At 51.6% G+C, this 70,402-nt stretch overlaps 2 protein-coding genes across 3 annotated transcripts in view; one reads left to right on the top strand and one right to left on the bottom strand.

Annotated features, from left to right (window-relative positions):
- LOC118232588 (reelin domain-containing protein 1-like) overlaps positions 1–6,420 on the bottom strand; it is a 7,854-nt gene extending 1,434 nt beyond the window's left edge. Inside the window, exons 1-6 of the mRNA XM_035427649.1 lie at positions 6,236–6,420; positions 5,021–5,234; positions 4,202–4,424; positions 2,734–2,885; positions 701–860; positions 337–445 (exon numbers count right to left, since the gene is read on the bottom strand). Of these exons, the coding sequence (XP_035283540.1) occupies positions 337–445; positions 701–860; positions 2,734–2,885; positions 4,202–4,424; positions 5,021–5,234; positions 6,236–6,298 (921 nt within the window). The 5' untranslated portion in view covers positions 6,299–6,420. The remainder of the gene's footprint in view (positions 1–336; positions 446–700; positions 861–2,733; positions 2,886–4,201; positions 4,425–5,020; positions 5,235–6,235) is intronic.
- Positions 6,421–23,927: 17,507 nt separating this feature from the next.
- On the top strand, positions 23,928–66,599 carry znf827 (zinc finger protein 827). 2 transcript variants are annotated; one of them, XM_035427659.1, is made up of 15 exons: positions 23,930–24,371; positions 41,131–42,276; positions 43,822–43,994; positions 44,422–44,839; positions 52,052–52,297; positions 56,441–56,680; positions 57,093–57,147; positions 57,535–57,641; positions 58,358–58,480; positions 59,817–59,988; positions 60,113–60,279; positions 60,732–60,923; positions 61,442–61,619; positions 65,034–65,084; positions 65,379–65,520. In XM_035427659.1, the coding sequence occupies exons 1-14, from the start codon at positions 24,329–24,331 to the stop codon at positions 65,080–65,082; spliced, it is 3,309 nt and encodes a 1,102-aa protein (XP_035283550.1). In that variant the 5' UTR covers positions 23,930–24,328; the 3' UTR covers positions 65,083–65,084; positions 65,379–65,520. The 2 variants fall into 2 exon arrangements, with proteins under 2 accessions (XP_035283549.1, XP_035283550.1); XM_035427658.1 differs by lacking the exon at positions 65,034–65,084 and having other exon boundaries at positions 23,928–24,371; positions 65,379–66,599.
- The last annotated feature ends 3,803 nt before the right edge of the window (positions 66,600–70,402 follow it).

Here is a 70,402-nt window from a genome sequence, read left to right as displayed (position 1 = left end):
CACAGCTGCTCTGGCATTCTCCCCACCACACACACACACACACACACACACTCTTTATTGCGCTGCATGAAAAAATGACATTCTGTGCATACACTTTCAATGAAAAAGATCATGTATAGTTATGCATTTAAAAAGATAAAAACTATGTGATGTTTATCGTTCCATCATTATTTCCCATTTCTCTAATTTGGCATGTGTGTGCTTCTACACAGCCCTGCTGATCAGTGATAATAAAACAACTTTCAAAGGCGTAAAAATGAATTTTACACAGCAGGGTGTCAGTGGGCACTCATAGCACAGGCTTACTGAAGCGCGTTAGGGGAAGCACTGTCTTACCTGTGCTGCCTGTGCTCCCTGTGCTCCCTGTGCTCCCTGTGCTGCCTGTGCTCCCTGTGCACAGTGCAGACATGGCTGAGCTGCAACACTGGGCCTCGGGCTCTTAGCTCTGGAACACACCGGAAAGCAGCTGAAGCACCAGCAGGTAGGGAGTCCTCGTGTCAGAGCTGTTAGAAAAAGCCTTTCAACATCAGCAGCGGCTGATTGGTCACCACCTAAGTCAGCAGCTGCTGATTGGTCAGCTCCCAGTATATCCAAACTTTCCCAGAGTTAGATTAATAGAGAGAGCCATAACCCCTGATACCCCGTCCTCCGCAGTGCAGACACGGCTGAGCTTCACTGCAGAAGCTGATGAAGGGCTTACCTGGTTCGGGCGTGGTCCAGGTGCAGAGTAAAGTTCCCCGGGCCTGTGGGCGGGGCTGGGGTCGCGGGACCCCCCCTGGAGACCGTGGGGAGGGTGGGACTGAGGCTGGGGTTCCCCTCTCCCTGCTGGCCTGCGCTGTTGAGGCTCTCTCTGGTCTCCGCTGTGGAGAATGAGAGCCCGTGAGATTACAGCTGATTCACCGTGAGGACCAGGGTCTTACAGCCCTGGACCCTGAAAATGAGGCTTTGCTCATCTCAATGTGATAGAAATCTTCCTCTTTGGTCTTATGTGACTGCATTATGGTGATACGATTCATATTTGATCATCCTGACCCTTTAAAAGTTACTGAAGACTTGAAGCACTGTTCTGTGAGGACTCAGCTGTTGGTTGTGAATAGCTGTCAGTCCAGTCTGATATCCAGTCTCCAGATCTTTAATGTTTTCCATCGCATCAGGAAACCAAATGTAGCTCAGCCACCTCAGATAAAAAGATCTGGATTAGGCTGAATTAGATTTTACCGCTCTTATTACAATGCCCAGAATTCACACTAGAGGGTGCACAGCATAGCTTTCTTAACTGATTTTAGGCTGGATCAGGGAAATGGCTTCACACCAGTGCAGGCTGCAGTTTCCTTACTGAATCCTGCTGTGAGTATTACCTCCACACGACGAGGCTGCCATCTTAGTCATGCTGAACAGGGCCTTTTCAGTTCTGGCACTGAAACACTTCAAAAACACTCCTATATCCAAATCAGTTGTATCCAACTGGCACTTTGTTTAATTACTGTACCATAGAATACCCCGTGTTTGCATGACACTTCCTTTCATTACTTTACCATAGAATATGCCATGTTTGCGTGACACTTCCTTTCATTACTTTACCATAGAGTACGCCATGTTTGTGCGACACTTCCTTTCATTACTTTACCATAGAATATGCCATGTTTGCGTGACACTTCCTTTCATTACTTTACCATAGAATATGCCATGTTTGCGTGACACTTCCTTTCATTACTTTACCATAGAATACCCCGTGTTTGCGTGGTGCATTTTGGCTGTGGAACAAAGTCAGAGAAGCCGCAGATATAAAAGATAGTCACTTTTTATCCAGAGTCAGCATTTTCACACAGGATCTTTATAATATTGCTCCTTAGCAATGAGAACATCTGGCAGAGAGAGAAGGCCATCACTCATCAAACAAACTCTAATGGGTCAGCGCAGTCAGTGTGTGATGTAATGGCGTGTGATTTATCATAATGGCATCATCCTTGTGTGTGGAATAATGAAATATAAACATGTTGGGCCGACTGAAGGACAGCCTGTCTGCGGTGTGAGTGACAGGTGGCGTAAGGGGCGGGTCGCAGCTGTCTCCTTTAATTGAGTGGGCGCTTTTTTCCTTTTTATTGGAATCTTGTCTTCATCTGAAAGGCAGTCCCGTCCTCACGTCCCCTCGGCTCACCCCGCCGTGCGGCTTAAATCCGTCAGAGAGCGGGAGCGCCCAGCTCTCCTAATGAGCTGCCCTGCAGCTGCCCTATCAGCGCATGCTTACTGCCCCCCGGTCCAGCTGCCCTATCTGCGCATGCTTACTGCCCCCCGGTCCAGCTGCCCTATCAGCGCATGCTTACTGCCCCCCGGTCCAGCTGCCCTATCAGAGCATGCTTACTGCCCCCCCCCCCAGTCCAGCTGCCCTATCAGCGCATGCTTACTGCCCCCCAGTCCAGCTGCCCTATCTGCGCATGCTTACTGCCCCCCGGTCCAGCTGCCCTATCAGCGCATGCTTACTGCCCCCCGGTCCAGCTGCCCTATCAGAGCATGCTTACTGCCCCCCCCCCAGTCCAGCTGCCCTATCAGAGCATGCTTACTGCTCCCCCCCCCCCGGTCCAGCTGCCCTATCAGAGCATGCTTATTGCCCCCCCCCCTCCCCACACCAGTCCAGTGCAGGGGGCTGGGTCTGCAGCTGCCCTGTCTGTGTTACCCTGGTGTCCCGGGACCCCGGTTTGGAGAGGGATCCCCATTCCCCCATCTCCCCCGTACCTGCGCCTGTCTGGTTCGCCTGCTCCGCCCACAGTCCAGGCAGGGCTCTGACTCCTCCCACCTCATCTCCGATCGAGTTCTCTGTCCCATCATGCACCACATCGGACTCAATCCGCGCCCAGTACACAAAGTATGACTGCACCACCGTAATGCTGGAGGGGAGAGGGGGCAAAGACCGGGGTGGTAATGGTTAGGGTTAGGGTTAGGTGTTTAGATTGCCACGCCCCCCACCACAGCCACATCTCTGGACAAAAGTAGCACTGATGCCCATGCCTGCATCAAAAGCCCCCAGTCACCCCCAGTCCCCCAGTCACCCTTACACTGAGTAAACCTGTGAGTGATCTTTGAGTTCTCTCATAAATAACACCCCACCTGCTGTCTGCAGGGAAACTCTGAGTCTGACTGTTTACACATCCCAGACTTGCTTAGCCCGTCGTGTTATTATACTGCTGGTCATACGTCTGACACTTTTGAGCTTTTATGTCACAGCCAAGGCTCTGCATGTGCTGCAAGGACATTTCTAAAGGTCTCACAAGATGGCTGTGGTTTTGTAAGTATAAATATAAAACTCCACTCAGTCTAAAATGTGTCATTGCAGAGAGTCGTTGGGTCACAATGCTTTTCCTCCTGTGAGTTTCTGCCCTGGCCAATCACAGCGCAGCACCCAGACTGCATCAATCACTTTAGCACAAAACGCATGTCCGATACCTGCATCTTTAATAACATATTCATCCCGCTCCTCTGCATCCCATAAAGATTACTATCCCTTTGATTTACAGACACATTTGGGAAATAGGAAAAGGGGAATGGCCATGCTAGCAGTAAATTTACAAGCTCAACCTCTTTACTGATCCTCCAGTTAAAATGCACAGAGGTTGAGGTGAAGGTAGTGATAAGCTAAACACTGAGACACAGGCCTGTGCTATCAGAACAGAGCGTGCTCAGTGCAGCACCAGCACATCTGTGCTATCAGAACAGAGCGTGCTCAGTGCAGCACATCTGTGCTATCAGAACAGAGCGTGCTCAGTGCAGCACATCTGTGCTAACAGAACAGCGCCGCTGAGCGTAGCGTGTAGTGTGTGTGTCTCAGCGCTGTGCGTAGCGTGTAGTGTGTGTGTCTCAGCGCTGTGCGTAGCGTGTAGTGTGTGTGTCTCAGCGCTGTGCGTAGCGTGTAGTGTGTGTGTCTCAGCGCTGTGCGTAGCATGTAGTGTGTGTGTCTCAGCGCTGTGCGTAGCGTGTAGTGTGTGTGTCTCAGCGCTGTGCGTAGCGTGTAGTGTGTGTGTCTCAGCGTTGTGCGTAGCGTGTAGTGTGTGTGTCTCAGCGCTGTGCGTAGCGTGTAGTGTGTGTGTCTCAACGCTGTGCGTAGCGTGTAGTGTGTGTGTCTCAGCGCTGTGCGTAGCGTGTAGTGTGTGTGTCTCAGCGCTGTGCGTAGCGTGTAGTGTGTGTGTCTCAGCGCTGGGGCTCTTACAGGAAGCGCACATCTCCCAGGGGCGTATCCGGGGCCCTCCAGACGAAGGACAGGTTCCTCTTGAGCAGTTTGTCGGAGTGCGTGACGGTGTCCCCGGCGTCCACGCAGCCGAGCGTGCGAGAGCCGGGCGGGACCAGGACGAAGGAGCCGACCACGCGGTCATCGCGCACAGACCGCGCCTGCAGCAGGAAGCCCATGAAGTCTCTGCTGCTCCTCACCGCCACTGCGGAGACAGGAAGCCAGAGCGTTACCGCGACAACCACCACTGCGGAGACAGGAAGTCAGACTGTTACCGCCATTACCTGGTCCTGTTGTGGTCTCTTTGTGGTTGTGCTGAGGGCATAATTTTGGACCGCACTTCTCCTCTGCATATGCTGTGACCAGCAGCCGTACAGAGGTTAGGCTCAGATATGAGTTTCTCTGTGGTGGACTACGATTCCCAGCAGCAGTGCAGGGGTTAGGGTTAGGGTTAGATTTGAGTTTCTCTGTGGTGGACTGCATTTCCCAGCAGCTGTGCAGGGGTCAGGGTCAGATCTGAGTTTCTCTGTGGTGGACTGCGTTTCCCAGCAGCAGTGCAGGGGTCAGGGTCAGATCTGAGTTTCTCTGTGGTGGACTACGATTCCCAGCAGCAGTGCAGGGGTCAGGGTTAGGGTTAGGGTTAGATTTGAGTTTCTCTGTGGTGGACTGTGTTTCCCAGCAGCAGTGCAGGGGTCAGGGTTAGGGTTAGGGTTAGATTTGAGTTTCTCTGTGGTGGACTGCGTTTCCCAGCAGCAGTGCAGGGGTCAGGGTCAGGGTTAGGGTCAGATCTGCGATGCGCACCTGGCAGCGTGTCCCCGGGGCGGTAGGCGTGCGCGGGGGTGTGCAGGGCGACGTGGCTGTGCCGGGGGTCCTGGGGGTGGGCCCGGATGTGACCCGGCTCCATGGAGACGCAGGAGGAGGGCTTAGCTCCCTGGGAGAAGGCCCACGCAGGGAGCAGCGGGCTGAGGGAGGTCAGCACGCACAGGAGGAGCAGCTCAGAGGAGCTCTTCATCACCTGCAAGCCCACGGACATTCACACACACACACACACACACACACACACATATGGTCACACACACACACACACACACACACACACACAGACATTTACACACAAACACACACACACAGACATTCACACATACACACACACACACATGGTCATACACACACACACACACACACACGTGCACAGTCATACACACGCAGACATGCATGTCCATGTGCACAGGCAAACAAATAATAATTAGTGTGTGCATAAGCATGTATATAAACAGATATACACATAAATGCACATTCATATGTGCTCACATGCAAAGCGAGGTCACAGTTCTCCAGTGAGTCACATGTTTATTTCGGGAGGGTTCCCGTGGAAACCTGCCTTGTGCTCCTGGGGGGCTGAAGGTGTTCATACTGAACAGCAGCCAGAGAAATTAAACCTGCGGATCTTAAAACCATTTTCCGACGCAGCCTGCTGGGGTTGGGATGTAATTGAAATCTCGGTAAATTATTTCTAGTGGTAGTTCTGGCGCTCGCAGCGCAGGTGCGGAGGTCAGATGTGTTCAGCGAGCTCTGAAGGCTGACCCTGCCCTGCGTAATGGCTGCTCCTGTAGAGCTGCACACACAAAGGCTGCGGATACTGACTCCAATCTCATCAGCGTATGATCTGCTTCCTTTCATTTTTTATCTTTCTGATGCATTCAGAGGAGAGAATTAGCACCAGTAGGCCCTGGTATTCACCGTAGGCCATGAAAAGAAATCCTTCAGAGTTAACAAATCTAATTTTAAAACACCACGGGTAATTCAGAAACACAGTACTACAGCCATTTCACATTTTAATTAAAAAATACCACACTTTATCAAATCTATGAACTGATGATTTAATAACACTATTATTTTAGCTTCCATTGACAATTAATTAAGATTTAAACAAATATTTGACACAAGCACCTATAAAATAAAGCAGCGAACTTGTCATTTTCCGGCAGTGTCTGGAATAACAGTGGAAGCGCTTACCTTCAGGGGCATTCTACGCTGGTCTGGTGTGTGATGGGCTTCTGCAGAGAGCCCCCGCATCATGGTGTGGGGGGGGCCGCCTAGCCCCCCCTCTCCACCAGGAAGTGCAACAGCTGGTGCAGGACACCTCCAGGAACTTTCTGACACCTTATCCTCCTCTTAATCCCTCTGCAGTCCTGTTTGCCATCTCTCTGCTACACACACACGCACGCACACACACACACACAGCCCCCCCCCCCCCCCACCCCCCCCACCCCCCCCCCCCCCCCGGCCTACGCAAGCTCTCCGCTCTGCTCAGTGTACGAGTCCACCCTGCATCTCTCCACACTGGCCTGTTCCAGAACATTCCCACCATCTTTCAGTTCTGTGAGGTTGTTATGTTGCAGCTTAAGGCTACTTTCCAGCCATAACCTTATGCAACTGCCCACGGTTAAAATCAGACCAAAGAGTGCAGGTTTGGTGGTGCGCATGGGAATGCACTACAGCGTGAGCCTGGTGTCTCTGCGGTGTCTCTGAGGGTCATGTGCTCACAGAATAACAGGGTGAGCAGCAGAAGTACAGGAGCTGCAGCGGCTGGTCTGAATCTTTTTCAGGTCTCGTTAACGACATCACACGCATTTTCCACTGAGGTAATTATGAAGAATGTCGTCTGTGTACCCAAACTTCATGAAACAACGTGAATAATATTCTATACATTTCATGTATGCTTCTAGTAAATTCAGAGAAAACAACATTAATTGTACATGCAGGAGGATATTGCTCAGTGGTCCCTAACCACCTTGATCTTGTGGAGAGTTACCAACAGCACCTTAAAATCTCTAAAGCACTGTTATGCTACCTGAAAACCAAAGTCTATTAAGCCACAAGCCAATAATGTCTAATCCGATGTTTGAGAGGGCTCATATAGAACTGATATGTGTAATATAATTAACAACCAATCAATCAGTATTAATCTTTTCTTTTTTTTTTGCAATGGCTTGAGAGTCACAAGCGTTTGAGGCATTACTTGGAAATGAAAGAACATCAGCTGGTATCTGTACAGAAATGGCAATGTGTTTCCCTGAGCTATGAATTAAATAATGTATTGATCAAAGAAAAGGTTAGAGACTCTCCCCGTCCTCATCAGCTATCTGTGCCCTGGAGTATGTTAAGGACTGATGTAAATGTGCCTTAAAATGGCTCCCTAAAAACTCAGACCAAAAGCCTGAGATCTCCAGACAGCAAGCTGTATCCCTGGCTCTCATACGAAAGCCTCTAAAATGGCTGCCCAATTCTAAAAGTGAGCCGTTCAGCTTTAAGCTGCAACGATAAACTGTTAAAAAAAAAAGAAACAAAGGCAGAACATGTTTTTGTCACCCTTCTGATTCACAGGTTTTCTGTGGCCCAGAAAACTTGGCGTTCCACTGTGATGCCTGTTATCGGCTCTCTATTTTAATGCCTGGCACAGCTTAATCAGGCTCCAGGATGAGGGATTAAATGACCTGAAATTGACCTCGGAAAACAGCTTTTTATTCTTCACATACATGCGGTTCCACATTATATCAATCAGCCCTGATGCGTGTGGCAAACAATGGCGAAAAACAAGGTCCACGATGGTCACATGGCCACATGATCTATGAAGTAGCGCTCGGCCACAAACCCCTTGCAGGCTCCAGAACTCAGAGCCAAGCTACTCTGTGTTCCGGTCCGTGCACAGTGCCTTCTCTGCTTGCCTTACAAACGCAGCGTAAAAGCCCTCTTTAAGGGAAATCCACGGGAGATGACCTCAGAGCAGACGCAGTTACATCAACTGCCAGCAGGTGGTGCTATAACACCTCTGAGGAGGTCTTTCTGAGCCATGCCACTTCCCCTTATACACAATTCTGGGAATAATGTACGTAATGATATGCGCAGTATAGAGGAGGCTGAGCTCCCATTTCAAATTTCCTGAAGGCAAGAAAACTTACATAAAAACATAAAAACAAGACAAACGAGGTTGGGCTTGGGGTCATTTCACACATGCTTCCTCCAGTGAGTGGATTAACTGACTGTTGTGTGCAAAAGCAGACATATATTAGGACTGAAGGTGAGGATGATGAGTTGAGAGAGGCAGTTCTCATAGAGAACATTATGCAAAATAATTGTTAATCGGACAGAAAGGCAATACCCAGCACTTGGCAAGAAGTAATTAATGGTAATTACATCTATCTTAGTCTGTTGTTCAAAAATGGAAGGATAAGCTTGAATTAATTATCAAAATCAATCTTACTGTTCCAGAGAATTAATTTAGTTCCTGTGCTGGGACCTGCTGGGATGTGTGGGCAGACCTGATGCGTTTGTCCTGAGAGACGCCGCAGTGATGCTGCAGTCCAACGCACGGGCAGTTCGTCTCGCCGCGAGTCGCGCTGGTGTCCTCCTGGCCCCAGACTCTCCTAGACGATTCCGCAGCCATGATTCACAGCGTTGAGTCACGGCAACAGTCTGCCACGCGAAAAATTAAATTGGTCCATCTTCGCAGCTCTCAGTTGGAATGTGCTTAGGTGTGAATTGGCCAGAAGAAGTTACAAAGGAATTAGGACAAGCCGCTTTAGAAGCACTTCTGAAATGTTCATCAGATTGATTTATTCCTTTTTTTAAAAATCACCTGTATTCTGAAGCTAATGGCCTCTTCATGTTGGTACCTTTACTCCCTTTCAGGTTGGCAAATGGGAGGAGAGAATGTAAAATGTAAACAATAGCAAATTTGGTCGGCCATTTTGCTGCAGACAGGTATAGCATGAATGTGTGCACAGGCCATTACAGTGAACAGTATTAATTGGACGGCCGCACAAACATACTGACACACAAACTGACAGCAGGGCTGCTCACTGCTTTGATTAAACTGAGTAAATATTTGCTTCTGCTAGCCTTGCCATACCAGCCGTCCTGATGATTCACTGTTTGATGGGGTGAACACAGAAACCCTTATTAAAGCCGAGCTGCTCTGGAGGGTGATCAATAACTCGTCCTTCATCCTCGACTCCGCGCTGACCTTGGATCCTTTGTCTCCATCGAGCCTCTGTGGGCACGAGTGGGGATCTGCTAATCCATCACTCCGATAGACACAGCGCTCTTTAACAATATCACACGTTCTGCCTTCAGCACCGCTCATTAGGGGATTAACGAGTCCTGCGTTTATTGTGTTGGTGTTGCAGGCTGTGTGGCGCTCTCATGCTGCCCTGTATTCTGAAACCTTTCTCACGTTTAGCATCCCAAAGCCCTGTATAGCGCCCGTGCCATCAGGGAGACGCTGCAGAGAAGCTGCATCCGTGCTGGGCGCTCACAGCTAAACTGTCGTCTCATAGGAGGTCTGTCTCACACCATCGCACTCTGTCGCATGCCAGCAATAACAACAATGATACTCATCTTACAGAAACGCTTTAAGAAATGCTCCAAGCATTTCGACAACAAATAATCTTGAAACTTTCTTTTAGCTGTCCCCCGTCCCACGCTTATTTTACTTTCTAAATGCACCCATTGATATGCCCCTTAGTTTATGAAGGAGATGTCAGCACTTGGTATGATTTTTAAAGTCAGTAACAGGTTGGCTCGTGATTGTGCTTAGCTTGTAATGATTGTGCAGTGTATGCCAAACCATACAGGGAAAAAAGAACAAATAGTCACCAATGATACAGAAACAAGTAAAGGAAACAAAACCTTGATCCAGTTCTCATTCTGTTGAATGAAAGGTCCCTGTAATGAAAAAGGAATTATTCCAAGATCAAAAGCATGTCAGTGTTGAATACACTCATAGAGACTTATGAGGAGATAAAGCTGAGAGATGACAGGGCTTAGAGAAAGAATGCCTCATGCTCTTTCACAGACTGAGTAAATTACGGGTGATTGAAGAAGCATTTAATCTGGCGGGATTTGACAGGTAGCTTTAATTGCTATCAAGCTTTTCATAACATTCAGCCTTGGTCTCGCAAACAGTTTCTACATTTGCAGTAGTCAACACTGATTTCAGAGCAGTGGTCTGTACGTCACACAAAGGATTTCCTGCCAATCACAGATACCGGATCATTAGGGGGTGGGGTTTGGGCGAAACACTTGGGACACACCCACTTCTGTCAAAAATATAATAAACTGTCATAACAAATACATTTTAAAATTAATAATTCATTTACATTCCTCAGTCACTGGGTAGCAAAGTAAAATTAATTTGGCATGCTGAGAGAACACCGGCAAACACACAATATCACACTCCTATACACACACACACACACACACACACACACACACACACATACACATGCTCATACACATACACACACACACACACACACACACACACTTACACACACACACATGCACATACACACCTACACACACACACACACATACACACATGCATGCTCATACACATACATACACACACACACACACACACACAGAGACACACATGCACATACACACACAAGGTTAAATGAGTGTGGTTGTAAAGAACATCTTGCCTAGCCGACAGTTAGTGCTTGTTAGGGATGCTCCAGGACACCCATGCGGGGGAGAGGTTAATTTCTTATCTGCAGAACTGTTAAGCTGAGGTCAATGTTACAAGCCTTAAAGGCGCATGAGGAGCAGGAACACCTAGCAGAGCCTGATAAATATTCAACGAGCCATTTATGCTCACCAGTCATATTCTCTTTCTGAGATGGAGATTGTGGAAAGAACACGCTGGTTTTCAGAACTCCCATATTTAAATCTCAGACGGCAGCACATTTCAGTCAGGGAGAGACCACGGCTGACCTTGAGAGGGCAGTGTCATTTCTGACGCCGTTCTCGTTTGAATAAACGCAAGCCTGTTGTTTGCTGAAGCATTGAGTCAACTATATCTCGGAAAATATTTTTTGTTCGCTGATAACAAAAGGTTTCTCCTGGAAAATATTTATGGACTTGCTTTTAACCTGAGCAGGGATTAAGTCCCATAAACTGAACTTTAATTTTGACATGCATGCTACCTGCCGCCCTGCCGCCCTGCCGCCCTGCCACCCTGCCGCCCTGCCGTTTGACATGCATGTTACCTGCCGCCCTGCCGTTTGTTCTGGGTAAACTAAATCAGTGATAGATCCTTCGCCCACATATGTGTGCTAACAGGTTCAAATGAAATAAATGTCCCTCAAAAGTCAAACGCATAAATGCTTTCATTGTTTTATCTAGCTAAAAATACTGTCATTTCAGCATGGGAGCACATAACCTTGTGTGTGTTTGTTAGGGTTTGTTTGTTTTGACAAGTTAAATTAATCAGGCGAGGACATTAACCGGATTCATCGCTGTTAGGACTGCAATGGTGTACAGTCAGAGATCAGAGTGGAGGAAGACCCCCCCACACCCCCCCCACACCCCCCCGCACCCCCCCACACCCCCCTGCAGCCTGTTTTTCATTTTCCCCTCCCTGAAGATTCCCATTATCCGTTTCCATATGGAGTGACCGGGAGAAAGCGCTGGGCTTCTGAAGGTCATCCCTGTCTGGACTCCGGCTTCCACTTCCTGCTGCCTGGCCCTTGCGCTGAGAAGGGCGGCCGCCTCATTGGCTGCCGATCTGCCCGCGGGGTCAGAGGTGAGAGGTGAGGGGTCGCTGTGGTCTCGGAGGATAAACGCGCGGCGCAGTCCACCGCTGGGGTCCATTGTTGGCAGGTTTGGCGGTAAACACGCCTTTCATCAGGAAGCCGAGTCATAGAGAGCAGTTTACTGTTTACCATCTCCTCACACAGCCAGAGAGCCGTTTACTGTTCACCATCTCCTCACACAGCCCGAGAGCCGTTTACTGTTCACCATCTCCTCACACAGCCAGAGAGCCGTTTACTGTTCACCATCTCCTCACACAGCCCGAGAGCAGTTTACTGTTTACCATCTCCTCACACAGCCAGAGAGCCGTTTACTGTTCACCATCTCCTCACACAGCCAGAGAGCCGTTTACTGTTCACCATCTCCTCACACAGCCCGAGCACAGTTTACTGTTTACCATCTCCTCACACAGCCCGAGCGCAGTTTACTGTTCACCATCTCCTCACACAGCCCGAGCGCAGTTTACTGTTCACCATCTCCTCACACAGCCCGAGCACAGTTTACTGTTCACCATCTCCTCACACAGCCCGAGCACAGTTTACTGTTTACCATCTCCTCACACAGCCAGAGAGCCGTTTACTGTTCACCATCTCCTCACACAGCCAGAGAGCCGTTTACTGTTCACCATCTCCTCACACAGCCCGAGCACAGTTTACTGTTCACCATCTCCTCACACAGCCCGAGCGCAGTTTACTGTTCACCATCTCCTCACACAGCCCGAGCACAGTTTACTGTTCACCATCTCCTCACACAGCCCGAGCACAGTTTACTGTTTACCATCTCCTCACACAGCCCGAGCGCAGTTTACTGATTACCATCTCCTCACACAGCCCGAGCGCAGTTTACTGTTCACCATCTCCTCACACAGCCTGAGAGCCGTTTGCTGTTGTGTTAGTGAGCCACACCTGAACGCAGGTAAACCACAGGGAGCTGTCTTTCAGCAGGACAAAGTGAATGAGGGACGGGGGGTCAACACAGGTACGATGAGCCTAACTCTGTTCATGCCTTTCACAGGGCAGTGAAAACTGTGCGAAGCCCAAGCTGAGCTGCAGCACAGCAACATGGTGCTTCACCCTAACCCTAACTGCACAATCACAACCTGAAATATGTTAAATCTAAAGAAATCTAGCCATTTATCTGCTGCCAATGTGCCAAGCAACTGCATGTATTTCACTTTATTAATAAGCCTTTTTATATTAAAAGGTCTTCGTAATGGACAATCTTACTACATTATCAATAGCAAAACTATAATTTAGTAACACCTAAATATTATTGTTTTTAAAATTGAATTGTTTAGGACAGTGGGTTTATTTATTTGTGCATTATTAAATATTCTTTTTTGAATTTAAGTCAGTTGATTTGTTGGCTGACCTTTATGAAACATGTACTTAATGAATAATCAGGAGAACCAAGTAAATTATTAACCTATGATGTTGATGTTCCAGCGTAGATGGGTATTTACAGTACTATTTATAACCAAGCTCCCGATCATGAATTATGTACAGCGCGTTTATTATGTGAATGTTTGTGTATGGTTTTGTCATTTCTCATCATCTGGCTTTCATTTAAAAATAATCTTCATCTGGCCTGCATAGCAGCAGTAATATGATACTGGATCAATTCAGTCCCATATGAAAAAAAATTATATGACGCGTAAGTCGAAACTTTTGTTTTCCATTATTAAATTACGTATGAACAGCATTGCACCGTATGCACTGTTATTGGATTGGATGACATGATTACATTTTTTTGGACTTTTCAGGTCCTCCTAAACCACCACTGCCTGTGGGACAGGTCCTCCTAAACCACCACTGCCTGTGGGACAGGTCCTCCTAAACCACCACTGCCTGTGGGACAGGTCCTCCTAAACCACCACTGCCTGTGGGACAGGTCCTCCTAAACCACCACTGCCTGTGGGACAGGTCCTCCTAAACCACCACTGCCTGTGGGACAGGTCCTCCTAAACCACCACTGCCTGTGGGACAGGTCCTCCTAAACCACCACTGCCTGTGGGACGGGTCCTCCTAAACCACCACTGCCTGTGGGACAGGTCCTCCTAAACCACCACTGCCTGTGGGACAGGTCCTCCTAAACCACCACTGCCTGTGGGACAGGCCCTCCTAAACCACCACTGCCTGTGGGACAGGTCCTCCTAAACCACCACTGCCTGTGGGACAGGTCCTCCTAAACCACCACTGCCTGTGGGACAGGTCCTCCTAAACCACCACTGCCTGTGGGACAGGTCCTCCTAAACCCCACTGCCTGTGGGACAGGTCCTCCTAAACCACCACTGCCTGTGGGACAGGTCCTCCCCAGCAGGAGACAGCCGACCGCATGTGATGTAGCATCAGCCCAAGGAGCGAGGCCAGGACCGCCCCCCCCCCCCCCTTAACGGGAACCCTCTCCAGCATGTTCCTTTTGAATTTGAACTCTCAATTTATTTCCGACTTAATTCTTCCGCTTTCATTTTCCAGTTTGGCCTCAGAATATTGCGAGATAAGAGCGCGCGGCGTTTTATTAGAATATGCGTCCTCGGTTCCCGCGTTTTAAAGATGGCTTTATCGGAAAGGACCGACCCGGCAATCTGAAACGGCCAGTCTTCAAGTAAAAGGTTGGTGTGGCATTATCGCGCTTCCCATTGGAAATACACACCCTGAAGAGGGAGAAGTGCTCAGATAGTGGACTTGTGCTTTGTCAGATGAATGGTGCTTATACCAGAAGCACTTGGGCAGACCCATAAATATGCATTGTGACATTCTGAACAAAGCCTCGCATCTCCAGCTCATAATGAGTTCTGCCAGCAGCCCATAACATACTGCAGCGCTGTCATACCTTGTGTTTCATAGACAATAATGTTGTGAATCAACTTTGCAGATTGCCTGACAATGTCGAAAGCAAGATGTGTCTTGATTTAGTAATCTGTAAGGTACAAAGAGACATCTACTTCAGAACAGGGTCATGTTGACACATTACCATTCACATAGCCCTTCTAAACATGCTGGTTGTTTTTTAATGTATTTGGGGAGGGTCTTGAAGAGGACTGGCCTTTCTTTCAATATTTAATATATTCATCGAGAAGCACAAACCATTTTTTTTTATTATTTCAACCTGTAAAAAAGGAGGAAAGACTTTTGAAATATACACAGTCCTGAAATGTGTTTTTAAAATAGCCACCAAATCATTTGCACTTTGATTGAAACCCCGAGATCCTGCATGCGTAAGCCCGTGGATGGCAGACAGCAGCGTAAGACCGTGGATGGCAGACAGCAGCATACAGTGATGTGCCGCTCGGCCAAACAGGGAGAGATTGATGGCGGGTCTGACGGTGGACACAGTCATTGTCATTCTGTGTTGGTCAACAGCACCAGTGGGACGCAGTAATAGCATGAAGGCCTCAAGGTGGAAAGAGGACAAACAATCATTTTTTTTGTCCAAGAACCACATTAAAATCTACCCACCATATGCCACTAGTGCCATAAGATGACACTATAATTAAATTACAGATTTAATTTTCTCCAGTTTGGATATTTTTTTAAATAATAGTGGACCGATGGATTTTGTAATATTTCTGTTTCAGAAAATATTGGCAACTTAAATCTCACCTTGGGTACAAATCTCCAGAAATTATCCTCAAATGCAATGAAATGCATTACATCAGTTCTGCTATCCCTCCAAAGGAGTGCGATAAGACGGGCCAATGGCACAATAAATCTGCCTGTCCTCTATTTCCATTTGACCTGTCTGTCAGGTGGTAGCCTCACAGGACACCTCCTTGTGCTCAGAATGGCCCCGCCGCTACCAGCCATTTTAACTCCATTTACAAAGATTCAAAGATTCAAAGATTCAAACTCGGGCCAGAAAAGACTGATGGCTCTTGATCTCATTGTGTCTCCCCACATCAGTGGCGTCGGCTATTTGTGCTCACGGTTTTTGAAACCTGCAGCTACCCAAATGCGTCATTCTGACAGAGGAATCGTAGGACTACCTTTGCTGTGCAAAATGCTACATGTGTTTTTAAGATGGTAAGAGAGGGCATTGCATGGCATGAGACAGGAATGGATTCTGCTCGTTTCCTGTGTATGTTCTGAAAGGCCGTACTAACTGCATCTTTTCTAATATCTTTAGAGAGGCTTATCCTCCAGCTCTTTCTGTCTCTAGAATGAGCATCAGCAGAGGCGTGCTAATCTGTCTGTGGTGTTTGTGAGAGATCCTACTGCAGTGACACTGAGCAGGATTTGAACTGTCAGGCTAACGCTTTGGATCAGCGCTGGGCGCTTCACTGTGCTGGAGGGCGATAGCGCAGGGCACTTCACTGTGCTGGAGGGCGATAGCGCTGGGCACTTCACTGTGCTGGAGGGCGATAGCGCTGGGCACTTCACTGTGCTGGAGGGCGATAGCGCTGGGCACTTCACTGTGCTGGAGGGCGATAGCGCTGGGCACTTCACTGTGCTGGAGGGCGATAGCACAGACGTTTTCAACCTCTTTTACATAGCAACCGATTTACACCTGGAACACCAGGTGAGGTGACTTCCTGTCTAAACAAAGACTTCAATAAAACACCTGAGAGACGAGGAATAGCAAAGCCCTGCAGACACTGTCCCTGTGGGACTGGCACTGACCAGCTTTCCAGCAAGCCCACATTCATAAATACTCCATTCATCAGTTTAAAGCATCTTGCACATGTTCATTTGTAAATGTAACATAAAATGAAAGGTTTTTTAACCAATTTAAATGTTATATCATGGGGACAGTTCATTTCTTTCAATACCTTTTTATTTTCTGGTTTTAAATGAGACACAGACAGGTTATGCAAACTAACTCTGAACAGTGTTTATTGATAAGGCGGATGCTCGATAAAAGATCTGGATTATGATCCTTACAGGTGTAACAGTGCTGTTTCAGCCTTGAGAAAGACACTCACCAGCTGCTATTGCTGTAATAGCCTAGCCACAGAGTATACTGTTCATAAAGTAACTCAAAAGCAGAAAAATGAGCATTTCACTAAGTCTGAGTGCCTGTACGGAAAATAAACAGGTCATGGAGAGTGAGAGAGGATCAGTTATTGAGAGTCAGAGAGAGGACCAGTTATTGAAAGTTTTTTCAAGAACGCAGACAAAGCTCTGCTCCTGACACATTGCAGAGGTCCACAGTGCAGCACGTTGGTTTCACCCAAACGCGGGTCCCCTTCAGCCACCGTGTTACCCCAATACTCCCAACACACCCCTCACCCACAGGCTGCTCCCAACACACCCCTCACCCACAGGCTGCTCCCAACACACCCCTCACCCACAGGCTGCTCCCAACACACCCCTCACCCACAGGCTGCTCCCAACACACCCCTCACCCACAGGCTGCTCCCAACACACCCCTCACCCACAGGCTGCTCCCAACACACCCCTCACCCACAGGCTGCTCCCAACACACCCCTCACCCACAGGCTGCTCCCAACACTCCCCTCACCCACAGGCTGCTCCTAACACACCCCTCACCCACAGGCTGCTCCTAACACACCCCTCACCCACAGGCTGCTCCCAACACACCCCTCACCCACAGGCTACTCCCAACACACCCTTCACCCACAGGCTGCTCCCAACACACCCCTCACCCACAGGCTGCTCCCAACACACCCCTCACCCACAGGCTGCTCCCAACACACCCCTCACCCACAGGCTGCTCCCAACACACCCCTCACCCACAGGCTGCTCCAAGTTCCTCACCAGTGAGCACTACAGGTGCTAGTGCTCCTGTAGTACTGTGTTGCTTGCAATAGTCACAGCCCCACAGGCCAGTGGATTAGCTTCAGCTGCTGGGCTCCTAGCATGGGAGTCAGTGGAACAGCCACAGGGCAAGACTTGCTGTATGATCACCAGCACCAAAAAATGTGAGTAAAAATTCAGTTCACGGAAAAACACAGTGTTTGCAGGCCCTTGAGTACCATGACATTGTAAATACTGTAAATACTTAAGAAGATAGTGGTGTGGTTTGTTTGTGGGAAATCACATTTTTTTTAAAGCGGCAGCTACGTTACAGCAAACCTTTTTGTTAGGGCAGGAGTTCAAATGTCACAGCCTCTGAATGGCTTTTACTGTGTGTGTGTGTGTGGGGGGGGTCAGGATGACAAAGTGCATTGACATACACTCACACGTGAAACACACACTCGAACACACGCAAAACACACACTCCCACACACGTGAAACACACACATGAAACACACACACACACACACACACATGAAACACACACTCCCACACATGCAAAACACACACTCACACACACTCCCACACATGTACATCTGCTCACACAGTCTGAGTGATGACCTTTAGGTGCAATCCTGTGAGGTCACGCTCTGGTTGCCATGACCACTATCAGTTAATTGTTCTGTTGACAACATTACCTCAGCTGCCTGGTATCCACGGGGTCACGGGACAGACAGAGGCCCTCCCTTGGAGGCTGAATCTCTGAAACATAACATGAGGCTCATATATCCCTGTCACACTCCTTCTGTACCCAGGAGAAGTGGCTGGGGCAGCATCTGCCAGCAAAAACCAGGCCGTTTGTGCTCCATGCCAACAGCTGTGCAGTAAGATGCACTCGCACAGTGAACTCACAGTACCTTTCAGGTCATCGCAGGGACACTATTCAAATAATTTTTTAAGTGCTACAGGAAATAGAAATAATAGCTGGTTGTTCAAACTAAGAGTACAAATTTAACTGCTAAGGAATGCCATAAGCCTGGCTCTCTCTCTCTCTCTCTGTTTCTGACACTCAGAGTGTGAAGAGAGCAGAACTGCTAAAGCTGCCAATTTAGAAGTGCTAACAGGGATTTGCAGAGGCGTTTGCTTAAAGACAATTTGTGTGTAATTAATTTTGACATATTCGTTCATTCGATCTAATTTCAGTACTTTTTAACTCAACCTTTGACAAAGCATAAACACAAAAAGTAGGCACAAGGAGCAGTTTAAAAATACCTCCATCTCTGGTCAGTTTCTAAAACTACTGTCTTCTCTGTGAAGTTATTTAAAACGGAAATGGATTGTGCCTTTACATCAGCCACTGGGTTAAAAATAGGTGAACAGATCTAAGAATTTGAGTAACTTCATTCAGAAAAGATCCACACTCAATGTTCTTAGCCAAGCAGAGACTTCACACACACACACACACACTTCAGACATACCACACACACTTCATACTTCATTTTTAACCTAAAGAGCCAAAATAAATGTGTGATCTATTTCCATTTAAAACGTACATTACTTTTTGGATTTGCTACAAGCTCCTGTTAATGGCCTACCTAAGACTGGCAGTTGAGAGTTCCTCTCTGGTAGTTCCTCTGTATCTGTCTGTCTGTCTGTCTGCCAGCCTGCCTGCCAGCCTGTCTGTCTGTCTGTTTGCCTGCCTGTTTGTCTGTCTGTCTGCCTGTCTGTCTGTCTGTTTGGCTGCCTGCCTGCCTGTCTGTCTGTTTGTCTTGTACTCTTGTGCAGGCACTATAGAGCTAGGTTTATATAAGCAGGGACTGCACAGCCCAGCTTCCAGACTGCTGAGAGTCATTTGAGAAAAGCAAAGTGAAAGGGATTGGTTGGCCATACCAATCATTTATTAATTAGAAGAAATAGTTAAATAATGTTTGCTGTGTAAAAATGACTGTATTACTGCAAGCGGCTTTGTGAAGCAATGCTTTGACATCATAATCCGGACATGACAGTTCACACACAGAGATGGTGTGCTTTCTGATGGGTAAGAAACTGACTGATATGAAATGAATGGGCTTAAAGTAGCTCTGATCGTGACACGTTTAAAAACACTTTACAGAACTGTCAGTTATGTGAGTGCAATTTGGCACCAAACCAACACTTTTTATATTCATCATTAATTATGGTGACCACCCCCCTCCCCCCCAAACAAATAAATAGATCAATAAATAAACATTAGTTATATAAACAGTCAGTCTCACAATATAACCATCACAGTAAAATGCCCAGTGTTAATGAAACTCTAACAGTGTTTATATGAGTCATAGTGGACTCAAATGAACTCTGTGAGAGTTTATTTAACACTGAACATTTTACTGTGATTATATCTTGGCATAAATGTAATTGAATTGCTTATTTTCTCAGTAAATGGATTTGTCAAGTCAGTCTCAAGATGTTTGACATATGTCAGGAGAATGTAAAATTACTCTTAATCTCACATTAGATAATAATAATGATTATTATTATTATGTTATATTGAAGTCAAGAATGTTTTTCAGTGAGCAATGCTTGGTGCTACTTGTACTTCAGCTACAGATGCCTGATAAGAATTCTGCAAGTTACAGGACTGTTACTGTGCATGGGGGAATCCCCATCAGTACACAAAGAGCATGCACACACACACGCACACACGCACACACACGCACACACACACACACACGCACGCAGAGTGGCTCAGAAGCAGATGGAGGCTCTGGCTGCAGGTGGAGTTTGATGTGCAGGTGTGGTGACACGTGTCATACCTGAGTTGTGTTCACCTGGCAGAGCCCGTGGAAGCATTTCGCTGGTTAGAGCCAGAGCTGCCAGAGAACATTTTAGAGCAGTCTCAGGTTTTCATCAGAACCTTTAAAACGTTTTAGTTCTTTTTTCTCGCATGCAGGAAACCCCCCCCCCCCCAGCTCTCCTGTGCCTGTGGCTGTGAGAGAGAGGCAGTTACTGGTGAAAATGGCTTCCGGGCGAAATTAAACAGCTCACATTGTACACCTCCATTGTCCATTTAAACAGCAGGACTTCCATTTTACATCACTGTGCTTCGCTCAAGGGCACCACAGCAGTTAATCTAAAGTGGCGGCATCATAATGTTATTTTCCTGAAATTGACTGTAATGACACAGTTAGCAATAACAATATGCAGTTAATAATAAAGTAATTATCCTTAATTTATATAATGCTAGATCTCACTACCGTGCCTTTTGCAGACCCTGGAACTAGTATATATATCCTTTCTCACACATGTACACATGCACACACACACACACACTACCCACCATTAGTGTGTGTGAGATCCCGCTGGACCTACTGAACTCCGTGGGGATTCTAATCATGTTGTGCTGTATTCTAATTAAGAAAAGGCAAAGCGTACGTAAGTAACCTGCGGTCAGCTGAGAGGAATAATTAGAACACTGGCTAATTGCTATCATAAGGAACTGCTTCTGACTCACCACAGACTAGTGTGAACGAAGAGGAGCAGTCACGACTGTGGAGAGAAACACTTCATACTGCACACACACTCCATACTGCACACACACTTCATACCGCACACACACATTATACTGCACACACACTTCATACCGCACACACACATCATACTGCACACACACTCCATACTGCACACACACTTCATACGGCACACAGACTCCATACCGCACACACGCTCCATACCGCACACACACTTCATACCGCACACACACATCATACCGCACACACACTTCATACCGCCAATGCTGTAAACATAAACAGATTTTATTTTTCAACTGATCACAATTAATTGTCCCAGTCACAGGCAAAGATTAAGTGCCAAATTATTTTTACACAGGAAAATGTTCAGTATTAAATGAACTCTTACAGAGTACATGTGGTCCCTGTTGGACTCAAACACACCCAGTTAGAGCTGAATTAACACTGGACATTGTGCTGAGTATTAACTGGGGCATATGCATAGCTTAGAGCATATATTTGCTTTCCTTGCATGAAAGGCATGGCAATTTTAACAATGTGCATATATTATGCATGTCAGTCTACATCAAACTGCATTATCTCAACAAAATATGTTAAGGGGGCTACTGAGTGTGACATCCAATTAGCACACTTTGAGCAGGGATGCTGCATATAATCTCCTGTGTGGGCCACCGTCAGGAGGATGCAGATAAATGCACAATTTGCCAGAGTTACTCAGGGAGTGATGGCTGCTATCAGCAGACTGAAAATACGTAAATAAATCTGCAAAGTTACGCTACTCCCAAACACAAAGCATATAATAAAAGCAAACACTCAACACATCTGTACAGGCATATTTGCTAAACCAGGCCTGACAAACACTGCACCAAAATGACAATAAACAATTTGAGCTGTGTGGCTTACTCAATCTAAACAAGAAATATTCCAAAGCAGTGCCATCTCATCTTTCCTCCATTAATTTGCATTATTGGGCCTAGAGCTCTTATTAATTTATTTTTTAGCCATCTTAGAAGAATATTCTCTTTCAAATGGTATGTACCGGATCAGCCTAAAATACTGGCAATGGTCAGTGGAGCTGTTGGTGATCATTTCTAAAAAATGTTTTGTTATTCTCCGTTTCTTAGATTTTGTAACATGGCTGTGGGGATTCACTTCCATTCAGCCACAAGAGCATTAGTGAGGTTGGGCACTGATGTTGGGCATAAGGCCTGGCTCACCTTTGGCATTCCAATTCATCCCAAAGGTGTTTGATGGGGTTGAGGTCAGGGCTATGTGCAGGCCAGTCAAGTTCTTCCCCAACAGGCTCAGCAAACCATTTCTTTATGGGCCTTGCTTTGTGCATGGGGGCATTGTCATGCTGAAACAGGAAAGGGCTTTCCTCAAACTGTTGTCACAAAGTTGGAAGCACACAATTCTCCAGAATGTCATTGTATGCTGTAGCATTAAGATTTCCCATCACTGGAACTAAGGGGCCTAGCCCAAACCAAAAAAAACCAGCCCCAGACTATTATTCCTCCTCCACCAAACTTTACAGTTGGCACCATTCAGGCCAGTACATTTGGCACTATGCATTCTGCCAAACCCAGATTCCTCTGTCAGACTGCCAGATAGTGAAGTGTGATTCATCACTCCAGAGAACATGTTTCCACTGCTCCAGAGTCCAATGGCGGTGTACTTTACACCACTCCAGCCGATGCTTGGCATTGCGCATGGTGATCTTAGGCTTGAATATGGCTGCTCAGCCATAGAAACTCATTTCATGAAGCTCCCGACAAGACAGTTCTTGTGCTGACGTTGTTTCCAGTGGTAGTTTGGAACTCTGTAGTGAGTGTTGCAACCAAGGAGAGACTATTTAAATGTGCTACACAATTCAGCGGTCTCGTTCTGTGAGCTTGTGTGGCCTACTGCTTCGCGGCTGAGCTGTTGTTGCTTTCATACGTTTCCACTTCACAACTAACAGCACATACAGTTGACTGCGGCAGCTCTAGCAGGGCAGAAATTTGACAAACTGGAAAGATGGTATCCTATGATAGTACCATGTTGAAAGTCACTGAGTTCTTCATTACGACCCATTCTACTGCCAATGTTTGTCAATGGAGATTGCATGGCTGTATGCTTGATTTTATGCACCTGTTAGCAATGGGTGTGGCTGAAATAGTCAAAACCACTAATAAGAAGAGGTGTCCACATACTTTTGGAAATGTAGTGTATATTAAGTGTGCATTTATATGTCCTGGTATTGCTGTAATATTGCCCTAAGCAACTGTTAATTCATTTTATTTATTGTTTTAAAGACTTGTAAGGTTGTTTGAAGAGACAAGTAACATTTAATATTATGTATCACATTATTTGAACTAGCCTACTTTGCACAGAATACTTAGAGAAAAATAGTAAAAAATCAAGTCTTTGTGACAGTTGTTTTTAACAAAACCCTGCAAAATGAATTAATGAATGAATAAATAAATAAACGTGTGCAAAAAGTCTTAAAACCACACAGACAAAAAACAAAGCAGCGGTCAAAATCGATATCTGGAAAAGTAATTTTAAATGTATATGTACACTTACCTAGGCTACAGAGATATCTAAACTGATGGCAAACATTGCGCCTACCACTCCCCAACACCAAAAAAAGAAGAAAAAAAATACTAATCATTATTTTCGTATTAGTTCGCTAATTAATACTTTCCAGAACAATTAAGCATTATACATTTGTAGTATTCACAACAGTATTCACAATATGCAGAGAGAAAAGGAGCCGACGAGTATTATTATCTCATTTTTTAATTAAACCGTGTATAATTATGTTACTGCGCGTTTAATAAATAAATATTGATCCTACTTCTGCGTATATGCTTCTAACGTTATATTGGTATATTCGTGCAAGCGGTCGTTATTACGGCAGTATACACCCAGAAAGCTCGGGGGCACCTTGTCCGTCCGCCTTGTGCCGCGAGCTCCGCCGGGCGCTGGCGCTCTCGGAGCCGAGATCCTGTGTGTGTGTGCGCGAGAGAGTGTGCGCGTGTGTCTGCTCCGCTGCCGCTGCCCTTTGATCCCTGCATTAGTGTTAGTTAGGGGCTCGGAGACACACATACACAGAGAGCAGCCATAGTCAAGACACGGCAACAACACCACCACTACCTCGTCCTCCTGTGTTCATACCCCCAACAACACACTCTTAAAACCGGGGACAGCCAGGTGCTCGACAAGTCCCTGCCGCCAGACACTCGCATACAATTTCAATGGGAAAAATCCTTTTTTCTTCTTATCCCTAAACAAGGAGGAGAATGTGAGAAAAAGGGGAGAAAATGCCCCGGAGGAAGCAGGACCAACCCAAACGCCTGCCTGCACGTAAGTCGATTTGTGAGATTTTTAATGGCTCTCCGTATGTTTTGCGCAGTAGTTTAGGGTTAAAGAGGTGAAACGGACAAAGACACGGCGTAGGTTATTTCTCCTTTTTTAGGTCTGTGTTAGGCAGCCATGTTGGCGATGAGTTGCTAGCGAGTGTATAATAACCACTGTCTTTAGTGCTAAATGATCGATAAAGGTCCTGTTCTCAAGGTTGCGGTCAGTAAGCGTGTGTGTTGTCTGTATATGGCATTTATGGCGGAGCGTTTTTGTGAATCTGACCATTGAAGTATGTGTCTCTCTCTTGGAAGCGAAAAGGGGAGGATCTGCGAATCTGGCCGCAATAAAATGAAGGGTCAGCCGGATCAGACAAGCCAGGCTAGACTCAGGCTTCCATGCCCCTGCGTTAGGGCGATATCCAACACCGCTCGGTAACTTATTTCCTGTTTTCATGCAAAACGTCTAGCTAGCTAGCTAACTTTCTTATGATCAAACGAACGATGTGGTTTAGCTAGCGAGATACTTGCGATCGAATTATTTCGAGAGGTTTTGGGAGTCGGTCGCAAGAGATTTTTTAAGATGATGTCTTTTCTTCCACCCCTCCCAGTTCAGGAGAGTTCATGTCTGCAAGCCGCCGAGTCAAAGCCATGGTCGGTCACCTGAAGTTCAGGCTTTTCTGCCTTCGCTTTGCAGCCGTTCATTTCAGACATACCGCGATCAATAACAACGCTCGCGTGAAGCAGTAATATGCCCTTTTTCTTGATTGCCTGGTCGTCGTGCGACGCAGCCTCGGATATTTAGCACCGTGTTAGTTTCTAATATGAAAGGAATCGCAATCGGTATTTTTTGTTCATTTGACCCAACGTAGGATGTTCAGTTTAGCTTTAGGTTGTGCTTTTATCAGTCATATAATAAAGAGATGTGTTATTACGCTCTCTGTCCGCCAGAGGAACCCGAAGGTAGAACGTAACATTTATCAAAAGACTATTTACTGACAATGTACTGTGCAAATAAGAAACAGGAAAAACGGCAAAGTGAATATCAACATTAGGTTGCCACTGAATCGGTGCATTGGCTTAAGAAATTTACAAAGAAAGGGATTACTGTGTAGTTTTTGTTACATTGCAGAAATGATGCATTGATGCTAGCTATTTAATGTTTTTATTTGTTTTTTATCTGAAATTACCAACAGCTAGTTACTCAAGGGAATACTGAATGATTGGAAATAAAATGCATAACTATTCTCAGTATTGTATGCAATCAAATTGCAAACTTTATAATTCCATTATTTAGCTAATTCCATTATTTATATACATAGTAAACATGCTTATTTCAGTAGTGTACTTGAGTGTAGTGTGTGAGGCTGGGTCAGGGATGTGTTGATGTCAGGCTGGGTCAGGGATGTGCTGGGTCAGGCTGGGTCGGGGATGTGCTGGTGTGAGGCTGGGTCAGGGATGTGCTGGTGTCAGGCTGGGTCAGGGATGTGCTGGGTCGGGGATGTGCTGGGTCAGGCTGGGTCAGGGATGTGCTGGGTCAGGGATGTGTTGATGTCAGGCTGGGTCAGGGATGTGCTGGTGTCAGCTTGGGTCAGGCTGGCTCAGGGATGTTTGGAAGGGAGTCCTGTACTGGTGTTCTGATGACAGAGAGAGAGAGCTGCTCTTTTCTGCACAGTACGACTGCCCACACGACTGCCCACGCAGGCATGGACGAGCCACACAAAGTCATCCAATCATCCGTCCAAAAATCATCATCAAAATCCCAAGTCAGTGTTCTAGAACTCCACTGTTTCTAGTCACCAGCAGTGATTGTAACATCAGCATTAGAATGTTCAGTTAAGAACGTTCTAATCCCGTGTTTGTGATCTTCAACCTTAAAGGGTTAAAAACTGTGCTGCTTTGATTTGGAGGCCAAAAGGTAGCAGGTTGGACTCTGTGACATTTGAAGAGGCAATTTAACAGGCGTTACATTGTGAGTTGCCCTGGATAAAGACGTGTGCTGAACAAACAGGTCGGCATTGTGTAATGTAAATTGAGAATGCTTTCCTTGTCTTCAGACTACAGCCTGTATGGCATACACTTATCAGATGGCAAAATCAGGCCACAATGATAAACAAAATCACAGGAATATCGGCTTTCATGATTATGTATTCACTTTTAAATTGGACATGTGTAATTCACGTTCAGGGAGAGACGGGTTTGCATTTATTTTGAACTTGTCACAAGTCAATGCTGTGGTGTCTGCACTCTCTGAAGTAGGCTAACATTTTCAGAAAGATATTCTGTGTTCACATTAAAGCAATGTAACGTTCCGGGGGAAAACAATGTTGATACAAACTTTTCCTGAGAAGCAGACGGTTCTCATTTGTATCCAGACAAAGTGCTTTGAAGTACAGAGCACAGGCGAATAAGCTAACTGTGCACCGGTGTGAGCTGCAGTATGTCATGCTTTAACCTAACTGTGCACCGGTGTGATCTGCAGTAGGCCTATGTCATGCTTTAACCTAACTGTGCACCGGTGTGATCTGCACTGTCATGCTTTAACCTAACTGTGCACCGGTGTGAGCTGCAGTATGTCATGCTTTAACCTAACTGTGCACCGGTGTGATCTGCAGTATGTCATGCTTTAACCTAACTGTGCACCGGTGTGATCTGCACTATGTCATGCTTTAACCTAATTGTGCACCAGTGTGATCTGCACTATGTCATGCACCAGTGTGATCTGCACTATGTCATGCTTTAACCTAACTGTGCACCAGTGTGATCTGCACTATGTCATGCTTTAACCTAACTGTGCACCAGTGTGATCTGCACTATGTCATGCTTTAACCTAACTGTGCACTGGTGTGATCTGCACTATGTCATGCTTTAACCTAACTGTGCACTGGTGTGATCTGCACTGTCATGCTTTAACCTAACTGTGCACTGGTGTGATCTGCACTATGTCATGCACCAGTGTGATCTGCACTATGTCATGCTTTAACCTAACTGTGCACTGGTGTGATCTGCACTATGTCATGCACCAGTGTGATCTGCACTATGTCATGCTTTAACCTAACTGTGCACCAGTGTGATCTGCACTATGTCATGCACCAGTGTGATCTGCACTATGTCATGCTTTAAGAGCTTTATGTGAATGTTTTTTGCATTGAGATGACAAAGCTGCTGTAAGCAGCCTGTAGCCAAACGCTACTCTGTGGGCAGTGACCTCACTGGAGCACTGTAATACCCACAACTTCCTGTCACAGCTTCCTGTCTCCGATTCTCTTTCTTGTTTGGGGTAGGAGGGGCAGTACAGATAGATTTGCCCCTCATCATCGGCTGTGGATCCGTTTCAGTTTCTGGGACAGAGTGGTCTGGGTTTGTACAGCGTTGTGTTAGCTGATCCTTAATCAGCCATGGAGAGCTCTACAGTAGAACTACAGAACGAGGTGTGGAAAGGCACAGCCTGCACATAGTAAGTAAGCACTGGCCATCCTGGGGCATTCTGGGATATGTGGTCCCTCCCCTGCCCTGTTTCTGATTAATGCACCTGTGTGTAAAATGTTGGTGGATGGTGGAGCTCTTTTTTCCCTGCGAGCTTTAGGTTTTCATTTCAAACGGAGTCCTCAATAGATGTATTTTTCTTCTCAAATAGTAGGATGAATGGTTTTTTTCTTCATTAAAATCAATATTAATCATTAGCCAAAGTTCCAAGGCTCCAGTTACTCCAGTTATACAGATTGTAACATATTAAGATGATGCTTGTTTGTGAGGATGGATGTTTTTGTGCCGTTCACATCAAAGTGCAGCAAAACACCCCCTGTTCAATAAGTGACCCGTTAGTGATGTTTGTTCTATTATGAATTCAGATGTGGTATTCTGTATTCTGCCTCTCCACAGCCTGTGTTCTCTTACTAGCTGATTTTTCTATAGGCAGGAATTGTATTCACAATAAAAATGGCTAGCATTGAGGGTTGCAACTACTGTACTACTATTCATGAATAATTTTGTGGTGTTTGTTGTTTGGCCTTGCGGTGGAAAGTGAAGGTGTTGTTAGTTCTGGGGAGCTGTTTGCTCACTCTGTGAGTGAACGAGGGGCATCCCTAATTTCAGGACCGTTTAATGACAGCCAGTTGTGTTGTCTGCACAACAGAGTCGCGTAATTGGCCACGTTGTCAGCATTGTTCAAGAAGTGAATCGCTATTAACCAATTTGTGTAAAATTCTCTAAAACTTGGCAAGAAAAAATAACCTGAAATTAGGGCATCTGCATGAAACTTTCTGTTTCATGTGTTGAATGATCAAGTCACTTAAGCTGCATTTCCAACCTGGAGACAATTTCCGATCCCTGACAGGTTCTGGCAATATGTTGAACATATGAGAGAATACTGTTGGCCTTGAATTAAATAAAACAAAGTAAATCACAATTGTCTGTTAACAGCATTTATTAGATGAAGCTGGAGGCAGTGTATGTGCTTATTGGCTAGATGGATTTTTGCTGGACATTAATATTTCCTGCTTGTGTTAGCAGTAGCTCCTTTTAAACAGGAGCTGCCCCATTTTCATTCTGTGCTCAACCCTCCAGATCCAGCAGGCCCGGGCTCCAATTACACAGTTTTGTGGCTAGTCAAAACTTTCAAGTTATTTTTCTCTCTAATGTAGAGATAAAGATTCAAATTGTACACTCTGTGTGTGTGTGTGTGTGTGTGTGTGTGTGTGTCTATCTGTCAGTCTGTCTGTCAGGGTGGGGGGATTAAATTCATACTATAGTATGTCAAAATCAATTGTAATTATGCTGACCTTGGGGTAAACTCTACCTTTGTCATATTTTATTATCCTGTCTTCACCGCAGTGTTATGATCTTCCCTTGCTGTGTGTGATTATTGTTTTCCCCTGCGCCTAATATTTTGTCCCTTGTTAAGTCCCTAATTAATTTTAAGAGACGGGGACGTGAAAGAGCTGTATCTCTTTACCAGACTTCTCTTCAGGGCAAGGCACTGGCTGCACCTCCTCCTGGCTCTTACAATGCCCTCAGCTGCCCTAGGGCCTAAAAGCCCCATTACAATGCCCTCAGCTGCCCTACAGCCTAAAAGCCCCATTACAATGCCCTCAGCTGCCCTAGGGCCTAAAAGCCCCATTACAATGCCCTCAGCTGCCCTAGGGCCTAAAAGCCCCATTACAATGCCCTCAGCTGCCCTAGGGCCTAAAAGCCCCATTACAATGCCCTCAGCTGCCCTAGGGCCTAAAAGCCCCATTACAATGCCCTCAGCTGCCCTACAGCCTAAAAGCCCCATTACAATGCCCTCAGCTGCCCTAGGGCCTAAAAGCCCCATTACAATGCCATCAGCTGCCCTAGGGCCTAAAAGCCCCATTACAATGCCCTCAGCTGCCCTAGGGCCTAAAAGCCCCATTACAATGCCCTCAGCTGCCCTACAGCCTAAAAGCCCCATTACAATGCCCTCAGCTGCCCTACAGCCTAAAAGCCCCATTACAATGCCCTCAGCTGCCCTACAGCCTAAAAGCCCCATTACAATGCCCTCAGCTGCCCTAGGGCCTAAAAGCCCCATTACAATGCCATCAGCTGCCCTAGGGCCTAAAAGCCCCATTACAATGCCCTCAGCTGCCCTACAGCCTAAAAGCCGTTGGATTAAAAGGAAAAGTGTGAGGGGGGTTTTCCATCCGGCACTTGGCATTCGATCTGTGTGGAATTTCTGCCAAAAACCAACTTAAACTCCGGCTCTGGCAAAGTGTGTGCTGAACTGAGCTCAAGTGGCTAATAATGCGCAGGCTTTTAACTTAAAAACGAATTAAAGGGCAGCCGGACGGGGGAGGCAGAGCACGTTAGCATGCCGAGCACGTTAGCATGCCGCGCACGCCTGCAGGTGCCCAGAAACCCAACGCCTCTGGCTGCCATTGCTGGCTGCGACGTGGCACTCTGCCCCCCCCCCCCCGGACCAAACCGCGGTTAATCAAACGGGGGGTGTCCTGGAAGAACCCCGACAACCTGTACAAAGCAGAATTCCCTTTGAAAGAGTGTTTAAATCCCAAGAAGACTGTGACTGTAATAAAGCTTTGTGTAAAGTTTCAGGGTGTGTCCAATGGGATGCAAATTAAATGTGGATTTTCAAATTTCCTGAATTCAGTGTAACATTTCAACCCGAAGCTGCTAATGAAGTTTGTGTAGCACTGGCCCTGTAGGTGAAGAGCACTTCTGATCAATCCTTCCTCGATTCATATGCATCATTTAATAACCATTAATAAGCATTTCAACACTCCGGGCATTTCTTTTGAGACAAAGGTGGGATTTCCACAAAATGTTTTTTTTCTCCTCCCCCACCAGCTGTAGAATAGGGGGGGGGGGGGGTGGTCATGTGACAGAGCATAGTCCTCAACCCCCCCCCCCCTTCCTCACTCCCCACACCCCTGTTGTCACCAATAGTTTTCTAAGTTCTTAAGGTTTTGGAGTCAGTAAAAAAAAACAGAAATTGCACTTCCTCATTCCCTCTGACCTAAATAAGGATAAGTTCTCTGTTACCAGGAGATAGTGTTTCATATAAAACACCGAAACAAACCCTCTGCCAGTCAGGTGTGCTTCTCCTGGCTGAGGCTTTTCAGACGCTTGCCGAGCAGCGACGTCGCGACCCGCTGTGCTGGGAGCAGCGTGGGAGCAGCGGTTTGGCCGCCGTTGTCCTGGCGATGAGCGCGGAGGGTCTGGCGGGTGCAGCACAGTCTGCTGGCGACTGATTCTACAGTCAGCGCTCACGCTGTCATCAGAGAGGCAGAGAGGCTGCGACGAGCTCGGGGCATCCCCCCCTCTCTGTGCTGTATGTGCTCGTGCCCTGCGGGGGGGGGGGCTGCAGGAGGGGTGGAGCACTGAGACCTGGGGGCCCGGGTTCGAGTGGCCGCCAAACAGCAGTGCCAGAGAGCTGCACTAAACAGGCCTGAGTTATCGATCTGGGTGTTCGTTACCGTGCGGGGGGGGGAGGGGGAGGTGGGGTGGGGTGGGGGCGGGGGCGGGGAACGATACGATTGCTTAGAAGTGAAGCTCACCGCAAAGACCTCGGAACGGCAGTAGACAGCGCAGCGCAGCGGAGAAACAGGAAACGCATCACTCAGCCCCTCCGCTCCAACTGCATCAGCACAGACTGCACTAAACACAGCTCTGCTTTGGAAAGGCTGCACTGATTCACTTTTGGTTCGGAAATAAAAAGCTTCACATGTAACTTGGTGGAGGTGGAGCGATTTTTGTAATTGGGTGCGGAGAGACCGACGCAGTATGACCTCACTTCCTGCGCAGTTACAGGGGTTTGGGCTGCCTGGTGCAGAGCGTGACCTCCCTCCCGCCCCTCGGCCCAGGACAGGCTCCGCAGTGCACCCAGCGACGAGCGGGCGAGTGTGGGAGTGAGAGGACGGGGGAGGGGGGGAGCGAGGGGGGGGGTGATGATCCGTTTAACAGCAGCTCTGCCGTTCCGCTTCAGGGCCTGGTCTCAGCCTAATGGAGAGGCCGGGGACGGGACGGGGGTGAGGGACGGGGGAGAGGGACGGGGGAGCGGGACGGGGGAGAGGGACGGGGGAGCGGGACGGGGGAGCGGGACGGGGGAGAGGGACGGGGGAGAGGGACGGGGGAGAGGGACGGGGGAGAGGGACGAGGGAGCGGGACGGGGGAGAGGGACGAGGGAGAGGGACTGGGGAGAGGGACGGGGGAGAGGGACTGGGGAGCGGGACGGGGGAGAGGGACGGGGGAGCGGGACGGGGGAGAGGGACGGGGGGGCGGGACGGGGGAGAGGGACTGGGGAGAGGGACGGGGGAGAGGGACTGGGGAGCGGGACGGGGGAGAGGGACGGGGGAGCGGGACGGGGGAGAGGGACGGGGGGGCAGGACGGGGGAGAGGGACTGGGGAGCGGGACTGGGGAGCGGGACTGGGGAGCGGGACGGGGGAGAGGGACGGGGGAGCGGGACTGGGGAGAGGGACGGGGGAGAGGGACGGGGGAGAGGGACGAGGGAGAGGGACGGGGGAGAGGGACGGGGGAGAGGGACGGACACGTTGTATATCCTGCCATATTGGCAGCTGGGAGGGGAAACAGTATCTCATCTGAGTGGGGAGAGCATTGGCTACAGCACAAAACCATCAAGTCCAATTCGTCTCTTTAAAAAGGCACAGGGTCATTCTCTGGAAAGCTATCAATACTATGCCCTTCTGTAATAAATTAACATGTCTGACTTATGCTTGACCTTCATTTTAAGCTCTCTAAGACTGTTGAAAATGAAAGGATGTGTGTCTGGGAAAAGCCTATCTGTCCTTAAAGCATTCTTGATAAACACTTCATATTTCCAATGTCCAGCTGACCAACACAGAACTGTTCCAGTTACCCTTTAAATGATCACTGTGGTGGAAGCCTAAATAAAGCACGATCGGTGGATTGACAGGCTCTGATTAGCCTGTTGGGGCTAGGTGGACTTGATGTGCTTCTCTGTGGTAATACGAGTCCCTCCCTTTAATTAAAAAAACAAAAATCTTATACTTGTTTAGTAAGATATTTGGAAATGGGAGCCTCGCTCACCGGCCGCTCTGCTCACCGGCCGCTCAGAGCCCCGCTCCTCCGCCCCGCGAGCGACCGGCCCGCTCCCGCTCCTGCTCCCGCCCCCGCTCAGACTGACAGGCGGGGATGGCGGTGGGCCAGCGTGCCAAACGGCTGTCAGCTCTGTGCCGCGGCAGAAGGAGAAAGAGACATCCTTTCTGTCGGGTGATTGGCTATCCGCGTCCCCGCCGGCCCGGTGTGTTTACGCTGCGCTGTCTCTCACCCGTGACCTTCGACCCCTGCTTCTCTCACCTCATGTTCACTCAGAGCGGTTCTGTACGAGGCTGTCTGAACCACCGCGTACGCCATGTCGGGCTGGCCAGGCCGCGGATCTGATTGGGCCTCATACACACCCACAGAGGCCCACGGCTTAGCCCTAAATCACATTTGGACAATATGAATAATTAATAATTCATAACATTTCCAGAACTTTGTGGTTCACCTATAAAGACTATAACTGCTGAAATATATCAGTGGGGCTACCAGGTACACTCGTACCCTCTGTTCACACCACGAGAACATGAAAAAATGTCATTTTAACCCATAAAAATGATGAATTCCCTGTATTTCACAAAATAATGTATTCAGCACAGTGACCAGACCTATGTGACTGTTCCAGTACAAAAAGGACGGCCTTCTCTTTGCACTTGGTGAGCATAAGTGAGCTGTTTTGCATGGTGACAGCTGGTTGGATGGATAGTCATTGGGGGGAAAGTGATGTTGCATGGTGACAGCTGGTTGGATGGATAGTCATTGGGGGGAAAGTGATGTAGGAGGTGACAGCTGGTTGGATGGATAGTCATTGGGGGAAAGTGATGTAGGAGTGGATGGATAGTCATTGGGGGAAAGTGATGTAGGAGGTGACAGCTGGTTGGATGGATAGTCATTGGGGGAAAAGTGATGTAGGAGTTCACAGTGATGGTTCCATCCACGGCTTTGATGTGTCAGAGACAAACAGCTTTAATTATATCAGCTTCATTATGTCCCTGACAGCCAGCGTTCTCACTCCAACTCTCGCTGTGGCTAAATAGAATTTACCCTAAAAAGTCCTAGGACAGGGGTGGATAAGTCACAGCTCTGTGGGGTCTTCACTGCTCTGTAGTCCAGCCCAATTTTGGGTGCAGTAGCTGCCGTTTCCTTAAAATGTGCAGCAGCTTTCTGAGCTGTTCATCATCACAGTTTCTGTTTCAGCAGCCGATTGTTATTCCTGGTGTAGTTTAGCCTGGAGGACTAGCCTAGTGGGGAATTATTTTGAGTTCTTTTTTAATGTTGACTTATCAATATCTGTAGGGTGAACGGCAAACAGCAGTTGGTTCTCCCTGGCTTAAAGTTTTATCCTGTTTCACAGGAAAGCACAATACGCTACTCTGTGATTTGCATGCTATAAAATGCCTTAAAAAGGGAACACATTTCAATTATTTCAGCCAATCAGAAGGTGGATGGGTTGTGTATGTTGACTGAATTTAGCTACACCACATTGGAAATGTAGGCTAAATGAACCAGCTAAGTTCGCTCTTTGTGGTTTGTGCATAAGCTTCTCAGAGCTGATACAATTTATTATGTTGTTTCCCAAATTGCACTTAACTTTTACTTGTGATGATGGTTGTTTGCTTGTGCACAATGAGCAGAAGTGTCTGTAATCAGTATGGATGTTAGCTAACCTCGCAAACACGAGCAGAACGGCGGCCCTGGGGAGGGTGGTAATTAATCCATTAGCTACTCCTTAATTATCATTAAGCCTGTTTGTTTAATTTTGCATTTATTAATGACAGTGTGTCATCATGCAAGTTTAGAACATTTCTGTGCTAATTACATTTTAATGTTTGAGGATGTTGGGGGTGGATAAATTATTTTTAAAATGAGTAACTTATTCTCACCAACATGTAATTTTAACTCCTTCTCATGTCACCCTTACTCCAATTGAAGGAGTGTATCAGTGGAAGCGCTTACCTATGAGCACTGAAGGCCACACTGTACTACAGATGAGCTAGCCCCTCTTGTAGAGCTGTAGGTTGTCGGCCCTGCTGCATTGTGGGATGGAGCTCATCTAAACTCGTCTAGACTGTGTCCGTGGCGGTATAACGGCGCTCGTGTCACATGACTGCATTCTTCCCGACTCCCCGGGTAGGCTCTGAATTTGTGGGGTCCCACGTGCCCCCCCCACCTACACTCATCTTTAACGGTTGCTTCACTCGCGAGCCCCTACCTTTATAACTCTGTTTATTGCACAGTTGCACCTTACACTCTTCGCTGATTCTTTGCTTTGATGGCACATTCGACAGAGCGCCGCTGTTTACTGGTTTCGATGAGGCGATGGCAGAGTTTGGGCTCACCTACTGGCCTGTTGGGCTTCCCTCTTCGCTGTTCAGTGTTACTGAAGAGCAGGAGGCTCCCCCCCCCCTCCCCTCCCCCCCCAGGATGGCTGCTCCCCCGCCCATTGGCCAGTGTACAGGGAGCCCCATCATGCTCTGGAACAACCCGGAACTGAGCCAGGCACTGCAGTGGACAGTTCCGGGGCATCTGTGCGCTTGTAAAATGCATCATAATAGATCCATTTTCAACTGGCCAGCCCTTTGAAAACATGTCTTTTTTTTTTTTTTAAAGCCACTTACCAGATTGTCCTGTTGGAGTACTGAGACGGGCCAAATTTATGGCGGCGGGTTCAGACAGCTGGATATATTTAGAGAGAGTGAGATCTACAGGGCGTCCCAATTAATGGAATTACCCCCCGCCCCCCTCTCAGTTGCAGGAGAGACGTTGCATGTTGGGCAGGGAGCCCCACCCAAGTCATGTGTTGACTGACCTGTGCGACCTCCCAAAACCCGCCGCCCCACACTAGGGTTGAGGGCATCGTGCCGGAGGGGTCTGCTGAAGTCTGTTTAGCTGCACCGTCCGGCTCTGAAACAAAGACGGCCGTCATCATGACCTAATCCTTACCTTTTCACCGAGCCAGGCTGGAAATGCACCTGAGCAGGAAGTGGAGCGTTAGGCCATCACCTCCCTGTGCGGAGGACACGGGGTGGAAGTGGCAATATGGCCGCTCGCGTCCGAGCATGATGTTCACAGTCGCCCTCAGACTGGGCTGCTGACCTGGCAATAAGCTGAGGCCAGAGGACGCTGTTTTATCTGCTTCTGTAACTGGGATCACTCTCAAGTGCTTGCTTCTTTTTTTGAGCCGGTCCATGATTTCAAAGATCGTGCCCATGGCATGGAGGTCCTTTTTAAAGTGTTTAATCTCTCATTAAATCATTGATGTTGATTTATTGATGTTCCTGTGCGATTATGGTCTCAACAGAATGGTTTACCCACAGCTTCCCCAGCCTCTGTGATTTGAGTTAACTTACATTCCCAGAAAAGGACCTGATGTCTGTCATGTGACACACGAGGGCTGTGTGTTCTGCTGCAGATCCACACAGTCAGGCTCTAACTTGTCTCCTCTTTCCATGTGCAAAACGACCCTGACAGGACGCCTGAAAGGAGAAGCAGGTGTTTGTGTTTACAGAACCCTTTGTTTAATTATGCATTCATTTTCCTCCAAAGGTTAATTACCTCGCCGTGCCACGGACAGAGGAAATATTTCCCATAATTCTCAGTCATCTTTATTCTCTCTCCGTCCCGTTGTGTGAAAAGCATAACGGCGATTCGCTTCCTGTTTTGGACGTGGGTCGAGACGCTGGCCAGTGTCACTGCGCTCAAACGAGCGGCTCACTTCCCTCTCAAACGAGCGGCTCACTTCCCTCTCAAACGAGCGGCTCACTTCCCGCTCAAACGAGCGGCTCACTTCCCTCTCAAACGAGCGGCTCACTTCTCTCTCAAACGAGCGGCTCACTTCCCGCTCAAACGAGCGGCTCACTTCCCGCTCAAACGAGCGGCTCACTTCCCGCTCAAACGAGCGGCTCACTTCCCTCTCAAACGAGCGGCTCACTTCCCTCTCAAACGAGCGGCTCACTTCCCTCTCAAACGAGCGGCTCACTTCCCTCTCAAACGAGCGGCTCACTTCCCGCTCAAACGAGCGGCTCACTTCCCTCTCAACGAGCGGCTCACTTCCCTTTCAAACGAGCGGCTCACTTCCCTCTCAAACGAGCGGCTCACTTCCCTCTCAAACGAGCGGCTCACTTCCCTCTCAAACGAGCGGCTCACTTCCCTCTCAAACGAGCGGCTCACTTCCCTCTCAAACGAGCGGCTCACTTCCCTCTCAAACGAGCGGCTCACTTCCCTCTCAAACGAGCGGCTCACTTCCCCTCAAACGAGCGGCTCACTTCCCTCTCAAACGAGCGGCTCACTTCCCGCTCAAACGAGCGGCTCACTTCCCTCTCAAACGAGCGGCTCACCTCCCTCTCAAACGAGCGGCTCACGTCCCTCTCAAACGAGCGGCTCACCTCCCTCTCAAACGAGCGGCTCACTTCCCTCTCAAACGAGCGGCTCACCTCCCTCTCAAACGAGCGGCTCACTTCCCTCTCAAACGAGCGGCTCACCTCCCTCTCAAACGAGCGGCTCACTTCCCGCTGAAACGAGCGGCTCACTTCCCGCTCAAACGAGCGGCTCACTTCCCTCTCAAACGAGCGGCTCACCTCCCTCTCAAACGAGCGGCTCACCTCCCTCTCAAACGAGCGGCTCACTTCCCTCTCAAACGAGCGGCTCACTTCCCGCTCAAACGAGCGGCTCACTTCCCTCTCAAACGAGCGGCTCACTTCCCTCTCAAACGAGCGGCTCACTTCCCTCTCAAACGAGCGGCTCACTTCCCTCTCAAACGAGCGTCTCACTTCCCTCTCAAACGAGCGGCTCACTTCCCTCTCAAACGAGCGGCTCACTTCCCTCTCAAACGAGCGGCTCACCTCCCTCTCAAACGAGCGGCTCACTTCCCGCTGAAACGAGCGGCTCACTTCCCGCTGAAACGAGCGGCTCACTTCCCTCTCAAACGAGCGGCTCACCTCCCTCTCAAACGAGCGGCTCACTTCCCTCTCAAACGAGCGGCTCACCTCCCTCTCAAACGAGCGGCTCACTTCCCTCTCAAACGAGTGGCTCACTTCCCGCTCAAACGAGCGGCTCACTTCCCTCTCAAACGAGCGGCTCACTTCCCTCTCAAACGAGCGGCTCACTTCCCTCTCAAACGAGCGGCTCACTTCCCTCTCAAACGAGCGTCTCACTTCCCTCTCAAACGAGCGGCTCACTTCCCTCTCAAACGAGCGGCTCACTTCCCTCTCAAACGAGCGGCTCACTTCCCGCTGAAACGGGGGGGTTAATTTTCGCCCGTACCCTGACCCCGTCATTCATAACGGCGGCGGGTTTCAGCTAGCGCCTCGCGCCTCGCGCCTGAAAGCCGATCCTTTGTAAACATCGGTCACATGACCCGGCGTTTCGGTGCTGGGGGGGCTGTGGAGAGGGAGTTCAAACAGAGGCTACCGCTGTGACCTCGGGTCACCAATCTGCCCATTTCCTTTACCGTGTTACCGCCATTATGGCTGCTCTCATGTCATGGGAAGCTGGCCTCACGGTGCACTCACACCCTGGCACTCAAACTCAGGTGACAGCATTTAGCGGGTGGGGGGGGGGTACTCTGAACAAAATAAAAGCAGGATGGTCCTCAGAAATAGTCCATCGCTGCTGCTGCATCTGGGAATGTGTGAAATCCCTTCAGATGAGTGGCAGCTGAGGGACAGGTGGGGGCTGAGGGAGCTCTGATGGCAGAATCAGGCTCATCTGACTGCAGCCAGTGCTGCCTCATATACACACTGGGATCAGAGGGGGATATGTGTGACATCCATGACACAGGGGTGTGTGTGTGTGCGTGTGCGTGTGCGCGTGAGTGTGTGTGTGTGTGTGTGTGTGTGTGTGAGTGTGTGTGTGCATGTGTGTGCGTGTGTGTAAGTGTGCGTGTGTGTGTGTGTCCATGGTAACCCCTCTCTGGGCTGAACTGAACCCTGCTGGCCAGATGTGCTCCCTGCAGGTCAGCCAGGTTCAGTTGCCAGGCAACGGGTTCTCTCTGTGTTCCAGGACCTGTCTCTGGGCGGGTCGGCCGAGGTGAAGGCGGGCTGGTCCGAGTGAGCGGGAGGGAGATGGAATGATATGTTCAAATTCAATTTCTCAGATCATGCTTGAGTGTCAAAGAAACAGCAAGCCCTCTTTGTTACTTTTACCAATTTTATTTTTATTTTTTTCCCCACAGATTTGTGGATTTATTTCGCACAGGTGTGGGTGGGAGGGGGGGGAGACTGGGGTTGCGGCCAAACTGCTATATTTCTTTTGCCGTATTTTTTATTTTTATAGCTTATCGGCGATGTTCTTTTCTGCGTTTGCCCTTGTCTGGCAAGCAGTCGTGTTTTGCTTATGAATATTGATACATGAAGTGTATATTAATGACCCATCGTGACCTTAACCCTATCCTCCTTCCCTCCCCGGTGGTGTCTGCAGTCTCATGAATATTAATTCAGCTCTGTAACCTCCATTACCCTAATCTTTGCTGTCTAGCCTCCCAGAAGGGCTGGTCACCATGGTAACCCTTTTACTAAACTCCTTTAAACCCTGGGAAAGGCCTGAAAGGCCTGAGCATGGAGCTGTACTGTAGCCGCGGTGTGCGACTGAAAGGGCCTGAGCATGGAGCTGTACTGTAGCCGTGGTGTGCGACTGAAAGGGCCTGAGAATGGAGCTGTACTGTAGCCGCGGTGTGCGACTGAAAGGGCCTGAGCATGGAGCTGTACTGTAGCCGCGGTGTGTGACTGAAAGGCCTGAGCATGGAGCTGTACTGTAGCCGCGGTGTGTGACTGAAAGGCCTGAGCATGGAGCTGTACTGTAGCCATGGTGTGCGACTGAAAGGCCTGAGCATGGAGCTATACTGTAGCCGCGGTGTACGACTGAAAGGCCTGAGCATGGAGCTATACTGTAGCCGCTGTGCGCGACTGAAAGGGCCTGAGAATGGAGCTTTACTGTAGCCGCTGTGCGCGACTGAAAGGGCCTGAGCATGGAGCTGTACTGTAGCCGCGGTGTACGACTGAAAGGGCCTGAGCATGGAGCTGTACTGTAGCCATGGTGTGCGACTGAAAGGCCTGAGCATGGAGCTGTACTGTAGCCGCGGTACGCGACTGAAAGGCCTGAGCGTGGAGCTGTACTGTAGCCATGGTGTGCGACTGAAAGGCCTGAGCATGGAGCTGTACTGTAGCCGCGGTACGCGACTGAAAGGGCCTGAGCATGGAGCTGTACTGTAGCCGCGGTGTACGACTGAAAGGCCTGAGCATGGAGCTGTACTGTAGCCGCGGTGTACGACTGAAAGGGCCTGAGCATGGAGCTGTACTGTAGCCATGGTGTGCGACTGAAAGGCCTGAGCATGGAGCTGTACTGTAGCCGCGGTGTGCGACTGAAAGGCCTGAGCATGGAGCTGTACTGTAGCCATGGTGTGCGACTGAAAGGCCTGAGCGTGGAGCTGTACTGTAGCCGCGGTGTGCGACTGAAAGGCCTGAGCATGGAGCTGTACTGTAGCCGCGGTACGCGACTGAAAGGCCTGGACTTCCCCCCGAGCCTTTTGAGCAGTCTGAGAACACCTTCTGCTCAGGGCTGTTAACCGTGTCGTTTTAGCTGACCGTGTTTTAAAAGCCGACTGCATTTTCTGTTGAGGATGAAGACCTCCCACCTGAAGGGGGCGTTGTTTGAAGCATTAAAATAGGCCTGTGTGGTGATCCTGCGTTAGGCCAGTGTGGTGATCCAGTGTTGTGTTTTATGTTTTATGTTTTAATTGTGAGATCACAATGGGATCTTACAGGCTTTTGTTTGGGAGAGGGGAAAATGCTTGTGTGTGACTGGCTGCTCTGCTTATTGATGTATGTACAGTGTGTGTGTTTGTTACGGTGAACACTGTTAGCGTGTGTGTGTGTGTGTGTTTGTGTGTGTTACGGTGAACATCGTTAGCGTGCGTGTGTGTGTGTGTGTTTGTTACGGTTTGTTAGCGTGTGTGTGTGTGTTTGTTACGGTTTGTTAGCGTGTGTGTGTGTGTTTGTTACGGTTTGTTAGCGTGTGTGTGTGTGTTTGTTACGGTTTGTTAGCGTGTGTGTGTGTGTTTGTTACGGTTTGTTAGCGTGTGTGTGTGTGTTACGGTGTGTTAGCGTGTGTGTGTGTGTGTTACGGTGTGTTAGCGTGTGTGTGTGTGTGTGTTACGGTTTGTTAGCGTGTGCTCGCTAGCGGCTGTGGTGCTGACCGGTGTCTCTCTCTCCTGCAGATCTGGGCCGAGTGGAGGAGGCGGCGGGCGGGGAGCTCGCGGAGGACGACGGCTGGTTCGGGAACGCCTCGGACACGCCCTCGGAGGCGTCCTACGCGGACGTGCAGGATGAGGACCCCCGGCCGGACCGGGCCAGCTCGGCCGAGAGCTCGCTGGGCTGCCCCACGCCCGTCCCGCGCGGCTCGCTGGAGCTGCTGGGCCTGGACAGCGAGGCCTTCGCCGCAGCCGGCTTCTCCGCGCAGGACACCCTGTCCTCCGTGGTGTCCTCGCTGTACGGCGACGCCCCCCACGCGCTCGCCAAGCCGCTCAGCAGCAACCTGCGGCGCCTCCTAGAGGCCGGCGGCCGCAGGCTGGAGGGGGCGGAGCTAGCGGAGCGGGGGCGGGACTCGCCGTCCGTCAGTCTGGGCTCCAGCGTCTCCCCGTCCTCCCATCATGCTCAGCAGCTGAGCGCTCTGGCCCGTAAGCTGGCCAAAAACTCCTCCTCCTCCGCCTCTGCCTCGCCCGCCTCCATGGCGACTGCCAATGCCGTGAAGCAGGAGTCGTGCGACCCCTTCCCCAGCAACGGCGCCGGCTTCCTGTGGGTGGGCGGGGCCGACGGGTGGCCGCCCGCCTCTTGCTCCGCCCCCAGCAGCGGGAGCAGCCTATCCCCGGACTCCGCAATCCAGAAGCTGAAGGCCGCGGCCAATGCCGTGCTGCAGGACAAGAGCGCGGTGGCGTCCTCGGCCTCCTCCTCTTCCTCCTCCTCCTCCTCTTCCTCCTCCTCCTGCTCCTCCTCCTCGGTGGTGGCGGTGGGGGTGCGGGCGGAGGAGGCGGTGCGGTTCGACGCCTTCGCCTCCCCCTTCAGCCCGCAGTCGGCCAGCTCCACGCTGGCGGCGCTCTCTAAGAAGGTGAGCGAGCGGGGCCTGGGGGGGGGCCAGGCCGACCCCCCCTCCCCCGCCGGCTCCTTCCTCTCGCTTGTCTCCATGACGTCCTCCGCCGCGCTGCTCAAGGAGGTGGCGGCCCGCGCCGCGGGGAACCTGCTGGCCGAAAAGGAGACCGCCCTGCCGGCGGGACCCCCGGAGGACGCCAAGGCCCCAACGCCCAACCCGCCGCTGGACCTCCTGCTGCCCCCCACCCCGAAAGGAAAGGTCAAGCCCAGCAGTCAAGGTGCTAGTGTGCTTCTGATAGGCTGCTGGGCGCGGCTCTGCGCCGCTGAGCACTGTCCACTCAACACTGTCCACTCAACACTGTCCGCTCAACACTGTCCACTCAACACTGTCCGCTCAACACTGTCCACTCAACACTGTCCACTCAACACTGTCCGCTCAACACAGTCCACTCAACACTGTCCGCTCAACACTGTCCAGGTGGCGGTTCTGTTGTGTAGGTTTGCTGCTGGAGATGAATGGTGTTCGTGAGAAGCGGGGGGGGGGGGGATGCACTACATGCAGCTTCAGAGCAGCTTGTAGAGCGGCATTATGGGTCCAGGGCCTGTACATGAGCATAATGCCTGATTGATCCTGTGACCCGGGCCCAGGGAGATCCTGCATCAGCACCCCTACATACCCCCTACATATACCCCCTGTGGAAATGCACGGCTGCTGTACAAGCTGCTTTGGGGTTAGGGTTTGGGTTTAGACACAGACCCCTGAATGCCCTATACATGCCAGTGTAAAGCCAGCAGGTCATGTGAACTCTCTGAAAGTATTTCAAACATCCTGCATGTTTGTACACAAAAACTGTCTGCAGCAGCAATCCAATACATACAGTAAAATGGAACCTATATTAAAAATTCCAGACAGTGAACTATCCTTTAGTGAACAGTCTTACACCTGAGTTTATTTTTGCTGCTTTAGTCGTAAGGGTGCGCACCATAGATTAAGGGACTAATCGTGCGCTGTGGTTTCAGCCTGTCTGTTAGAGACTGCCACAGGGGCATGCTCTTACTTTACTGTGAATCATCATTTTGTGTTGGACTTCCTAAATGGAAATAAGATGTCACTTGCTGAATCCAGCATAAAATTGGAATCTTCTCAACAGTGTCTGAGTCACCAACCCCCTCCCCCCCCCCACATCCCCCCCTCCAGCCCCCCTGACGTTAAGGCCGTTGTGAATCAGAGGTTAAAGCCAGACCCTGTGCATGTATTATTCCAATAATGCCAGCAGCAGGCCCAGCCTGAGCAGCCATACGGCACACTGTGCATCAGCACTGCTGGAGTTTGCCTCCTCGGTGTTTGCTGCAGCTCTAAAAGCGGCTCGCTTCACCAGGTCTGAGGGGCTTTCCAAGGTCAGGGTGGTCGGGACCACGAGGAAAATAACTCAGGACAGCTGGGCTTTTGAGAATCGTGGTGTCTTCCCAGAAAAGCTCATTTAATTTTTCCTGGAAGAGCCTTCTGCCGAATCAGGGTCCCTGTCTGTGCAGGGAGGGGGCGGAGCCTCACGTCTCTGCTGTGTGTGTGCAGGGAGGGGGCGGAGCCTCACGTCTCTCTGCTGTGTGTGTGCAGGGAGGGGGCGGAGCCTCACGTCTCTCTGCTGTGTGTGTGCAGGGAGGGGGCGGAGCCTCACGTCTCTGCTGTGTGTGTGCAGGGAGGGGGCGGAGCCTCACGTCTCTCTGCTGTGTGTGTGCAGGGAGGGGGCGGAGCCTCACGTCTCTCTGCTGTGTGTGTGCAGGGAGGGGGCGGAGCCTCACGTCTCTCTGCTGTGTGTGTGCAGGGTCTCCAGAGGAAGGTGGGAAGCCGTTCCAGTGCCCCGTGTGCGGCCTGGTCATTAAGCGCAAGAGCTACTGGAAGAGGCACATGGTGATCCACACCGGCCTGAAGAGCCACCAGTGCCCCATGTGCCCCTTCCGCTGCGCCCGCAAGGACAATCTCAAATCCCACATGAAGGTGAGCGCCCCCGCTGGGTCGCGCTGGGTCACACTCACTGAGGCTTATTGGGCCACGCTGGGTCACACTCACTGAGGCTTATTGGGCCACGCTGGGTCACACTCACTGAGGCTTATTGGGCCACGCTGGGTCACGCTGTGACTGAGGCTTATTTTTCGGAAAAATCACTCCCAACAAGCAAACGATGATCCCTAAATTTCACTCAGTGTTTCTAAAATAATACTGTGTTGAGCATTTTTGTTTTTAATATTAGTGCAGTATATCGAAACACCAAAGCATAAATTTTAGCCAAACCACCAATTAAAATCTGAATACCTGCTCAGTAAAGTCTGTGAAGCATGTTTGTCTGTACGTGTTCATCTATGAATCAGTCCACCTGTGTGTCGTCATGGAGACGTGTTGACTGTCGTTTGGCCTCCCTTGGCAGGTGCACCAGCACCAGGACCGCGGCGAGACCTTCCAGTGTGACCTTTGCCCTTTCACCTCGTCCCGCCACTTCAGCCTGAAGCTGCACATGCGCTGCCACCAGCACTTCCCCCGCAGCGAGCTCCGCGTGAAGGAGGAGGTCAGCAGCGAGGGCGAGGGGGCGGGGCCAGGAGCCGGCTCGCCCCTCCCCCCCGACGCCCTGCTCCAGGCCTCGCCTGCCGGGACCCCCGACCACGTCCAGGTCAAGGAGGAGCCGCAGGAGCGGGACGTTTCGGGCATGTCCCCCTTCGCCCTCTGCGCCTCCAGCCCCCTGGAGCCCCCAGGGCCCAAGTCCAGCCCCCCCACCCCCATCCCCGCCTCACTCTTCAGCCCAGACATCTCCACCAAGACCGCCTCCGACCTCCTCATCAAGCTCTCGGGTACGCAGCCGCATCCGACCCCCGACCCCCCCCCCCCCCCGCGGGCGCAGTGCCCAACGATCCTGTGGAGCTCAGCTTGTGGTGTTGAGTGTGAGGTGTTGAGCGTGATGTAGATTCCTGTGGGGTGGTGTTGAGCGTGTGGTGTTGAGTGTGATGTAGATTCCTGTGGGGTGGTGTTGAGTGTGTGGCGTTGAGCGTGATGTAGATTCCTGTGGGGTGGCGTTGAGCTTGTGGTGTTGAGTGTGTGGCGTTGAGCGTGATGTAGATTCCTGTGGGGTGGTGTTGAGCGTGATGTAGATTCCTGTGGGGTGGCGTTGAGCGTGTAGCGTTGAGCGTGTGGTATTGAGTGTGGCATTGAGTGTGTGGCGTTGAGTGTGGCATTGAGTGTGTGGCGTTGAGCGTGTGGTGTTGAGCGTGTGGCGTTGAGCGTGTGGCGTTGAGTGTGTGGTGTTGAGCGTGTAGTGTTAAGCGTGTGGCGTTGAGCGTATGGCGTTGAGCGTGTGGTGTTGAGCGTGTAGTGTTAAGCGTGTGGTGTTGAGCGTGTGGTGTTAAGCGTGTGGTGTTGAGTGTGTGGCTTTGAGTGTGTGGTGTTGAGCGTGTGGTGTTGAGTGTGTGGCGTTGAGCGTGTGGTGTTGAGCGCATGGCGTTGAGCGTGTAGTGTTGAGTGTGTGGCTTTGAGTGTGTGGCTTTGAGTGTGTGGCTTTGAGTGTGTGGCGTTGAGCGTGTGGCGTTGAGCGTGTGGCGTTGAGTGTGTAGTGTTGAGTGTGTAGTGTTGAGCGTGTGGTGTTGAGCGTGTGGTGTTGAGTGTGTGGTGTTGAGTGTGTGGTGTTGAGCGTGTGGCGTTGAGCGTGATGTAAATAACGATGCGTTCACTATAGAGGTCAGCGGCAAGGCTGCCGCTCCGCTGTGTAATGCTGTCTAATTAGATTGAGATCTTTGGGAGACGGGAAAAAAACCTTTGAGGAAGTAGAACATTAGATTAATTAAAAATTCATGCATAATTCATAATTAAAAATGAACTCCTAATTTAAAATAATTAGCTTTGGCAGAATCCCCCCCCCCCTTTTTCTGCAATCTAAGCCCACCCCCATGACCCTGGCTCAGAGCTGTGTACAACCCCCCCCAGATTGTGCACGCCACTCTGTCTCGATTGTGACCCCCCCGGGGCGAACCCAGGGAGCGTTTTTATTTGGCCCGATGCTGAAAACGTTGATTGATCCGCCCTATAAGGGTCTGGCGCTCGCGGTCTCATTAGCGCCTCTGCTAGCAGCGTCTCTGGGCTCAGCCCTGATGTGGAGGCGGAGACTGTGTGAAACGCAGACGCTCAGCCCTGATGTGGAGGCGGAGGCTGTGTGAAACGCAGACGCTCAGCCCTGATGTGGAGGCGGAGACTGTGTGAAACGCAGACGCTCAGCCCTGATGTGGAGGCGGAGGCTGTGTGAAACGCAGACGCTCAGCCCTGATGTGGAGGCGGAGGCTGTGTGAAACGCAGACGGTCGGGTATCGATCACAGAGCCGCGGGAGCCGTCTGAAAGGCCGCAGAGTCCCGCCGCTCCGATTACACTGCGCTTCTCAGGCCGACCTGTCAGTCATAGCGCGAGGAGGCGTGGCCTCAGGAGGAGGGGGGTACGGAATGAGAACATTAACACCCAGTGCTGAGCAGGCTGGTGTTAGTGTCTGCGGTGTTGAGCTCCTGTGCAAGCCCAGCGCTGAGCAGGCTGGTGTTAGTGTCTGCGGTGTTGAGCTCCTGTGCAAGCCCAGTGCTGAGCAGGCTGGTGTTAGTGTCTGCGGTGTTCAGCTCCTGTGCAAGCCCAGCGCTGAGCAGGCTGGTGTTAGTGTCTGCGGTGTTCAGCTCCTGTGCAAGCCCAGCGCTGAGCAGGCTGGTGTTAGTGTCTGCGGTGTTCAGCTCCTGTGTAAGCCAGTGCTGAGCAGGCTGGTGTTAGTGTCTGCGGTGTTCAGCTCCTGTGTAAGCCAGTGCTGAGCAGGCTGGTGTTAGTGTCTGCGGTGTTCAGCTCCTGTGTAAGCCCAGTCAGTGCTGAGCAGGCTGGTGTTAGTGTCTGCGGTGTTGAGCTCCTGTGTAAGCCCAGCGCTGAGCAGGCTGGTGTTAGTGTCTGCGGTGTTGAGCTCCTGTGCAAGCCCAGCGCTGAGCAGGCTGGTGTTAGTGTCTGCGGTGTTGAGCTCCTGTGCAAGCCCAGTGCTGAGCAGGCTGGTGTTAGTGTCTGCGGTGTTGAGCTCCTGTGCAAGCCCAGCGCTGAGCAGGCTGGTGTTAGTGTCTGCGGTGTTCAGCTCCTGTGTAAGCCAGTGCTGAGCAGGCTGGTGTTAGTGTCTGCGGTGTTCAGCTCCTGTGTAAGCCCAGTCAGTGCTGAGCAGGCTGGTGTTAGTGTCTGCGGTGTTGAGCTCCTGTGTAAGCCCAGCGCTGAGCAGGCTGGTGTTAGTGTCTGCGGTGTTGAGCTCCTGTGCAAGCCCAGCGCTGAGCAGGCTGGTGTTAGTGTCTGCGGTGTTGAGCTCCTGTGCAAGCCCAGCGCTGAGCAGGCTGGTGTTAGTGTCTGCGGTGTTGAGCTCCTGTGTAAGCCCAGCGCTGAGCAGGCTGGTGTTAGTGTCTGCGGTGTTGAGCTCCTGTGCAAGCCCAGTGCTGAGCAGGCTGGTGTTAGTGTCTGCGGTGTTGAGCTCCTGTGTTAGTGCTGTCCCAGTCCCCCTGTCTCAGTGGCTCAGTTCATTACTGTGTTCTCACAAGGCATGCGTGTGAAAAAGAGAAACTGAAAGAGGAAGAGGAAGAGGAAGGAGGAGCATTTTGTTCCCCTGCCGAATCCCCAGGCAGTAAGCAGAAGGGTGAACTTTACCTGACCTTTGACCTACAGTAAGGGAGACTCCTTTTTCTGGTTTTTTCCACGTCCCTGCGGGGGTGAGAAGGCGCCCCTTTGATTCCTGACGTGCCCCCCCTGCCCTGACGAGCCGGGCAGGCGTCCTGCGATCCTCAGTTTGATTTCTCAGATGAAAGAGCTGGAAACACTTTGAACTGCGCAGCGGAGCTCCCTGTCAGCCCAGCCCATCAGATACGATCATGTCCTGGGTGTTCACACGCCCCAACCCCAACCCCAACCCCAACCCCCCCCACGGGGACCCGGTGACAATGCGCCCGACCCCCGGCGATCTGGGAATAATGAGCATGGGGGGGCATGCCTGAGGAGGGGGGCGATTACTTTGGTCTGGCTGTGCCTGATTTCCAACTGTGCCAGTAAACCCGATGGCGCCCCCTAGTGTTTGTAACCTCAAGGCTGACTAAGGCAGCTTTCCAGAGTTTGGGGGTGGAGCCAACTGTAAAGGGGTGGAGTGGGTGGCACACGCAGTGTGATGTCAGGACTGGGGGTGGAGCCAGCTGTAAGGGGGCAGAGTGAGTGGCACACGCAGTATGATGTCAGGACTGGGGGTGGAGCCAGCTGTAAGGGGGCGGAGTGAGTGACGCACACAGTGTGATGTCAGGACTGGGGGTGGAGCCAGCTGTAAAGGGGCGGAGTGAGTGACGCACACAGTGTGATGTCAGGACTGGGGGTGGAGCCAGCTGTAAAGGGGTGGAGTGAGTGACGCACACAGTGTGATGTCAGGACTGGGGGTGGAGCCAGCTGTAAAGGGGTGGAGTGAGTGACGCACACAGTGTGATGTCAGGACTGGGGGTGGAGCCAGCTGTAAAGGGGCGGAGTCAGTGACGCACACAGTGTGATGTCAGGACTGGGGGTGGAGCCAGCTGTAAGGGGGTGGAGTGAGTGGCACACGCAGTGTGATGTCAGGACTGGGGGTGGAGCCAGCTGTAAAGGGGCGGAGTGATTGACGCACACAGTGTGATGTCAGGACTGGGGGTGGAGCCAGCTATAAAGGGGTGGAGTGAGTGACGCACGCAGTGTGATGTCAGGACTGGGGGTGGAGCCAGCTGTAAAGGGGTGGAGTGAGTGACGCACACAGTGTGATGTCAGGACTGGGGGTGGAGCCAGCTGTAAAGGGGCGGAGTGAGTGACGCACACAGTGTGATGTTAGGACTGGGGGTGGAGCCAGCTGTAAAGGGGCGGAGTGAGTGACGCACACAGTGTGATGTCAGGACTGGGGGTGGAGCCAGCTGTAAAGGGGTGGAGTGAGTGACGCACACAGTGTGATGTCAGGACTGGGGGTGGAGCCAGCTGTAAAGGGGCGGAGTGAGTGACGCACACAGTGTGATGTCAGGACTGGGGGTGGAGCCAGCTGTAAAGGGGCGGAGTGAGTGACGCACACAGTGTGATGTCAGGACTGGGGGTGGAGCCAGCTGTAAAGGGGCGGAGTGAGTGACGCACACAGTGTGATGTCAGGCCTGTCTCTGCTCGCTGGCAGAGTGGAGCTGTGTTGTAGCTGTGCTACTCTGTGTTTACTGGCGACAGACTGCGCTGCTGTGCTAACAGCCGCTATGACTGACTTACACACCCCGTGTGAGCTCTGTTACTGCGTGACCCCCCCGCCCCCCCCCGCCCCACCGCGGGCCCTGGGGCCCCGTCACCAAGCAGGGAGCCGCTCGCCGTGACGGGGGGGAACTTAATGAAGTTGTGTGATGACAGCTCGGACAGTGAGCGAGGGGCGAGAGAGGGGCGAGAGAGGGGCGAGCCAGGCCGACAGGGGGCTGGCCGCGAGACAGATGAGGCGGGAGGCGGGGTCAGGGGGGCGGGGGGGCTGGCGGATAACGTGCTGGCGAGGCGGTCCTCGCAGGGAAAGCCCGGCTTGGCTCTGGACCAGGTGGCGCTGCGGCGGGTTCAGGATGGATGAGGCGTCTGCGCTGAGCCTCTCTCCCGAAACAGACCCTCGCCCTCTCCGAGCGCCAGCTCCGCTGCCCTGCTGACTGCCTCTCAGCTCCACTCGCTCTCTTTGTGCGCGCTGCCCAGTGAGATCCAAATTCTGCACTTGACCCTGGGTTCTTTGGCCAGCTAGCTGTTTATTTATTTATTTGGTGTTGTGCTGGAATACGTTTCTGTGTTTTTACACAGACAGAGGCGTGCAGCCGTTATCAGCACATACAGTGGATCAGCATCCAGAGTTCAGCCATTAAAATAAACTCCCTCTGGACTGATTAGGCTGATAAATAATTCAGCGCCTCTGTAGCGCAGATTCGGAGGGAAATGTGTGCTATTAATAGGCGGCGCCCGAAGGTCAGAGGAGCAGGGTGACTTTGTGTCGCGCGCATTTCCGCCGTGTTTCTGGGCTGCCTCTGGCCCGGTGCAGCGGGCCGCTGTACTCAGTGTGCCGTCCCTGTCTGATCCAACAAGGCAGAACACGCTTTTAATTAGAGGACGTCCTCCCAGGTGCGGCCGGGTTATACTTAGTCTGGCCCTCTGACTCCTGACAGTGTGACATTACCAGCTGGTGTGGGAGGCGACCCCAGAGCACTGTCCCCCGCGTGAAGGTCGCCCCCCCGCGCCCCAGGCCCCCCCACGCCCCCCCGCACCGCCTCCAGGCCCCGCCGCTCTCGCGCTGACCCCCCCCCCCCCCCCCCCCGGCCCTCTGTCGCACGCGCATCATCATTAATCAGTGACGGGAGCTGCAGCAGATTGATGACACGGGGGCCTGGCCGTGAGGGGGGGGGGGGGGGGGGCTGGCTGCGCGCGACTCCGGAGGGGGGGGGGGGTGAGGGGGGGTGGGGCAGGTCTGCTTGGACATCAGTCAGCCACAGAGCGATAACCTCTGGTTTCTGCAGAGCACAACTATTAAATATGTGCTGAGAGGGAGGGAGGGAGTGAGGGAGGGAGGGAGATAAGGAGCGAGGGAGGGAGAGAGTGAGAGAGAGTGAGGGAGGGAGTGAGTGAGTGAGTGAGTGAGTGAGTGAGTGAGTGAGTGAGTGAGTGAGTGAGTGAGTGAGTGAGTGAGTGAGTGAGTGAGTGAGTGAGTGAGTGAGTGAGTGAGTGAGTGATCGATCTTCTGGCCACTTTGTTCTGTGTTGGCCATCGATCAGGCGTTTCTCCACATGCAGTTATTCAGTCCTGAACCTGATGGAATGTGAGCCTTTGTGTCAGTTCTGGGAGAGGAGACTTGGCGTGTGTAAAAAAACAGAGGCCTACGCGCACGCGCACGCACGCATACACACACGCACACGCACGCACGCATACACACACACGCACGCACGCATACACACACACGCACGCACGCATACACACACACGCACGCACACGCATACACACACACGCACGCACACGCATACACACACGTATGTGTGCACAGTCGGCCACACGGAGTGGAGGAATGTGACCAGTTTTAGTTCTCCTTCTTCAGATGAGCTCTGTGCTGTTTTTTGGGTGTGTGTGTGTGTGTGTATGAGTGTGTGTGTGTGTGTGTGTGTGTGCGTATGTGTGTGTGTATGAGTATGTGTATGTATTAGTGTGTGTGTGTATGAGTGTGTCTATCAGTGTGTGTGTGTGTGTGTGTGAGAGAGAGAGAGTGAGAGAGAGATAGATATCTGGCCCTAGATGCCCTGAAGGTTTGGAGTCTGTCTGTCAGACAGGAGGTTCCGCCATCTGTGCTATTACCCAGAATCCCCTCTGGTGTGACTGTGTGGCGTGAGGCTGCCCCGTTGCAGTGAGGGGAAGTAGGCCAGCCGCACCGGAGTGGGTCTGTGTGTGAGTACGGCCTGCCAGACCACCACAGGAAGCAGGCCGTGCGTTAGCTACCTCCCCCCCCCCCCCCCCCCCCCCCCGCCGGTCACCCGGAGCGGGGCTGCGTTTGCATGGGGCCTGGAGTGGGTTCATGCAGGTGATCTGTGTCTCCACACCCAAAAACATTTTACATAGGGTTGGGGTGTGGTTGGAGTTGGGGTTGGGGGTTGGGGGTTGGGGGTTGGGGGTTGGGGTTGGGGTTGGGGTGGGGGGTCTACGTTAGCTCATGCTAGCTCAACCTATTAAGGCCGTCCAATCAGGAGCAGTTATTGCCCAGTGCTGACTTTATGAATGAAGCCAGTGTTGCTGTTTTCCATAACTTATATAGTCATTTTAGTGACGCTCCAGCAAGATATCTAGTCAGAATAGCTGTAACTTGGTCAAACTCTTGTCTTGTGGCTGATCTACATGTTTTATTTTAAACTCTCTATTAAACGCTTTTATGGCTCTTGTGTCCTGAATGGCTAATGAACGCGTGAAAATGTAACACGGAGGATGATGTCATAGTTCTACCCTGAGAAACATCTTCCACTGTCCCCCCCCCCCCCCACAGCGGCCAATCAGAAGGAGTCGCTGAAGCCGCAGACGTTCTGTGTGAAGGAGGAGCCGCCGTCAGACAGAGCTCTGAGCCCGCGCCCGCCACAGGCTCCGCCCACCTACGTCTTCTGCCCCGACAGGGCGGCACACACGCCTGACTGCGCCCCCAAACCGCGGGACAGCACCCCGCCCGCCAAGAGCGCCATCCTCAGCCAGGACATCAGCGTCAAAGTGGCGTCCGAACTGCTGATGAAACTCTCAGGTAAACCTGCGCCTGTCTGTCCGACCCGTACGCGTCTATCGCCATGGATACAGTATTCCCATTACAGCCAGAAAGGCAGGGCCTTTATTTAGGGAGTCGGAGATGGAGTGGGAGTGGGAGTGGGAGTGGGAGTGGGAGTGGGAGTGGGAGTGGGAGTGGGAGTGGGAGTGGGAGTGGGAGTGGGAGTGGGAGTGGGAGTGGGAGTGGGAGACTGAGTCTGAGAGAGAGAGAGTCAGATCCAGAGGTGTGTTTGTAACCAGCTCTTCTGTCTGTGTATATATATATATATATATGTATGTATTTATATATATAATATTTCTCTCTGATCTGACACATACTGCACACCGACTGGCTCGGTGTTGAGTCAGGGTGTGCTGAGTGAGTCAGACTGTGAGTGGTGCTCTCTCCATGTGCTGTACCCCCCCCCCCCCCCAACAGAACGAGAGAGAGAGTGTGTGTGCCCCCCCCAACAGAACGAGAGAGAGAGAGTGTGTGTGCCCCCCCCAACAGAACGAGAGAGAGAGAGTGTGTGTGCCCCCCCCCCAACAGAACGAGAGAGCGAGTGTGTGTGTGCCCTCCCCAACAGAATGAGAGAACGAGTGTGTGTGTGCCCCCCCCCCCCAACAGAACGAGAGAGCGAGTGTGTGTGTGCCCCCCCCCCCCAACAGAACGAGAGAGCGAGTGTGTGTGTCGGCTGTTCCTGACCCCCCCCCCGTCCCCTTGGTGGGACTGATTAAGCCTCATCAGCAGCAGAGAAAGGGCCCCCCCCCCCCTCGGGGGCATGGTGGCGCGGGGGCAACTGTCGCCTCCCGTTAAGGGTGAGATCTCTAAATGGTATCGCTATGGAAACGTGGTTTGAAAGCGGTCTTAAGGTAATTGTGAGCCACTTCAGGCGTCCGCTGTGCATTAGCGCTGCCGCTGAACGCGAAGCCACTTACCGTGAGGCCCCTTACCGCGAGGCTGCTTACCGCGAGGCCCCTTACCGCTAGGCCCCTTACCGCGAGGCCGCTTACCGCGAGGCTGCTTACCGCTAGGCCCCTTACCGCTAGGCCCCTTACCGCGAGGCCGCTTACCGCTAGGCCCCTTACAGCGAGGCCCCTTACCGCGAGGCCCCTTACCGCGAGGCCCCTTACCGCTAGGCCCCTTACCGCTAGGCCCCTTACCGCTAGGCCGCTTACCGTGAGGCCCCTTACCGCTAGGCCCCTTACCGCGAGGCCCCTTACCACTAGGCCCCTTACCGCTAGGCCCCTTACCGCGCGGCCCCTTACCGCAAGGCCCCTTACCGTGAGGCCCCTTACCGCTAGGCCCCTTACCGCAAGGCCCCTTACCGTGAGGCCCCTTACCGCTAGGCCCCTTACCGCAAGGCCCCTTACCGTGAGGCCCCTTACCGCTAGGCCCCTTACCGCAAGGCCCCTTACCGCGAGGCCGCTTACCGCGAGGCCCCTTACCGCGAGGCCCCTTACCGCTAGGCCCCTTACCGCGAGGCCCCTTACCACTAGGCCCCTTACCGCTAGGCCCCTTACCGCGCGGCCCCTTACCGCAAGGCCCCTTACCGTGAGGCCCCTTACCGCTAGGCCCCTTACCGCAAGGCCCCTTACCGTGAGGCCCCTTACCGCTAGGCCCCTTACCGCAAGGCCCCTTACCGAGAGGCCCCTTACCGCTAGGCCCCTTACCGCGAGGCCGCTTACCGCGAGGCCCCTTACCGCAAGGCCCCTTACCGCGAGGCCGCTTACCGCGAGGCCCCTTACCGCGAGGCCCCTTACCGCGAGGCCCCTTACCGCGAGGCCCCTTACCGCTAGGCCCCTTACCGCGAGGCCCCTTACCGCGAGGCCCCTTACCACTAGGCCCCTTACCGCGAGGCCCCTTACCGCTAGGCTCCTTACCGCGAGGCCCCTTACCGCTAGGCCGCTTACCGCTAGGCCGCTTACCGCGAGGCCCCTTACCGTGAGGCCCCTTACCGCTAGGCCGCTTACCGCGAGGCCCCTTACCGCTAGGCTCCTTACCGCGAGGCCCCTTACCGCGAGGCCCCTTACCGCGAGGCCCCTTACCACTAGGCCCCTTACCGCTAGGCCCCTTACCGTGAGGCCCCTTACCGCGAGGCCCCTTACCGCGAGGCCCCTTACCGCGAGGCCCCTTACCGCGAGGCCCCTTACCGCGAGCCATGTGACGCGCTGCATCGCCCCTCAAACTGCGCCGCGTGCTAAACCGGGTGGCGGGCGGCTCTGTTCACTCCGCCCTGTGGCCGCGGACTCGATTGGTCAGCGCTGACCATGTGGTGGGTTAGGGTTCCACCTCCAACCACCTCCCGCTGCCCCCCAGTGGCCAGCGAACTCCTCAGAGGGTCGCGTGTGTCCTGGACCCCCCAAATGCCGAAAGTCTGTGTCACACGCTGTCACACGGCCAGGCTGAACTCTTCCCCCCTGCGTGCCGCGGGTCAGCCTTCCTGTCCAGCACAACAGCCGTGGCCCCGTGGAGTTGACTCTCCTGCTCTCCCCCCCCCCCCCCCCCCCCCCGGAGCAGACTCACGCCTTGTTTCCAGGTCTGCAGATCCATCAAATCGGAGGCTCTGTGGGGGGGGGGCGTGCTGCCCGTGAGCGTCCGTCCCGTTAGCATAATTCTAAGGCCAATAATCAGCTCTAATAACTGTCAGCAACCGCACATGAAGCAGAGCTTGCAGGACAGAGACCAAACAGGCAGAGGGCTGCACAAGCACTTTGTGTTTCCTAATGGTGAGTTTAATGGGCTTTGTTACAACCCTGCAAATGGAGTCACGTTCACAGGGCAGAAACACTGGCCTCCAATCTGGGGAATTTACAGTCCGAGGGACGCTGTTGTACCTGTGAATTAGGCACATACCTGGGAGGATTTGATGAAATACAAACTCCTCACACAACTTCAGCCCCATAAATACCCCATGAAATTGTAAATTAAGCTTAAGGCAATCTCTGTAGCGCAGGTAGAGTGGGTTGCAGTGAAAGATGTGCCCAGGGACCTGCCCCACCTCCGGCCCCGCCCAGGGACCTGCCCCACCCCCGGCCCCGCCCAGGGACTCGCTCCACCTCCGGCCCCGCCCAGGGACCTGCCCCACCCCCGGCCCCATCCCCTCGCTCACTGATCCTATGGAGCAGCAGAATGATTTGACTGACACACGCTCTGATCCTATGGAGCAGCAGAATGATTTGACTGACACACGCTCTGATCCAATGGAGCAGCAGAATGATTTGACTGACACACGCTCTCGTTCCGCGCAGCAGTGCTGTGGCCGGATGCCACGCCCCCGATCGCGTGCTCCCTGCCAGCTCATTGGACAGATCGGTTACCTTTAAAAGAACAGCCATTCACTAGGAAGCTATTTTTACCCAAGAATTTAACTAACCTCTTTAATCTGAGAAGAGCAAAGTCTTAAGGTTTAGCTGGCTCCGAAGTATTCCGGAAGACCTTTTTATGCCAAAAAAAAAGGTTAGAAGCTATTATATGATCTTCATCAGGAGTTGGCTCAACATGGCAGACCTGTGTTACATCACCTGAGTAGCCCAGAGCAGTTCACTAATGTCCTTTCATTTCTAATGGAAAAAGGCCTCTTCCATGTTTAGTGTGCTTGAGCATACTCCTGAAGTGTGTGGGGAAACCTCTCAGTGGGATTCTGTGTGTGTTCTCTACCATATTATAGGATGTGAGTCATGCTTACAGTACAGCGCACACAAGGCTGGACCAGCCTGGTGTTTGAGTTCTGCTCCCTGTGCTGTTTGAGTTCTGCGCCCTGTGCTGTTTGAGTTCTGCTCCCTGTGCTGTTTGAGTTCTGCTCCCTGTGCTGTTTGAGTTCTGCTCCCTGTGCTGTTTGAGTTCTGCTCCCGGTGGTGTTTGAGTTCTGCTCCCGGTGGTGTTTGAGTTCTGCTCCCTGTGCTGTTTGAGTTCTGCACCCTGTGGTGTTTGAGTTCTGCTCTCTCTGCTGTTTGAGTTCTGCTCCCTGTGCTGTTTGAGTTCTGCTCCCGGTGGTGTTTGAGTTCTGCTCCCGGTGGTGTTTGAGTTCTGCTCCCTGTGCTGTTTGAGTTCTGCTCCCTGTGGTGTAGACATGCTAATGCGTAGCTTCGCTGTTGCCGTGGCACTTACGCGCAATGTGTTCCATCTCCCTGGTTTCCACAGAGAACAGCAAGGATACGCTGGCCCCGGTGGTGGCGGTGAAGGCCGAGCCCATGGAGGTGGACCCCCCCGAGTGCAGCCCCCAGCCCCCCCCACGGCTCCTAGGCTTCAGCCCTCTGCCCGGGGGCGAGAAGACCGAGCCCCCGTCCGGCCTGCCCGAGGGCCTGGCCCACCCCCAGAAGGCCCTCTTCTCCCAGGACATCTCCGTCAAAATGGCGTCTGAGCTCCTGTACCAGCTCTCAGGTAAGAGGCTGCCGCTCCCCCGGACAGGAAACAGGATGTATCTGTTTTTTGTGCCTCTCTGTGGTGTGTGCAGTCTGTACACTCAGAAGGACCTGCAGAATAATCTTGTGTTTCTAGGAGCTTCAGATTAATCTAATGCCTCAAACGTACACATAATGTCCTGATTTCTGGCAGATATATGCATTATACTTCCTGCAACCTTTCACTTTCCTCTATAAAATCGCATTCAAATCACTTTTTTTTTTTCAATTCATCAGTCGCGTGAATGCATTTTAATGTCTTGTGGCTGGATATTTCAATAGACTGATGGATTTAATCTTTTCTTTTAAACTAAAGGCATTTACCAATCCTGTATGTTTTGCAAGATATAGTTATGATCTGTTTCTCTTATATACCATTTTTTTTCTTTCAGAAAAAGTGAGCAAAGCTAACAACCACAAAGACAGCAACATGTTGGGTATGAACAGGTGAGCCAGAAGATTCTGGAGACTGGGAGATTTTTTAATTATTGCCTGTTTTGTTTCTCAGAATGCATAAAGAAATACCCTGAGAAACGATGTGGAGAAACGCCTTAATAAAAGGAGAAAGTAAAGACTGGCAGACGGAGCAGCCTTTATCCTGTAGAGGAGACGGTGCTGTGGTGAAATAATACAAGTTCTCTTGTCTTGGGTGGAAAAGAACACATAGTTGTTCATATCTGTACTTGGGCACACAGCTTTTTCATCTTTTTATGCAGAATATGCAGTGAATATCCTAGTGTGAATTGTAAAGCATCACTAACGATGTATATATAACATACAGCTTTGTAAAAAGGTGATTCCCAGTGAATGAGTGGAGTGTCCTTCACTTTCCAGCCCTTTCCTGGAGGACCGTTTCGGACAATCGCCCTTCTCCTCCAGCTCGAGCCTGAAGGACCCTCCCCCCGGTGAGGCCAGCTCCTCAGTCAGGCCTGTGGGACACGGTGAGCCCCCCCACAGGCGTTTTCCGTCTCCATGGCGGCTCTCGTAGCGCAGTCGCGCGCGTCTCTCCGGCCCGCGGTCTGGCCTTAGCGGGAATCGCGGGCGACCCTAACGAAGTCCTGACCCGCCTCCTGTGCCTTTCTCCTTTTTTATTTTCCGTCTTCATTTTTTAAATCTTAGACGCTGTGAAGACCTAAACCCCGATCTGTACGCTCGTTACGCTGCTGAAGACCTAAACCCTGATCTATACGCTCGTTACGCTGCTGAAGACCTAAACCCTGATCTGTACGCTCGTTACGCTCTCATGCTCTCCTGTTATCTCTGTGTGATGTGCGGGTAATCTGCTGTGTGTGTGGAATTAAAAGGCTTCTCTCTCTGTGAGATCAGTTAGAACGATGGCAGCAAGTTGAAATTCCACCGGTGTTGCCGTGTCTAGCGGGGGGCGGGGGGCAGGTGGGGGGGGGGGGTACGGGGAGGGAGCTCGGAGCGCTGATGAGGTTTCTCCCTAAAGAGAAGGTGTGGTACGGAATCTTAATCGCTCGCTGGCGGCCGCCTCATCACAAGGTTAATGCACTGGGTCCCCTCGTCCCTTTCTGATGATCTCATCAGCCCATTACTGGGTAACTGCAGGCGGGCTAAGGGGAGGAGAAGGGTCCCTGGGGGGGGCGGGGGGGCAGAGAGTGGGAGGGGCGTCTGACGGGCGTTCTGTGTTTCCCAGATTCGGAGAAGGCGGGGCTGGACGGGGTGTGGAGGCTGAAGGAGCAGCTGTACCCGTGTCCCGTGTGCGGGAAGGTGTTCGGGCGACAGCAGACCCTCTCACGCCACCTGTCCCTGCACACAGGTGAGACCCGCTCACGCCACCTGTCCCTGCACACAGGTGAGACCCTCTCACGCCACCTGTCCCTGCACACAGGTGAGAACCCGCTCGCGTCCTGCCTGCTGGCTCCTCCCACTGCGGGGGGCCAAATCTCCGTCAGCCAATCGCCATCGCTGAGTCACCCGCTCTTCTTCTCCTGCCTGCCTGTCAAAACTGAACCCGGGCGTGTCAGACTCCAGTCCTGCTCTGAACCCGGGCGTGTCAGACTCCAGTCCTGCTCTGAACCCGGGCGTGTCAGACTCCAGTCCTGCTCTGAACCCAGGCGTGTCAGACTCCAGTCCTGCTCTGAACCCGGGCGTGTCAGACTCCAGTCCTGCTCTGAACCCGGGCCTCCAGTCCTGCTCTGAACCCGGGCGTGTCAGACTCCAGTCCTGCTCTGAACCCGGGCGTGTCAGACTCCAGTCCTGCTCTGAACCCGGGCGTGTCAGACTCCAGTCCTGCTCTGAACCCGGGCGTGTCAGACTCCAGTCCTGCTCTGAACCCGGGCGTGTCAGACTCCAGTCCTGCTCTGAACCCGGGCGTGTCAGACTCCAGTCCTGCTCTGAACCCGGGCGTGTCAGACTCCAGTCCTGCTCTGAACCCGGGCGTGTCAGACTCCAGTCCTGCTCTGAACCCGGGCGTGTCAGACTCCAGTCCTGCTCTGAACCCGGGCGTGTCAGACTCCAGTCCTGCTCTGAACCCGGGCGTGTCAGACTCCAGTCCTGCTCTGAACCCGGGCGTGTCAGACTCCAGCCCTGCTCTGAACCCGGGCGTGTCAGACTCCAGTCCTGCTCTGAACCCGGGCGTGTCAGACTCCAGTCCTGCTCTGAACCCGGGCGTGTCAGACTCCAGTCCTGCTCTGAACCCGGGCGTGTCAGACTCCAGTCCTGCTCTGAACCCGGGCGTGTCAGACTCCAGTCCTGCTGGTGTTTCTGGTTTTAGTTCAGTTAGCAGCCGATTACAGCCTTAAATGAATCCGTCCAGCTGGACCGCACTGGACTGGAGTCTGACGCCTGCGATGAACCTGCTTATAACCAGCAGGGCCCGGTCCAGACAGCTGGTTACTGCAGACGGGTAATTAGGGCTCTGTTGTTCTGAACTGACCCGTGTTTGGCTGACATTACGGCAGCGATTAGCTGGAGGCCTGCCTGTCTCAGTATGGAGCCTGCAGGCTGGGCCTTTTCTGCAGCGTGGCCCGCGTTCAAACGGCAAACAAAATGACCGTTAGAGGCAAGAGGAAACCAGTCAGCAGTGTGTCTCCGTCTCGTTTCGGTTTGTTTTCCCAGAGTGCTTAGCGGGGTCCTTCTGTTTGTCGTTACAGAGGAGAGGAAGTACAGGTGCCACCTGTGCCCTTACGCGGCCAAATGCCGGGCCAACCTCAATCAGCACCTCACCATTCACTCCGTGAAGCTGGTGAGCACCGATGCAGAACAGATCGTCACTGCCGTCACTGCAGAGAGCAGCCAGCGCAACAACTGCCCCTACTACTACAGGTAAATATGAGCGCGCACACACACACGCACGCACACACACACACACACACTGACGTTTGTCTGCAGAAGCAGTGCTCTGTTGAGTTCCTCTCTGATTGGCTGACGGCTGTGCTTCCCCACCCAGCTGCCATGTGTGCGGGTTCGAGACGGAGCTCAATGCGCAGTTCGTCAGCCACATGTCCCTGCACGTGGACAAGGAGCAGTGGATGTTCTCCCTGTGCTGCAGCTCCTGTGAGTTTGTGTGCAGTGAGGAGAGCGATATGAAGCTGCACATCAGCGCCGACCACGCAGGTGAGACCAGCTTCTCTACGTCTTTCTTCCTCTGCCTGTCTCTCCCACTTTCTCTATCTCTCTTCCTCTGCCTGTCTCTCCCACTTTCTCTATCTCTCTTCCTCTGCCTGTCTCTCCCACTTTCTCTACGTCGCTCTTCCTCTGCCTGTCTCTCCTGGTTTCTCTATGTCTCTGTTCCCTGCCTGTTTCTCCTGGTTTCTCTATGTCTCTCTTCCTCTTCCTGTTTCTCCTGGTTTTTCTATGTCTCTCTTCCTCTTCCTGTTTCTCCTGGTTTCTCTACATCTCTTAAATGTGGTTGAATAAGAAATGACATCCTTTGGTGCATTGATTACAGTTGAATAAGAGGGTATCACACAGTGCTTTATTTACAGTTGAATAAGGTTGTAGGTTTGAAGTTTGACCTATAGCTTTGACCTTTGACCTTTGACCTTTTGGACCTCCCGTCCTGGCAGGCCTCAGCTCCAGGAGCCCCCTGAGTGAGACGAAGAGCACCTCCTCCTCGCTCTCCGCACTCAGCGAATCGCTCAGCGGCTCCGAAACCAGCGACGTCGCCCACGGCAACGAGGAGCTCAAGAGCCTGTTGGCCCCGCCTTTGTCCGGGGGCAGCCAATCCACAGCGGGGACAGAAGATAAATCAGAGAAAGGTTCGGGCCTTCATTAACGATGATGATGAGTCTGGAGCTGTTCTAGAGCTCCATTGCTTTCCGTTGCTGGTAGTGATTTTACATCGGCATTAGACCGTTCAGTTTGCAAGCAGGAGCTGCATTGTCCACATAAATATGATATTCCATTCTCTTCCTTGTCTGGAATGACCTTGGTGGTTCAGTGTGAATTCAGCCAATAACAGTCATCTTGAATAAGCAGATTTATTCCACCATTACACCTCGGCTGTTCTGTCTGTTTATATTTCTGCAGACATGCATCATAGCCTCACCTGCCCTAGTGTGAATCCTAAACAGAGAAATGGGATTAGGGATTAGTCTTCATCAGCGGTCTACCTGTGTGTGCGGGTGGAGGGCTAGTGGATGAATTGATGAGAACCTTTTTTCCAAAGGACACCAGAGCGTTGTCCCGTCAGAGTTTTTAAACCAGTGCCCCGTCGGTGGTGACTGGGGGGTGCAGCAGGCCCCTGGGTTCTGAAGGTCTGTTTGCTCGCCCGCAGGCCTGGAATGCGTGTTCTGCAACTTCGTGTGCAAGACGCGGCCCATGTACGAGCGGCACCTGCAGATCCACCTGATCACGCGCATGTTCGAGTGCGACGTCTGCCACAAGTTCCTCAAGACGCCCGAGCAGCTGCTGGAGCACAAGAAGTGCCACACGGTCCCCAGCGGAGGACTGAAGTAAGGAGCACAAGACCCAGAGCGCCACCCTCCACCCGCTCCCTCTCTCCACCCTCCACCCGCTCCCTCTCTCCACCCTCCACCCGCTCCCTCTCTCCACCTCCCTCCCCACCCGCTCCCTCTCTCCACCCTCCACCCGCTCCCTCTCTCCACCCTCCACCCGCTCGCTCTCTCCACCCTCCACCCACTCCCTCTCTCCACCCCTCCACCCGCTCCCTCTCTCCACCTCCCTCCCCATCTGCTCCCTCTCTCCACCCCTCTACCCGCTCCACCCCTCCACCCGCTCCCTCCCTCCACCCCTCCACCCGCTCCCTCTCTCCACCCCTCCACCCGCTCCCTCTCTCCACCTCCCTCCCCATCTGCTCCCTCTCTCCACCCCTCCACCCGCTCCCTCTCTCCACCCCTCCACCCGCTCCCTCTCTCCACCCCTCCATCTGCTCCCTCTCTCCACCCCTCCACCCGCTCCCTCTCTCCACCCCTCCACCCGCTCCCTCCCTCCACCCCTCCACCCACTCTCTCTCTCCACCTCCATCCCCATCCGCTCCCTCTCTCCACCCCTCCAACCGCTCCCTCTCTCTACCCCTCCATCTGCTCCTTCTCTCCACCCCTCCACCCACTCTCTCTCTCCACCTCCCTCCCCATCCGCTCCCTCTCTCCACCCCTCCACCCGCTCCCTCTCTCCACCTCCCTCCCCATCCGCCCCCCCAGATCTGGTCACCCTCTTTCTTCTGTCCACCCCTCCCTCTTTTCCCCTCCTCCCTCTCTCCCTCCTCTCCTCCTACCCATCCTGAGTCACCCTCTGCCTCTCTCCACTCCTTTAACCCTCCTATTCTCTCCTTCTTTTCTCCCCTCCTCCCTCCTTCTCTCCTCCTACCCATCCAGAGTTATCCTCTGCCTGTATCCAGTCCTCCACTCCTGTAACCCTCCCATCCTCTCCTCCTTTAATAGCAACCCTTCTCTCACTCTCTCATCTGCTACTTCCACTGCTATTCCAGTGCTCCTCCCTGACTGAGCATTCAGTCCATCCTGCACTCCTCCACCCTAACGCATCTCATCCTCTCTTCTCCTCCTCCTCTTTGTACACTTATATTCCGGTGCTTCTCACCCTAGGCTGGCAGGGAGCTTGCAGAGGCATCCCGGCCCGATGCAGGATTTAGGGGCCGGGGGTCGATGCCGTGTTCATGCACGCGTTGCCTGTCAGGCGTTTATTTGAGAATTTGTGGCAGTTGAGTCACTCTTGCTTTCAGGAGAAAAACACAGACAGGTGATTCATTTGAAAAGGTGAGGATGAGGGTTCCATCTGAACACCTCACAGCTGCTCACTCCAGATCCGTCTCACTGTCTCAGAGTAAAACACCGAGCGATTCACTGATGGAACAAATCAATGCTTTGTTTTATACACAAATGACTCTTGTGGATTTAGTTGCTGATGGGAATTCATAATGAGGATGGTGTGGGGTGGCTCAGTGGCCAAACTCACACGTCCAAAGAGACAGATGAACAGCGTAATGGACATGAACGTTTTCTGACAGGTTATTTAGGAATTGATCAGTAGAACACGGTCCAGAATGCGTAACTAGGCTGTGGCACATTATTGCATCAGCTGCACTGTTGCCGTTCAACTGTTACTTCATTTACACGTTAAAGCCAAAAACTTCATCCAGCGCAAACTGACTGGGCCGGCAGCAGTAGCTGGGCTGTTTTCTGGAGAAGAGAAGCTCAGTCTGACCGCGCTGCTCACCCGGAGCGTGTGCAGTGTACGCAGCACGTGTGTTTGCTGTTTTCTGCACCACAAACACTGTGCCTCCCTCAGCCTTAATAATTAATTAGCTCTGCCTAATGAAAAAACTGCCTGCCAGTCCCACTGCTCCATTTAACGTGATTAAGTGACTGATGCCTGTTCAGTGATGTAGGCGCTCATTTGCATAACACACAAAAGGAAGTCTTTGCGTTGTGTTTTTCTTCAGACGCGAAGTTCGCACCGCTCATCGTGTGTCACTGCGGGGGTGTCACTAAGCAGAGATCTCGCTCGTGGTCCGTTATTAAATATTGATTCATGACTTTTAGCAGCTTATATGAATAATGTGCTAATGCAGGCCATACGGCGGCAGCCAATCAGAAGCCCATTTACTGGCGCTGGCGGTCATCAGCCAATCAGCTTGGCCGTTGTGGGCAGCGGAGAGGCTTCTGTCACTCACAGACGGGCACGGCGACGGCGACCGTCCCCAGGCAGCCCGGCGTGGAGCTCGCGGACGCCGCGCAGTGAAGCCTGAGGTTTCACGGCGGGAATCCGCCCCCGTGGGAGGGGAGGCGGGGGGAGGCGCGGGGCGCTCTGACGTGTGCGTTTTGGCGGTTCCCCCTCCCTCACCCCATCGCCCGCACAGACTGAGGCGCCAAATTAAACTTCTCACACCCCCCCCCCCCACCCCCCTGTTCTGGGGGTGTAAAGTGGACCGTTTCACTGAGAGACGGCCTGCTCCCTGTTCCCATCCTCTGTTGGGCCAGATACCATGTGACCAGACCTGGGGCCGGAGCCAATGCCAGTGCCCCTCCCAGGGGAAAAACAGACCAATCACACCACAGAAACAACCCATTTTTAATACATCTTGTGTTGTAGTGTGGCAGGGTGGGGGGGTGGGGGGGGATCTGATCTTCAGCGCCAAAGAGCATTTAGAACCTTCAGGCCTGATGCCAAGACAACCGACCAATCAGAGGCAAGGCCAAAGGCCACGCCCAGCATGGACACTAGTCGCTGCGAGTGAGCATGCTCAGACTTGGTCTGCCCGTGACCTCAGTCGCCCTAGATGAGCCGTGTCAGCGGGGGGGGGGCGGGGGTGGGGGCACCAGGATCGCGTGTGGAAAAGCAGGGTTATTATTCTAAATGGGGGGCCCACTGACAGCACTGCATACATTTGAATTCTGTCTGTTTCCTGTGCTTCTTGGATATATGATTCTTTCCACTGAACTTGCGTCTAGGCCCAGACTCTGCGGGGTCTGGGGGGGGGGGGGGGGTGGAGGCATGCGCCAGCTGGCTAGTGGGTGAGGGCTTGTGCCCATGGGATTGGTCGAGGCTGAAAGGAGGCGGGTCCAGGGGTGAGGCAGGTCAGGTTCCTGTGTGGGGATTGGCCGAGGCCAAAGGTGGGCGGGTCCAGGGGGTGAGGCAAGTCAGGCTCCTGTGTGGGGATTGGTCGAGGCCGAAGATGGGCGGGTCCAGGGGTGAGGAAGGTCGGGCTCCTGTGTGGGGATTGGCCAAGGCCAAAGATGGGCGGGTCCAGGGGTGAGGCAGGTCAGGCTCCTGTGTGGGGATTGGCTGAAGCCGAAGGTGGGCGGGTCCTGGGGTGCAGCAGGTCGTGTGGCGGTTGGTCGGGAGACAGGGGCTTCACCAACGGTTTCTGAGGTGATTCTGTTCTGCAGGGTTTGTGAAGCGCTTTGGGGCCCTGAGCAGATGAAAGGTGCTATTTAAATGTAAGTGCCATTCATTTATTCATTTACCTACACATGCACCCTGTTCCCTGTGTCTGCAGCTGCACCCGCACGCTCACACACACACACACACACACACACACACATGCACACCACAGCCAGCCCCCCTAACCCCGGCCTCTGACAGGCTGCTGCCCCTATCTGATGTTTTGGACAATGTGTGTGCTGAGTCCAGCAGTGTAACCTCCACACCTGTCTCTGTTTGTGTGTGTGTGTGTGTGTGTGTGTGCGCGCGCCTGTGTGTGTGTGCCTGTGTCTGTGTGTGTTCCGTTCCAGGTGTCCATTCTGCATGTACTCGACCAATCGGCCGGCTGCGATGGAGGCTCACCTGAAGACGCACTACAAGCCCGAGTACCGCTGCCGGATCTGCCAGGCCGTGAAGCGGGACCAGCCGGAGCTGGAGACGCACGTGCGCGGGCATCGCCTCGGCAACCACTACCGCTGCCAGCAGTGCGGCTACCTGTCCAAGACCGCCAACAAGCTGATCGAGCACGTGCGCGTGCACACGGGCGAGCGGCCGTACCACTGCGACCAGTGCAGCTACAGCTGCAAGCGCAAGGACAACCTCAACCTGCACAGGAAGCTGAAGCACGCGCCCCGCCCGTCCTACCGCTGCCCCGCCTGCGCCTTCGCCACCACCCACCCCTTCGTCTTCAGCCGCCACGTCAAGAAGCACCAGGGAGGAGCCTGCGGCGAGGCGGGGGCGGGGCCTGGGGCAGGGGCGGGGCCTGGCAGCCCCTCCCTGGGCATGTCCGCCTCCCACGCGCTGCAGTCCGTGGCCCTGTCGGTGTCCGGGGGGCAGGAGGCCCCGCTCGCCCCGCTCCCCCCCCGCGCCCCGCTCTACCTCTCGGCCCGGAGCTCCTCCCTCTCCTGCCGCTACTCGGACCTGACGCACCTCATCCCCCTCACCTCCCTCTTCCCCCCGAGCCCGCTCCCAGCCCCTCCCCCGGCCCTCCCCAGGCCCCGCCCAGCCTCCTCCCTGCCCCCCCCCTCCCCGTCCCCCACCTCCTGCAAGCGCTCCTTCCTGGCCTACCTGGGGCTCACCCGGCGGGCCGAGGCCGTTTGAAGGCCCCCACCCCCCCCCTCCGGGACGGGGGGGAATAAGCTCCTCCAGTGTGGTCAGAGCTTTCCAGTCCAGTTTAAAATAACATAAAATAACATGCTGGGTTAAAAAAGTTATGGTACCTAAAAAATGCATTTATAAAAAAGGCTTTATGTGCTTCAGTTAAATGAAAGCTGCTTTTATTCTCCATTAATCCGTGACTATTATTATTATTATTATTATTATTTTACAGTTTTATTTTTATTTGTATTTTTTTTACTCTGCTATCAGTTATGACTGACCAGGAACCCACTGCATTACCGGCAAATGTGTCCTACAGCAGGTATGCAGGAACTGAAACACATACATGCTACATATGTGTGTGTGTGTGTACGCGTACATGCTACATACGTGTGCGTGTGTACGCGTACATGCTACATACGTGTGTGTGTACGCGTACATGCTACATATGTGTGTGTGTGTGTGTGTACACGTATGCTACATGTGTGTGTGTGTGTACGCGCACATGCTACATACGTGTGTGTGTACGCTTACATGTTACATACGTGTGTGTACGCATACGTGCTACATACGTGTGTGTACGTATACATGCTACATACGTGTGTGTGTACGCTTACATGTTACATACGAGTGTGTGTGTATGCTGACACGCTACATACGTGTGTGTGTACGTTTACATGTTACGTACGTGTGTGTACTCATACACGCTACATACGTGTCTCTTAATCAAAGCATTATAAAGCATGCTCCTGTACGTGCTCCAATTTAATGTTTTGATTATTACTAATTATTTTTATTGTTATGAAATATATGAGAAAAGACGCATCTTTTTTGGTGCTCCACAGTCAAAAACGTCCTCAAACTCACAAAAAGGAACTGTTTTAAAGTCCTTTTCCAGTTTTCCAAAACAGTGGCTCACTTAACAGGTATTCCGCATACTGTATATATTTTTGTAGCCTTCTAGCAGTTTTTTAATGGTTGTATACTGTGGCCCATGAGCCGTCTGCAGAATTTAATATAATTCAGGCTGTAAGCAACACTTTCAACAGCTGCACGGGTGATGGTGTTCTGGGGTTCCAGTGGAGATTTCGAGGTCCAAGCAAGAGGAACATGACGGGAATATCCCGTCATGGAGGGCTCAGTAGACCTCACCTGTTTTGGGTTCAAGCACCGCTCAGACCGCACACGTGGGGCTGATCCGGTTAAAGGCGGTCAGTTTGAGTTCTGGCCATTCGGCTGTTCAGGACCGTGCTGCCCACCTGTAGTGCGGAGGGAAGAGGTCTGGTCACCTTATTCTGTTCTGGAACTGACGAGCGAACAGACGTCCAAAAGAAGAACATTTTTTACGGACCTAGCCGCGCGTGAGGGTAGAGCGGTCGTTGCATACTGACGTGTTCTCTGCGGTCAGCAGTATAGGGGGTGGAGTCTCTCTAAGTTCGTTTAGGTCTCATTCCAGTAATGAACTCATAACATGCTGTGTCACAGTGTAATCTAACCCCCTCTTTTCTGTTCTCTGTAATTGTCTCATGGAGGTGACGGGCTGTGGGGGTCCTCACCCCCCCGTCCCTCAGACAGTGCCGATGTAATGGTGCTTTTTGGAGCTTTTGTAATCTGTATAATACTCGTTCCAAAATGACTTGAATGAATGTACTGCTTTTTAATGTAAACGTGGGAAGTAGTGCTGAGGGTGCTGTGAAGAATGGTCTTTCAGATATTGGTGGCCTTCTGTTTTAGCATTTTTTTTTTTTCTTGATTTTTTTAAGTACAAAAATTTGATCCAAATACTTTCTGAGAACAGCTCTTGGAGCCCAGGAGCGGCGCGGGGTAGCGGCTGTCCTTCTCGCCAGACAGCATGCGCAGACCTGGGCGCTGTTCATGTGAGTGAGGCATCATGGGATACCCCTGGGGAATTGCCCCCTTTCTCAATCAAATCAGCACTTATTTTATGTTTCAGTTTGAAAAAGCACTTGTTTTATTTCTCATAGTAGTCAAAATATGTTATTAAAAAAAAATAACTTTAAATTTATATTCTAAATTATGTCTGTTGTGCATCAGCTGGTCTTTTAGGACCGGACAGTATTGGGCCACACAAGGGTGCACGAAGGATAAATTACTACAAATTGTGCAAGATGTTCCAAAAAGGTATTGCATTTTTGAAATGAATAATTTTGTTATTTCGATGTCAGTTTATATGTGCTTTTTGTATTGTTAAATCCCTTTCAGTGGTATGAATCAAACCATAAAGTACTCTAATTACTGATGGGGGTTTTTCCCCTGGTTTTGATTTCTGGTTAAAAATCAGAGGAAAAGAGAATGGAAAATCAAAAATTGAAAACAGATAAACAGATAAGCTACGTTAGAATTTCTGCAGTGGTCCCCGTTAAACCCAAAATGGCGGTAAACTGAGTTTGTAAATAAAGCCCTCTCTCGGATTTGGGTACATAGCTAGAAGAGGTCAAATCCTGGGCTTTGTAGCACAGGCTAAATACAGAACTAAATAAGGCAATTTTGCACAGTGCTTTTGTCTTGCACTATTTTATATTTGTCAAAACAAAAGTTTTAAGTCTCGCAACAATGAAATTATAACAGGTTCGACACTCACCACAAATTGGTAGATACTGAACGATATCAACCCCTTGCATAACAATGAATGCCCAGATTTCCTAAGCGCTTCCATGCGTTTCCTTTCCCTTATTCTCATGTATGTTTTGTTTCGTTTGGTTTTGTTTTGTTCATTCTAATGGAAATTAATGCTATTAGTGGTGTAAAGACTAAAAAGAAAAGTGTAAAAAAGAACACGGGCTGCGCTTTTAGGATTGAATCCCGACGTTCATGAATTAAGGGGGGGGGGGGGGGGGGCAGTTTTATATACAGTAGTTGACCTCTGACCTCCCTCCATCCTTCCTGTGTGTAAATTTACTGCATGCGACCCTTGTTGCCATGTCCTGCTGGTGCGGGTGCCCCTGCAGTCTGCCCAGCGCTCCGCGTCCGTCTGCAGTATGTTTTATACTCTACTGCCCCTCGGTGGGCTGGAGGGGAACTCCCTGAGCCTGCTGAGAATGAGTCAAACTGATTTTCAGCTCCGAGGAGGAAAACCGTATTCGTCTGCCTTTGGAAATGTGTCTATAATCTAAGATGGCTGCACTTTCACACAGCTGAGTGTGTGACGGACAGGCTGGCCTGGCCTGGCCTTTCTTCGCCCAGATTTCTACGCGCTCGGTTCTGCTCTTATGTGCTTGAGTGTGAGCAGCGCAGTGATCTCCAGTCACGGCTGTGGCAGATGCATGGTATTACAGAGCCTCACTGTTAGCACTTACTTTCCTTTTTGTTGTTTAATTTTCCTAAACAGAGAGACTTTTTTGTTTGCGTTTGGTCATGCACTTGGTGCTCAGCACGGGTTGATCTGTGTTCGGTTTCACTTTCGGCTGCGTTTTTTCTGCTTGTTGACGCCCAGTGTATCTTTTATTTTTAGATAATCTTTTTGAAACGCAGTTTAACAGGTGCATTCTGTATAAAGCTTTTTTATTACTTCATCTTAAAGGCTGTACAGGGTTGTTTGTGACGATGAATGGTTATTAGATCATTTGTACTTTTTGTTTAATGGTTGTTCTTTGTTTTTATTTTTTATATTTTATTTTTTTTGTTTTTGGCATTTTGATTTCAGATTGCCAGTTCTCAATGTAACAGGATTTTGAAGTAAAGCTTACATCAGATATTACAATGTGGTATTTTGTTGTCTTGAATGTTCAGAATTTTTGGTGCTAATGTCGTTTTTCACAACGATGGGGCAATACCAGACTGTTTGCAGCTTGCTTTGGGATATAATTTTAAAAGTGAGTCGCAGCGTGACTTCTGGAGGCTCCTGAAAGGACGCTGATTGCTTCTCCGGCTTTCTGCTTTTACTGCTCTAGAATCCCAGAGTTCTGATTGGAGAGAAAAAACAGTGGAGCTCAGCCTGGTTCTCTGTCAGAAGGCTGAGCTTTGTTTAATAGTAATGAAAGTAACACAAACACACGTATATACACACTCACTCGTTCACACACACACACACACACACACACACACACACGCACACACATGCACACGCACACACATGCACACATTGCATGCTCACACACACACACACACACACACACACTGTATGCTCACACACACTCACACACACACACACACACCTCCTCCAGGGGATAGTGGGCTCTTTGCTAATGGAAACTGATGAAGTGGAGGCAAAGTGTTT

The sequence above is a fragment of the Anguilla anguilla genome, chromosome 7 (assembly GCF_013347855.1).
Source record: "Anguilla anguilla isolate fAngAng1 chromosome 7, fAngAng1.pri, whole genome shotgun sequence".
Classification (NCBI taxonomy): domain Eukaryota; kingdom Metazoa; phylum Chordata; class Actinopteri; order Anguilliformes; family Anguillidae; genus Anguilla; species Anguilla anguilla.
This window is presented reverse-complemented; position numbering and strand designations above follow the sequence as displayed.

Bases quoted from the DNA above. Each gene is read 5' to 3' on its own strand.
- znf827 (XM_035427658.1), top strand. From the start codon at position 24,329: ATGCCCCGGAGGAAGCAGGACCAACCCAAACGCCTGCCTGCAC. The intron at 59,989-60,112 runs GTAAATATGAGC...TTCCCCACCCAG, and splicing joins AACTGCCCCTACTACTACAG to CTGCCATGTGTGCGGGTTCG. The intron at 60,924-61,441 runs GTTCGGGCCTTC...GCTCGCCCGCAG, and splicing joins AGAAGATAAATCAGAGAAAG to GCCTGGAATGCGTGTTCTGC.